This window comes from Nansenia antarctica, assembly GCF_963989245.1.
Source record: "Nansenia antarctica genome assembly, chromosome: 1".
In the NCBI taxonomy this organism is placed as follows: domain Eukaryota; kingdom Metazoa; phylum Chordata; class Actinopteri; order Argentiniformes; family Microstomatidae; genus Nansenia; species Nansenia antarctica.
In genome coordinates this window covers 89,103,346-89,175,434 of record NC_137674.1, presented here as the reverse complement: position 1 = coordinate 89,175,434, position 72,089 = coordinate 89,103,346, and the positions used below count along the sequence as shown (strand labels likewise).

General features: G+C 45.9%; 5 protein-coding genes across 5 annotated transcripts; 4 read left to right on the top strand and 1 right to left on the bottom strand.

Moving 5' to 3' along the window:
- Positions 1 to 33,835: 33,835 nt before the first annotated feature.
- LOC308175989 (histone H2B-like) lies at positions 33,836 to 34,210 on the bottom strand (the record flags this gene model as incomplete). Its single annotated transcript, XM_080550576.1, has 1 exon — positions 33,836 to 34,210. The coding sequence occupies one exon, from the start codon at positions 34,208 to 34,210 to the stop codon at positions 33,836 to 33,838; it is 375 nt and encodes a 124-aa protein (XP_080406702.1).
- Positions 34,211 to 43,844: 9,634 nt separating this feature from the next.
- On the top strand, positions 43,845 to 44,231 carry LOC308167013 (histone H2A-like; the record flags this gene model as incomplete). Its single annotated transcript, XM_080541357.1, has 1 exon — positions 43,845 to 44,231. The coding sequence occupies one exon, from the start codon at positions 43,845 to 43,847 to the stop codon at positions 44,229 to 44,231; it is 387 nt and encodes a 128-aa protein (XP_080397483.1).
- Positions 44,232 to 44,956: 725 nt separating this feature from the next.
- Positions 44,957 to 45,367, top strand: LOC308175821 (histone H3.2; the record flags this gene model as incomplete). Its single annotated transcript, XM_080550377.1, has 1 exon — positions 44,957 to 45,367. One exon carries the CDS (start codon positions 44,957 to 44,959, stop codon positions 45,365 to 45,367), a length of 411 nt encoding a protein of 136 aa, XP_080406503.1.
- A 19,290-nt stretch (positions 45,368 to 64,657) lies between these two features.
- Positions 64,658 to 64,969, top strand: LOC308169956 (histone H4; the record flags this gene model as incomplete). Its single annotated transcript, XM_080544688.1, has 1 exon — positions 64,658 to 64,969. The coding sequence occupies one exon, from the start codon at positions 64,658 to 64,660 to the stop codon at positions 64,967 to 64,969; it is 312 nt and encodes a 103-aa protein (XP_080400814.1).
- Positions 64,970 to 65,660: 691 nt separating this feature from the next.
- Positions 65,661 to 66,023, top strand: LOC308158833 (histone H2B-like; the record flags this gene model as incomplete). Its single annotated transcript, XM_080532541.1, has 1 exon — positions 65,661 to 66,023. One exon carries the CDS (start codon positions 65,661 to 65,663, stop codon positions 66,021 to 66,023), a length of 363 nt encoding a protein of 120 aa, XP_080388667.1.
- Positions 66,024 to 72,089: the final 6,066 nt, after the last annotated feature.

Here is a 72,089-nt window from a genome sequence, read left to right as displayed (position 1 = left end):
AAGATCGTCAAGCGTTAATGTGGTCCCAGAGGTATTAAAATACAGTGAGCACTCGATGCCTCACACCAGTCAATACCTGGCCTTGTCACTCCTTGCATGTCCAAGAGTACAGTATACTCACTATGTCCCATGTTATGGAAGTGTCCATGACAGTTTTAACTGGTCCTATAATCCAAATATTTTGAGTAAAATCGTCTTATTTTCATAGATGATTCTAGGCACTGTGGATGTCCAGTTGTCAAATAGTCAGTTTGTTAAACGCGTGTCTTTTTTTCTGCAGCCACATCAGAAGAACTGAACCAGCTTTTGAAGTTCTGGGTAGGGTGGAGTGTTCTGCCAGAAGTACTTCATGTTGAAGTTTGCTCGGTCCAGATGCCCACTTCAGCCACATGCTCAGAACTGTTAAAGCTACCTGGTCGCTACACATCCTTCCAGGATTTTGCAAATGATCTTGTGGCTTCTGTGTCCACAACTGACACTGGATTTGGACTTCTCTAGTCACTCCGCCTGCCTGACCCCCAGCCTGTCACATTGCCACTGTGTAGATGTTAATAGAACTGTTTGTAACATTGCCACTGTTTAGATTCAAATGGCAGCTTGCCCTGATGTACCCTCATGTATGCTGTCCAAATGCGCTCACATGCACAACGATGTTTACTGCTTGAAGGATTAACGAGGGGGCACAGAAACCACAGTACTTTTCTGACCAAGTAGTGTGTATAAAATAACTATCTGACCAGACAGGCCATTTCAGGACATCTCTTACCTCCTAGACCTAGGACAAATCTACTGTAATTCACAGAGCCATAACAGGATGGAACTCTTAACCATGTTCGCAAGGACAAACAGACTGAAGCTCAGCTTCTACCCCAGGGCCATTCAGGCCCTGAACACAGCAAAGACCTAGGTTCTAGGCCCTGGACAATCTAGACGGCAGCTACTAGATTGAAATCAAGTGCAATACTGAAACACAACTGTGAACATTTCAAACCTGCAAACTGCGACACTTTAAATGAATGTGCAATAACACTATGTGCAATATGACAACCCTCGGGTACATAAGGTTCAGAGATAGGAAATTTTAGAATAGGTATAGCATAGCATAGAGTACAGCACAGTGTTTATTTGTATAGTATAGTATAGTGGACAGTGTACATAGCCTTTATTTATGTAAACCAGCTCTTTTCCCTTCTTGTTTTTAGTTTTCTTTCCTAGCACCAGGGGAGCCCCCCCTCCCAAATGTCGTTATTTGGTACTATATCAATGACAATAAAGACCATTCATTCATTCATTCATTCATTAACCCAAGCATGTTAGTAAAACTAATTCTAGATGCACTTTCAAGAAAACAATAAAAGAGCACTTGATACAATTAACTCTGAATGAACAGTAGATTATTTATCTCGTTTGCTGATCTGTTGTATTTCATTATTTTATTTTTTTAAAATGTATAAATGTATTTATTCTTATTCATTTATTGTTATTATGATGTATGTTTACAATTTTTTACAAAAAATGAAATAAAATTCTCTGTTGCAGTCCTTTGTCTTCAAGTGCTCCTTTGTTCCACACGACCAGGGGCGGCGCTAGGGGGTGGCTACTGGGGCTCAAGCCCCGGATGTTTTCTGAAAAGCCCCGAATGTTTTACTTAAAAAAAATAAAATAAAAATAAAAAAATCTCGTGAGTAACGTGCAGTACCGGAGTCCAACAGAGAGGCAGCAGCTGCGCGACATTAGCCTGCATACTGCGTAGCCTACCCTGCCCTGAAGAAGAAGTGATCTCAATCAGTGCCTGACTTGCAAAAGTGTAAGGATGGATATCCGAAAGTTGTTTTCAACAAAACAAGCGCCAAGAACTGTTGCAGCAGCCGTATCAGCAGCTGACAACAATGACATCACCAGCAGTGATGACATAGATGATGTTTCAGGTTTGTGAATCTTATTAGAAAGGTGACTGACTCACTGACACTACTTTTCCGGTTTGCTAATGCTAGCTGGCTATCATAACATAACGTTATGTTATAATGAAAATGAAACATAGCAAGGTACTGTTACGGTACATGGTAAGAAATCAAACAAAGGATAATACTTGTGGAATGGAATGGAATGGAATGGAATGGACTTTATTTGAAAAACAGATGGAATGAAGTGGTTATTCACTTTATACAAATAAAGTGAATAACAGGCTGATAGTCTTTGATATCTGCACTCTGGTTGACTGAGTAACAAGTGAAAAAGAATGATGTAACGTTAATGTTACAGCTAGTAAACATGGAGTAACCACATTAAGTATGCCCTTATGGTAGTATGTATGTATACAGAACATGACTCAAATCTATCCTAAGATGTAACGCTAACTAACTAAGTTTGTTTAATGTCCCAGGGGGGATTTGATTTCACAGTACTATACACAGGCCAACAATACATGTAATATATCGTCATATAACACAGGACAAGACTCTAAATACAATATAAGTGGTGAGCACAGAGTCTGCCCTGATATACATACTGTAACATAACTAGCCTCAGCCCATCAATTATGTAATTCTATACAAATATAAATGATGGTGACTGGCAGGGGGAGCTACGTGTGCTGACCTCCCTCTGTGCCCAGAACCACCACAATTAGTTTGCTTCATTAAAGGGTGTGAATGTATATGTGTTCTCCAGTGCCTTTTGTCCGCTTTAAGGTGGTGGTAAGTTGAAGGTTGAAGGCGAAATTTTCCGGCGCGCTCGCCCCTGCACACGACTATCTATACTTTAGATCAGGCCTATTCAAATAGCGGCCCGTGGACAGGTGTAGGTGTGATAGAGTTGATATGGAGGGTTAGGGTCTGATAGTGTTGATATGGAGGGTTAGGGTCTGATAGTGTTGATATGGAGGGTTTTCGTACCTCCACGTTACCGAGGAGGGGCGCGTGCAGAGGCCGATGAGAGTGTACTCTTTTCAGATAGACATTTATGCATGCTCTCGGGGTTCGAAACATTACTTCCCGGGGTGCCAGCGGGGTGGTTGATGGCTTAAAATGACCGTATACCGATGGTGGAGTTATCCAGCATAGTCTTGTATTTTTAGCCGCTTCACAGCCGGTGTTATTCACGGGCAAAGACGGTGCATAATAGCGATTTTTGTGTTGTGCTTGTTGTAAATAAAAGTTCTATGATCCATTGAAATGACATTAAACTAAGATAATACGATGGTCAGCATAATTTTTCGAATCTTTATTAATAAGCTATTACAGAAACTGTAGTGACATTTTCCAAGAGCGAATGTGGTATTTAAAGATGGGTCTTCGTCGTCATCGTTGGCATCGCCAATCCTATGGCCGGAAAGGGCAGAACCTATGGCCGGAACCGGAAGGTTGTATTCCATTCCGATGTAGGTGCCATAATACCTACATCGGAATGGAATACAATGCAAATTACATCGGATTTACATGGGATATCGAAAAGCAATGCAAATGAGTACACCGACACTCGAATGGAATACACTCATGACCGAATGGAATACGCTGCGCTCAAATGTAATACACATGCTCAATGGAATACACTCGTGACCAAATGTAATACACATGCTCAATGGAATACACTCATGACCGAATGGAATACGCTGCACTCAAATGTAATACACATTGCTTTTATTTTGGCACAAATATGCCGTATATTTGCAATGTATTTAGTGTTACACGTGTATTGCATTCCGATGTGTGTATTGCATTCCGATGTGTGTATTGCATTTAAATATGGCATGATACACCCTCCATACTTTCGAAGTCAACAAAGTTTATATAAAGTGCGCTTTGCCACTCAACACACTGATGATTCGCAGGGTAGCAATGTGGTCTGTGCATGACTTATCCTTCCTAAAACCTGCTTGCTCCTTCCTCAACTGGTCATCCAAGGCTGCTTGTATCCTATCTAAGATAATCCTACAGAGAACCTTGCTAGGGGTGGACAGACGCATTATGCCTCTCCAGTTGTTGCATTCTCTAAGGTTTCCTCTTTTTGGAATGTTGACCATTAAGCCCGTTCTATCGGGGTTGTCTCTGTATCCCAGATCTTGTTGAGGAGGGGGTATAGAACCTCTGTGGACGCTTTGGGATCGGCTTTCAGAATATCAGGGGGGATGTTATCAACTCCTGGTGCTTTTCCAGCCTTCAACTTTTTGATGGCTCTGGTTATTTCACCCTTCGAGACCCTCCCACAGTTGACCTTCAGTATTTCTAATGGTGTACTGCTGATCTCTGGTGATGTTTCTGGGGGAGGTCTATTTAGGAGCTCTTGGAAGTGTGTGTTTTGCTTGAGAGACGCAGATAATTCAGAATGTGATAACATTACATTCTTCCTTCTAGTCAGCCTCTGGAGAAAACAAAGCCAGTGAGCAGCAGTGTGTTGATAGCTCTGGACATGCTTGCCCTAAAGGAGGCACATGATGAGTATTGCTGATAGCCAGGTTTCCTGAAGGACACCACTCTCATTGTGGCCGACAACGTTGACCAGTTACCAGTTCCCCCCTCTTCACGTGGTCACACAGAGGTTTGTTTTAGTTTCATCACTTGATCATTCCAATTAAATGAGAGAATTAAGGTTGAGCCAGTTAAGGGTAATTCTCTGATAATGAGGATTGAGTTTACCATCTCAACCATAAAGAATTAATCATTTTCTCTCTACACTCGCCCCTCTAAAGTGGTGGCCCATCTGGGCTGGTGGTTTTTAACTGTTCTTGAAATAATGTTGTCAAGGAAATGTGAACTGGGTTAATACAACTGTGATGGATTGAGGCCCTCTAGTGGACAAAGTGAGGTACATATACAGTGCCCTGCGTAAGTAAGACAGTGAAGCATTGTTTCCTCTTTCGGCAAACCATTAATATTAGGTTAAAGTAGAGATTTTCAGCTTTTATTTCATGGTATTTGTATACATATTGGTTTCACCAATCAGAAATTACACCACAGTTTCTATATTCAGTTTCATGTGCTGCCCCTTGGCAGTATCATCAGGTGACATGGCACCAATTTTCACAGCTACGCCGATGACACTCAGCTCTATATCGCTGTGTCTCCTGATGACACTCAGCTCTATATCGCTGTGTCTCCTGATGACACTCAGCTCTATATCGCTGTGTCTCCTGATGACACTCAGCTCTATATCGCTGTGTCTCCTGATGACACTCAGCTCTATATCGCTGTGTCTCCTGATGACACTCAGCTCTATATCGCTGTGTCTCCTGATGACACTCAGCTCTATATTGCTGTGTCTCCTGATGACTCAAGCCCTATTGATTCCCACCAAGACTGTATTATAGACATTAATGCTTGGATGGCTCAGAACTTCATTCAGCTCAACCAGGGCAAAACAGAGGTACTTCCCAGCTAGCAGGGAATGTTCCCACAACATTGGCTAACATTCCCTACAAGTTCTGCTAATGTTTTAAAGAAAACGTTTTCATCTAATGTTCAAAGAGCATTTTAAGGATGTTTACCATTTTAAATAATGTTCCTATAACGTTAAATGTTAACAAAGTAAGAACATTTTAGGTGCAACATTCTGAGGATGTTTTGGGGACATTGTTTAGGTAACAGATTATAGAATGTTCTTTTATAAAATGTTCCCACAATGTTACACGATAACAAAGGAAGGACATTTTCAAAGCAACATTTGGATAATGTTTTCAGGATGTTATTGATGCCTCAGATCACAAAACGTTTTTTCTAGAATGTTCCTGTAATGTGATATGTAAACAAAGGAAGAACGTTTTACCTGCAACATTCCAAGGATGTTTTGGGGACATTGTTTAGGTAACAGATTATAGAATGTTCTTTTATCAAATGTTCCCACAATGTTACACGATAACAAAGGAAGGACATTTTCAAAGCAACATTTGGATAATGTTTTCAGGATGTTATTGATGCCTCAGATCACAAAACGTTTTTTCTAGAATGCTCCTGTAATGTGATATGTAAACAAAGGAAGAACGTTTTACCTGCAACATTCCAAGGATGTTTTGGGGACATTGTTTAGGTAACCGATTATAGAATGTTCTTTTATAAAATGTTCCCACAATGTTACACGATAACAAAGGAAGGACATTTTCAAAGCAACATTTGGATAATGTTTTCAGGATGTTATTGATGCCTCAGATCACAAAACGTTTTTTCTAGAATGTTCCTGTAATGTGATATGTAAACAAAGGAAGAACGTTTTACCTGCAACATTCCATGGATGTTTTGGGGACATTGTTTAGGTAACATATTATAGAATGTTCTTTTACAAAATGTTCTCACAATGTTACATGATAATGTTACACGATACCGCAAAATTTACTTCCGGATCCTATACAAATGAGCATGTCATTTATTATGTAATAAGAAACGCATAGATAGCATATTGAAATAGGTTTTCTTAACCCTTGTGTGATGTTCACTTTTTGGACCTTTTCGTACTGTTCGGGTCCAGTTGACCCGGGACATCATTTGGGTTTTAAAAGCACTTGCCCTGACACGGTGCTCCTAGTCCCAAGGGTGACCCGTACAAGGGGGTATACTCAGTGTGCAAGACACCCTTTGCAAGCCCCAAAATAGCCCATAATATTAAAGGGTGCCTCCTGTGGGCACAAACAGGTACTGTACCCAATAATGCACAATTGGTACTGTGTACACATTCAAAAGTGCATATCTTTTGTTCTGGTGGATTTAGGGGGGCTGCCCTTTGGAGAGGCTGGAGCAGAGGATGCTTAGTAACAAAGTGTCAGACCCCTGGGAATAGGTGGGGGCGAACAACAGCATGATGAGTAGTAGTGTTTTTATGCACATGATGCCCCTAACTTAGAAAATGCAAAATCCACTATAATAAAGACCAGGGTGTCATAAATCATACTTATCTAGGAAAAATGTTAATGAAACAATGTTTTCATTGCTGTTTATTATTTTGAATTGATATTCTCAATTGACTTTCACATGCATCTAATTATAATCAACCCAGCTAGCAATTTTTGGTTCTAAAAATGTTCAAAGAATGTTACCTAGAACGTTCTCGTAATGTTTTCAGCGGGAAGTTTTCTTTAAGTTCCCAGAATGTTCTAGGATAACGTTCTCTAAAAACATTTTTAAAATGTTGTGTGATAACCTTCTTAAAATGTTAAGTGACAACATTGCTAGAACATTATGCCCTAATGTTCTTGAAAACGTTTTCAGCGGGAAGTTTTCTTTAAGTTCCCAGAATGTTCTAGGATAATGTTCTCTAAAAACATTTTTAAAATGTTGTGTGATAACCTTCTTAAAATGTTAAGTGACAGCATTGCTAGAACATTATGCCCTAATGTTCTTGAAAACGTTTTCAGTGGGAAGTTCCCAGAATGTTTTAGGATAATGTTCGGTAATAACCTTCTTAAAATGTGAGTTGACAATATTGCTAGAACATTACACCTTATGTTCTCAAAACATTTTCAGCTTACGTTTTTTGTTTGTTCCCAGAATGTTTTAGGATAACGTGCTCTAAAAACCATTCTAAAAACGTTTGCTTATAACCTTCTTAAAATGTTTACTGAAAACCCTGTTAAAACATTATGCCCAAACATTCAGAAAATGTTTTTGGGATGTTATTAAAAATTCAAGTTTCAGACTTGCACCAATAACCGAGGAGGCTGAGGATGTGGCAGACCAATCAAACGACTCTGATTAGATTTCAGACCAATCAAACGACTCTGATTAGATTTCACGCCTGACTGAGATGTTCAGTTCACCTCCGTGGTCGGGCACAGGTAGACGGTTTTAGTTGAAGACAGCACAAGGGAACGGGACACTGTGGATTAAACGGTAAGGTTACAATAACTGTTTTTAATTGATTAACGTTACTTTGTATGGATACATTTACTTTCTTGACCACAAACTAACCGTTAATGCGAATAACGTCGAGCGTGTGTGTTGTCAGACAAATTGGTGAACGTTCAGATTTTACCAGCCACTCAATAGATTAACGTCATTGTTGTTGGTTTTTTGGCTGGTGAGTGAAGCAAATCTACCAGCCCAAAAGTTTGGGACAGGTTTGGGAGCTAGCTAGCTAGCTATAGCAATCTAGCTAGCACAATTACTAGCATTCTACATGTCTATTTTACATGGATATTACTTGGTTATTTCCAGTAATTACTGCCTAAGTAACGGCCTGTAATTTAAAGGGCTACCAAAAAGACTTCTGATGAATCAGAAACTATTCTGATTTTAAATACTATTTTTGTTACAATGCAGGTGGATAATACAGGTGGACCATCCATGACTGAGGACAGTGATACAGGTGGACCATCTGTGACTGAGGACAGAGTTCAGAGTAAGGATGTGACCAGGGATGATGTTTAAGAATGTGTCCAGGTGCAGCAGCAGCACTTGAGGGGAGCAGAAGCCCCACACTGTTCGAGGACTAAATCAAGAACTACAACACTTTGGGAATGCCGATGATGATGAAAACCTTTATTGTCCCCAATGGGGACATTTTGTTGTCAAACAGCTTAGTAGGGCAGACAGAAAACATTCAATAAATAAATAAATAAAACAGTGCAGGCTCAATAAGTAAACAGTCTGTCTGTCTGTCATGAGGATATGTACTGTCAGAGATATGTACTGTTGCAGTGATGATAGGTTCTGACTTCCATGTTTTCAGTATGTAGAGTATATGATGTTTTGCTTTTAAAAAATAAAAAAAATCTCAAATGAAGCTGTCTCACCTCTGTTGTTAATGTTAATAAATAATGATATGCAGACTCGAAAAAACTCTCGATTCTTGTACTCTTAGACTTAAGTGCAGCCTTTGATACGGTAGACCATTCCATACTTATTGAGAGACTTGAAAACTGGGTTGGCCTCTCAGGTCCGGTCTTGAACTGGTTCAGGACTTACCTGGCTGACCGAGACTACTTTGTAGCCCTTGGTGACCATAAGTCAAAAAATTATAGCACAACCTGTGGAGTTCCCCAGGGGTCCATTTTAGGACCGTTGCTCTTTAGCCTATACATGCTACCCCTCAGTTCTGTTATCAAGAAGCATAGCGTTAACTACCACAGCTATGCTGACGACACTCAGCTTTATATCTCAGTAACTCCCAACGACTACAAGATGATTGACCACCTGATAGATTGTATTGCCGATATTAATATTTGGATGACACAAAACTTTCTCCAACTCAATCAAGAAAAAACAGAGGTATTGATCATTGGCGAGAAAACTGGGAGAGAGAAATTATCTGCACACTTGAAAACACTAGCTCTTAACACTAAGTGTCAGGCCAGGAATCTTGGTGTCATAATTGACTCAGATCTAAATTTTGAAACTCATATTAATAATACTATTAAAACATCCTTTTACCATCTAAGAAACATCACTAAGGTACAATCATTTCTCTCCCAGGCAGACACTGAAAAATTAATGCATGCGTTTGTTACTAGTAGGCTAGATTACTGTAATGCTCTCCTGACAGGTCTCCCCAAAAAAATGATAAATAGACTACAAATGGTTCAAAATGCTGCTGCTCGTGTCCTTACTAGGACCAAACGAAGAGCGCACATCACACCTGTCTTGAGATCACTACACTGGCTCCCTGTCAGTCATAGAATAGACTTTAAGATCCTTTTACTAGTTTATAAATCACTTCACTGTGATGCACCCAATTACATGGTGGACATGCTCATAAGATACACACCAGCTAGACCCCTACGGTCTAGTGGCACGGAACTCTTAATAGTGCCAGAGGCTAGGACAAAGAGATTTGGAGGATCAGCTTTTAGCATATATGCTCCTAGATTGTGGAACACCCTACCTGAGGGCCTGAGGTTGTCTAAAACTCAGGACATTTTTAAGCGTGACCTCAAAACCTACTTATTCAATGTCGCCTTTTGATACTACGGGAGACATTGGACATTATAGAACTAGGATCACTAGGCCATTACACCATACTCGTGTTTTGAGATTTGTGTTGACAGGAAAATGGACCCGGGTGCTGATGAGGCACTCTCAGCTCCAAATAGCACCTAGAGCAGTACTGGAACCGGTACAAGGGTGTACCAGGACCACCATCAGGTTGTATTGCTGTCATCTTTATTGTCTTTATTGTGTTGTTGCATCATAACTGTGCCTAAGATTCTCTTTTGGCAGGACCTGTGACCATCCGGATGCAGAACGATGCAAATATAACACTAAATTTATGGACAGAGTGTACGCCGATAATATGCAAGGAATTTTTCCTGGATACATGGTGTACAGGTTTTTGCCCTTGCTTGCTTGCTTTGTGCCGGTGGTCCTTGGCCTCCCCTTGGGGACCGCTGGGTACTGGTAGGCAAACTGGCTAGTAGTCGCTCTATTGGTAGAGGGCTGCAAGGGAATTTTTTCCTGGCTACATAGTATACAGGTTTTTACTTTTGCCTGCTCGCGGCTCTGTCAGTATTGATTGATTGACTGATTGACTGAACATTTTCATTGTGTGAAGCGCATTGAGTTGCATCTTGTAAGAAATGCGCTATACAAATAAAATTTGATTTGATTTGATTTGATACATTATGTTGAAAGACTTGAATATTGATGTTATCAAACTTTTACATGTGTTAATACGTTTAGCTAAAAACATTTTAAGAATGTTTGGGCATAATGTTTTAACAGGGTTTTCAGTAAACATTTTAAGAAGGTTATAAGCAAACGTTTTTAGAATGAAAACATTCTGGGAACAAACAAAAACTTAAGCTGAAAATGTTTTGAGAACACAAGGTGTAATGTTCTAGCAATATTGTCAACTCACATTTTAAGAAGGTTATTACCAAACATTTGTAGAATGTTTTTTGAGAACATTATCCTAAAACATTCTGGGAACTTAAAGAAAACTTCCCGCTGAAAACGTTTTCAAGAACATTAGTGTCACAGCTCCGCCCCTGGCTCATCAGCCGTCTATCAGTGGTGCCAGGTGTGGCCGATTAAGACCGCGACTGGCTCCTACTTAAGCTCTGCTCCTGCTTCCAGTCAGATCGTAGCCATTTATGGATTCCCTGCCTGCCGACCTCCTGCCTGCCTGACTACCCTGCTCCCTGCCTGATCCCTGCCTGATCCCTGCCTGCCTAATACTATTCCTCCTGCCTGACCCCCTGCCTGTCTGCCGACCACTCCGCCTGTCTGACCCCCTGCCTGTCTGCCGACCACTCCGCCTGCCTGACCCCCAGCCTGTCTACCGACCACTCCGCCTGCCTGACCCCCTGCCTGTCTGCCAACCACTCCGCCTGCCTGACCCCCTGCCTGTCTGCCGACCACTCCGCCTGCCTGACCCCCTGCCTGTCTGACTACCTACCTGCCTACCTACCTGACCCCCTGCCTGTTCTACCTACCTCCAGCCTGATCCCCCTGACACCCCAACCCTACAATAAATCACTATTATTGTTGTACTACCTGTTCTCCGTTGTCTGCTTCTGGGTTCCGCCCTCTGGTCGTGACAATTAGGGCATAATGTTCTAGCAATGTTGTCACTTAACATTTTAAGAAGGTTATCACACAACATTTAAAAAATGTTTTTAGAGAACATTATCCTAGAACATTCTGGGAACTTAAAGAAAACTTCCCGCTGAAAACGTTTTCAAGAACATTAGGGCATAATGTTCTAGCAATGTTGTCACTTAACATTTTAAGAAAGTTATCACACAACATTTAAAAAATGTTTTTAGAGAACATTATCCTAGAACATTCTGGGAACTTAAAGAAAACTTCCCCGCTGAAAACGTTTTCAAGAACATTAGGGCATAATGTTCTAGCAATGTTGTCACTTAACATTTTAAGAAAGTTATCACACAACATTTTAAAAATGTTTTTAGAGAACATTATCTTAGAACATTCTGGGAACTTAAAGAAAACTTCCCGCTGAAAACATTACGAGAACATTCTAGGTAACATTCTTTGAACATTTTTAGAACAAAAAATTGCTAGCTGGGTTGTCATTGGAGCAGAGGCTCTGAGAGAGAAACTGACCTCTAAATTGAAGTCACAGGCACTCAGTCCTAAGCACCAGGACAAAAACCTTGGTGTCATCATTTATTCCAATTTAACTTCCGATGCCCACATCAGGAATGTAAGCAAATCTGCGTTCTATCACTTTAAAAATATTGCCAGTTTCTCTCCCATGCGAATACTGAGATACTAGTGCACACTTGTATTACTAGCCGGACTATTGTAATGGACTATTGTAATGCTCTCCTCTGTGGTCTACCTAAAAAAGCCATTGATCAACTCCAGATTGTACAAAATTCAGCTGCTCGTGTTTTAACCAGAACTAGAAGGAGAGCACACATTACACCTGTTTTAACATCGCTGCACTGGCCACCTAATAGTTGTAGAATTGATTTTAAGATTATTTTATTGGTCTACAAGGCACTACATGGTCTCGCTCTCGACTACGTCAGACATGGTTTTAGAATACACACCCACTAGATCCCTCAGGTCATCTGGTACTGGTCTCTAGATCCCTCAGGTCCTCTGGTCCACAAAAATAAAATCACAAAAATGACAAAACGTGTTTCAGATTTCATTTTCAGGGGGAAAATACAGGTTTTTTAAGGCGAGTGCCATTAATTGCCATACCAAAACGATGCCTATCGAGACACAGAGAGCGAGCCGTACACAGACAGGCAAACGACCCATGGACTAAACCATTTTGCGCCAAAGAGGTCTCTCTCTGTCTCACAGATCTTCCAATATGTTGGGAGAGCTGTGGCACAGAGTTCATGCTCTCAATTAATGTAATCAACAAACTTAAATAAGGTATGACACTAATTCACTCGAAATAAAGAACATTACAAAGAAAACAAAACTTTAATTCCAGGACTTTCAAGGGCCCTCTCCCTGCTGGGGCCCTGGGTAGTCAGGTCCACTTTTCCCCCAACTAGTGCGCCACACCATCTCTCAACCCCGGGTCACGTGTGCTACAGTCTAGCCATTGCAATGACAGTGAGTGTTCCATAGCTCAGTGGGTGAAGAGGGATGGATGGGGACCGCATTGAGCAGCTGTAGAGGGCAGGTGTTCGGGATCTTTGGGTGTAAACCCCCATTTTCGGCTCAACCTACACATCATGCTAGCAGACTTTCTCGCCAATGGGACATTTGGGACCCAAGTGACAATCCATCGCACGCACCTCCATCAACTCTTCCTCAAATTGTCTTCTGTCAAGTCCAAATCTGTCACAAACGGTGGCACTTTTTGTCAAGTCATATTGGAAGGTATTTGACAGAAATAACATGAAAGATTTCACCTCGTCTAGAACTTTCCTTTTTGCCTGCATCAGCGGGACCAGCTTTGTGCTACAAGTCTAATACCGATAAGACGACGGAACTGGAAAAGGCTGTTGCCTTTTGTGGAAGAGGAATGGAGAGGGTGTCCTTGAAGAATTGTCTGACCATGTGTCAATCCTCCTGATCCCTGCATACACTACCATGGGGAAAAATGCTCCCATCACCACTAAGACTGTCAGAACCTGGCCAGAAGGGTCCGCTCCACTGCAGATCTGCCTAAATGACACCCCATGGCAGGAATAGGAGCATGAGGACCTGGAACAGTACACGTCGTCGGTTCTGAACCACATAGTGAACTGCACCAACTCAGTCACCGTGGACAAACGGGTCCGGGTCTACCCCAACACGAAGCCATGGATGACTGGGAAGGTCCAAAAACTGATCAACGAGAGGGACAACGCCTTCTTCGCAGGGAAGAGCACACCGCTGTACAGCTCCACCAGGGCTAACCTAAAGAGCGGAATCAAAGCGGCCAAGGCAGACTACAGAGAGAAGATTGAGGAATGCCTCCTGAGCAACGACTCCAGGCGGATGTGGCAGGGGGTTCAGCAGATGACAAACTTCAGAGCCAACAGGCTCACAGCCGCAGAGGACGACCCCCTGCTGGCGGGAAAGCTGAACACCTTCTACGCCCGGTTCGACGAGGGGCGAACAGAGGTAACCACAACACAAACACCACTCTCCCCAGCTCTCAGCAGCCTCACCCTCACAGAGCATGAAGTGAGACGCGTACTGAAGGCGGTGGACCCCAGGAAAGCCTCGGGGCCGGATGGCGTCCTGGGACGGGTGCTGAGGGACTGCGCCGACCAGCTGGCCGGGGTTTTCACCAACATCTTCAACCAGTCCCTGTCCCAGGCCACCATCCCACCCTGCCTGAAAACCTCAACTATCATCCCAGTCCCGAAGAAAAGCACGGTGAGCTGCCTAAACGACTACCGCACTCACACCAATCATCATGAAGTGCTTCGAGAAACTAGTCCGGGCCCACATACTCACACGCCTCCCGCCCAACCTGGATCCATACCAGTTCGCCTACAGAGCCCACAGGTCCACAGAGGACGCCATCGCGACGACTCTCCACGCCACTCTAACCCACCTGGAGAGGGGAAACAGCTACGCGAGACTGCTCTTCGTGGACTTCAGCTCCGCCTTCAACACCATCCTTCCAGACAGGCTAGTGACCAAACTACTAGACCTGGGTCTATGACACTCTATATGTGCGTGGATCAAGGACTTCCTGACCGACCGCCCCCAGAGGGTGCGGGTGGGCCCCCACACCTCCACAGCCCTCAGACTCAGCACTGGGTCCCCCCTCGGGGGGGGGGACGAGGCGGCGTACAGGGATGAGGTAGAGCAACTGAGCAAGCTGTGCAAGGTTAACAACCTGCTGCTGAACAAGTCAAAGACCCAGGAAATCATCGTAGACTTCAGGAGGAAAAAGTCCGAGATCCAGCCCCTGCTCATCGACGGAGAGAGCGTGGAGAGAGTCTCAACCCTCCGATTCCTGGGGATGCACATGCGGGATGACCTGACCTGGAAGGACAACACAAAAGCCACCATCAAGAGGGCACAACAGCGGCTATACACCCTGAGAGTCCTCAGGAAGGAACACAGCAAGCAGGAGATACTGGTGACCTTCTACCGCGGCGCAGTGGAGACCATCCTCACCTACGGCATCTGCAACTGGTTCTCCAGCTGCACTACCGCGGAGAGAAATGCGCTACAGAGAGTCGTGAGAACAGCACAGAAGATCACCGGCGCCCCCCTCCCCTCTCTGGAAGAGCTGTACAACACACGCTGTCTCAGGAAGGCCTCCAAGATCTCCAGGGACCCTAACCACCCTGGGTACGAACACTTTACCCGGCTGCCCTCGAAAAGGCGGTTCAGGACCTTGGCCGCAAGGACAAACAGACTGAAGAACAGCTTCTACCACAGGGCCGTCCAGGCCCTGAACACAGCAAAGACCTTGGTTCTGGGCCCTGGACAGTCTGGACGGATTGATGGCAGCTGCTGGACTGAAAAAATCAGGTGTAGTGCTGAGGCACAAATATGTACATTTCAAGCCTGCAAACTGCGACACTTTAAATAAATGTGCAATAACACTATTGTGCAATATGACAACCCTAGTCGTCTATCTGTACAGTATAGTACAGTGGATAGTGTACATAGCCTTTATTTATGTAAACCAGCTCCTTCCCTTCTTGTGATTTTTTTTAAAAGTGTTTTTCTTTCTTTCCTAACACCAGGGGAGCCACCCCTCCTAAATTTCGTTGTTTGGTACCTGTACTGTAGCAATGACAATAAAGACCATTCATTCATTCATTCATTCATTCATGGTTTAACAACTACTTCTCTGGTCGTGTGCAGTCTGTGAGAGCTGAAGGCCTGCTGTCTGACCCAATGTCCCTGTCCATGGGTGTCCCCCAGGGCTCCATTCTGGGTCCAACACTATTTAATCTTTTTATAAATAACATTGCTCACGCGGCTGGAAACTCTTACATCCATTCTTTACACGTCTGGCCCCTCTCTGAACACCGCCCTGACCGATCTCCAACACAGCTTTAATAGCATCCAATATGCCTTCTCCAACCTCCATCTTCTCCTAAACACAGATAAAACTAAATGCATGATCTTCAATCGGACCCTACCCCAAGCCTCCTGTCCCCCAAAAATCACCTCACTGGATGGGTCAGTACTAGAATTTGTCAACACATACAAATATCTAGGTATCTGGCTTGATAGTTCACTCTCCTTCCAAACCCACATCAATAACCTACTCACTAAAGTCAGAACAAGAATTGGTTTCCTGTACCGCAACAAAGCCTCCATTACCCACTCTGCAAAACACACTGGTAAAAATGACCTTCCTGCCAATTCTGGACTATGGAGATATCATTTACAGGATTGCCCCCAAAAACCTTCTCAATAAACTGGACGTCATCCATCACACTGCCATCCGCTTTGTCACCGGTGCCCCTTTCAATACACATCACTGCGACCTGTACTCCCAAGTCAACTGGCCATCACTCCACACCAGGCGACTGACCCACTGGTATCAGTTCATCTATAAATCCATCATCGGCAAATCCCCCCCCTACCTCTGCTTACTACTGAACTTCTCATCCAGCACTCGCAATCTCTGCTCCAACAAATATATCACTCTTGTCCCCCCCCAAAGTCCGCACCTCCTTTGGCCGTCACTCTTTTCAGTTTGCTGCCCCCACTGACTGGAATGCGTTGCAGTTGTCACTTAAACTCACCACTTTTATAGCATTACCCACTTTTAAACACTCACTTTCAGATGTTGTCTCGGATCACTGCACTTGCTTTTAAGATAACTTCCCCCTGCTGTAATGTATAGATATTTTTGATACTGTATTGCACTCATGTTTTATATTGTATATATCGTGTTTTGTATCGTATATACTGTGTTGTGTTCTGTGTACTGACTTGCCTCTGTTCTGCCAATTGGCCAGATCGTCTTTGCAAATGAGAATTTGTTCTCAACCGACCTATCTGGTTAAATAAAGGTTAAATAAAAATAAAATAAAATAAAAATTGCGAAAATCACCACAGACCGACCCAACGGTCTGTCTGCAGCGGAGGCGGAGCTTCTGAGCAAGCTCAGTGCCGCGACGATGTACCTGGCCCAGGGCGTCGCGGTTTGTGGGGGTCGCCTGATGGCAAACGCGGTGGTGCAGCAGCGACAGATGTGGCTGTCTCTCACCACCGGGGCGGACCGGATGGCCCTACTGAATGCTCCAATAGACAGACAAGGGCTATTCGGTCCCGCCATCGACACCATGACGAAGCGCCTGGCCGCGATGGAGGAGGCTAAGAAGCACCTTGCCAGCCAGCTCCCCCTCCAGCGACCCTCCACCTCTTCGTCTTCCGCCGTGGTGACGACTAGACCGTCAACGGCTGCGAAACGGAGGTTTCGGCGTGATGCGGCACTGGCTCCACCTCTACCGACGGAACCATGCCCCACTCGACATCCCCAGCCCCCGCCGCTGACCACTGGGAGGGCCCGCTACGGCCCCCCACGGCAGCGTGACCCGGTTTCACTGGCGGAGGGGTCGGTAATGACCCCACCACCGGTTTCCTCTTCATGGATTTGGACAGTCCTTTGTCCCAGCTGCACTCCGACTCTACAACCAGGCCCTGCAGGGTGGGGGAGACCTGGAGCTGGAACTTTTGGAACTTTTTACTTATTGAGCCTGCACTGTTTTATGTATTTTATTGAATGTTTTCTGTTTTCTGTATTGAATGTTTTCTGCCCTAACTGAGCTGTTTGACAACAAAATTTCCCCATTGGGGACAATAAAGGTTTTCAATCAATCAATTAATGGCTGCTACCTCATAAAGAGGCAAAAGAAGGAAAATCCCCACCTTACTTTTTCAGTAAAGGAGATTTTCCCATGTTATCTACCGGAGCGGAGACCCGCCTGCCTTGTCAGAGCGTGGTCCAATCGCTACCGGTTAGAAACAAAGCGGAGGCTGGCCCAGCTTACCAGCGTGTGGCCAGCTCTCTGCCTAACAGACTTACCCCTATCACGACACGAAGCGGGTTAAACACCCCTGTCTGTAGCCGTATAGAGGGACCGTTATCTACCAGAGCGGAGACCCGCCTGCCTTGTCAGAGCGTGGTCCAATCGCTACCGGTTAGAAACAAAGCGGAGACTGGCCCAGCTTACCAGCGTGTGGCCAGCTCTCTGCCTAACGGACTTACCCCTATCACGACACAAAGGGGGTTAAACACCCCTGTCTGTAGCCGTATGGAGGGACCGTTATTTACATCGAAAACTCCTCCATGTCTATCAAGACCTGGCCCAGCTCATGAGCGTGCGGCCGGTTTTTTGGTTATCAGGCATAATAAACTTACGTCGATAAAGGGCATTGTTACTCAAAACAAACACTCTTTACAGACGGCAAACCATCCCTAAGGAGGGTTTTTCCATGGTATCTACCAGAGCGGAGATCGACCTGCCTTGTCAGAGTGTGGTCGAATTGCTACCGGTTAGAAACAAGCGGAGACTGGCCCAGCTCACCGGCGTGTGGCCAGCTCTCTGCCTAACGGACTTACCCCTATCACGACACGTAGCGGGTTAAACACCCCTGTATGTAGCCGTATATAGGGACCGTTATTTACATCAAAAACCCCTCCATGTCTATCAAGACCTGGCCCAGCTCATGAGCGTGCGGCCGGTTCTTTGATTATCAGGCATAATAAACCTGCGTCAATGAAAAGCATTGTTACACATGACAAACACTCTTTACAGACGGCAGCCCATCCCTTTCGAAATGACCCCACCTTGGGCTGTGCCACCTCCTCGGTGGGCAGCGGCGGCTGGGGTCATACAGAAATTCAAGCTTTTTCTGTCGACTGCACCACAACAGACGGCCCAGCCGCTGTCGTTGCGTTATGCAGAATGGCTAGAGGGGGCAGGTATTCTGTCGGGCTGGCTAGACAGGACATTGAGGAGGGGATATGCACTACAGTTCATTCAGCCTCCTCCGCCCTTCAGGGGCGTGAGAGAGACTGTTTTTGTCCTGCCCGATAAAGACACGTGTGCTCCAGGAGGAGATTACGAATCTCCTAACAAGGGGCGCAGTGACAATGGTTCCGAGGGACCAGTGGGACATGGGGTGGTACTCCCCGTATTTCCTTGTCCCAAAGAAATCGGGTGGCATGAGACCCATACTAGATTTAAGGGTCCTCAACGAGAGAGTGGCGAAACGCCCCTTTCGTATGTTGACGACGAGGCGCCTCCTGTCTTGTATACAGAAGGGCGGCTACGGAATCAGCATAGACTTGAGGGACGCGTATTTTCATGTGCCAATTACAGAGAGACACAGGAAATGTCTACGTTTTGCCTTCCAAGGGAAGGTTTACGACTACACGCGCCTGCCCTTCGGGTACGCGCTTTCTCCTCGAACTTTCTCCAAATGCGTGCAGACAGCATTCGAACCACTGAGGCGAATCGGGATACGCATATTAGCATATCTCGACGACCTACTGGTCTTGGCCTAATGCCCAAATCGAACCATTCGGGACGCAACCTCACTGGTGCAGCACCTCGCTCAGCTGGGGTTAGCTGTCAACTGGACAAAGAGTGCTCCGTGACCGGTTCAACAGTTTTCCTATCTAGGCATTCAGTTGGATACTGCCAAGATGAGGGCCAGTTATCGGCACCACGGAGAGCGACACTCACGTCAGCTCTCCGGGTGTGTCGAGTGACAAATACAATCACCGCTCTGTCAATGATGTCCTTACTAGGACTGATGTCTGCAGCCCATGTAGTGGTCCCCTTAGGCCTATTACACGTGCGCAGACTGCAGAGGTGGTTCGCACGACTGCGACTGGATCCAGTGAGACACCGTCGCAAGTTGATTGTAATACCGAGATCGGTCAAAACCGACCTGAGCTACTGGAGAGACCTGCGCGTCATCGCGCGCGGAGTCGCCATGGGCAGACCGGCATCCCACTACCCAGTCTTCACGGACGCGTCGTTGACTGGGTGGGGAGGAGTGTGTCAGGCAGGTTCGGTGGCAGGAAGATGGGGACCGTTGGAGACGCGTCACTTCAACCTGCTGGAACTCGAGGCGGTGAAGTTAACGCTACTTCATTTTGCCCCGGTGTTAAAGGATCTGGACGTGTTAGTCAGATCCGACAACAGGACAACAGTAGCATACATCAATCGTCAAGGGGGAGTACGCTCAGCGTCACTTCATCGCCTAGCGACAGATGTATGGCTGTGGGCTGTCACACACCTGAGTTCGCTAAAAGCTCTCCACATTCCAGGTCTGCTCAACGAAGGAGCAGATCTGTTATCACGGGGAGGCCCGAGGGACGACGACTGGAGGTTAGCACCCTCCATTGTGTCTCTGATTTGGGCACGGTTCGGGCAAGCAGAAGTGGATCTGTTGCGTCACGGACGAATGCGCAGTGTCGCTGGTATAATGGGTAATTTGGATACATTATTAGATCGTTATGGTGATGACCCCTAACCTTACAGTTAGACACAGGAAGTGGGGGTGTGGTCAATGTGTGTTATGCGGAAGGGGAAATCAGTCTGTGAATGTACTCTGTATTGTGAACTACAAGTCTCCGGTATTAAAGTTATGAAACCGCACCACTGGCGTGATTATTGAAGTCAGGTTACCACAAATGGCGACGAGGATAAACTGGGAAGTTTGAGGATGTTTTACAGCGGCATCGTGCAGAATTTTTTGCTGTTTTTAGCTAGTTTCCAGTCGGATTCGTGAGCGGAGAAGAGGACGACGGGGACAGCGTTAATAATTCGGTTTCGGAGGACAGCGTCGACGCGAGAGGGGACATTCATCACCCAGAGAGAGCAGCAGTTGCGACCATGGCGACTTTTGGATCTATCAGTGAGTTTGTTGAAGGGGACGGTGACTGGACGGAATACGTGGAGCGTCTGGAGCATTTTTGGGGGGCTAACGGGATTGATGACGCGGCTAAACGTAGGTCCATACTCCTGAGTGTATGCGGTGCAAAGACATATAAACTGATGAGAAATTTGACATCGCCACAGAAGCCAGGGGAAAATACTTTTGATGAGCTGGTCAAGTTGGTTCAGGATCACCACTGCCCCAAACCTTCAGTGATTGTGCAGAGGTTTAGGTTCAATACTCTGTCCCGCAAGCCAGGTCAGTCGGTGGCGCAGTTTGTAGCAGAGTTGCGGCAGTTTTCTGAACATTGTGAATATGGCCAATTGTTAGAAGAGATGCTCCGTGATAGATTTGTAGTGGGAGTCAGTGATGAGAGGATGCAGCGCTGCTTGCTGAAAGAGGCCACCCTGACTTTCAAGAGGGCTTTTGAGCTAGCTCAGGGTATGGAGATGGCAGCGAGCAATGTCAAGGACATTCAGAGGGCATGCAGTAGCGCTACTACCTATGCTGGGGAAGTGCATCAGGTGGGGGTGGAGTCAGACAGACCGGAGGCTAGAGGGCAGGCTGGGGAGGTCCACCAGGTTGTCAGGGGGGCAGAGAGGGCTAAGCCAGTGGAATGTTTCAGGTGTGGGGGGAGTCATTATGCTAACACCTGTAAATTCAAGGAAGCTGTTTGCCATGCCTGCAACATTAAGGGGCATATTGCTAAAAAGTGCAGGGGGGCTAGGGGAAAAGCAAAGCAGGGGAATGCTAGCTTTAGGACGCCTCAGTCAGCAGCACATTATGTTGAGGAGACAGAGCATTATATGAGGGAGGAAGAGTACAACATGTTTCAGTTGAGCGGGCCCCGGGCAGAGCCTATCTATGCTACAGTGGAGGTAAATGGTAGGGAGTTGAGGATGGAGGTCGACACAGGAGCCTCAGCATCAGTGATTAGCGAACAGACCTACAGAGAGACATGGCACCAGGCTGCCAATGCACCCACTATCACCCCAGCAAGTATCAGCTTACGGACATATACAGGAGAGACTATACCACTGTTAGGTTCATTAGATGTGGACATTCGATGCAACCATCAGGAAGCAAAGGCACGGCTTGTAGTTGTGAAAGGGAATGGACCCAGTCTGCTGGGACGTGACTGGCTCCAGAAGATCCAGTGGAACTTGGGCGAGATCAAACACACCCGGGTGACAGAGGATGTCATCGGGAAGTACCCAGATGTGTTCAGAGATGAGCTCGGTACACTGAGGGGGACAACAGCCAAGCTGCACGTGGACCCGGAGGCTACCCCTAGGTTTTTCAAAGCCAGGGGAGTAGCCTATGCTATGAAAAGCAAAGTAGAGGAGGAGTTAGACCGTCTACTGGGGCTGGCCGTCATCCAGCCTGTACAGTTTTCAGCTTGGGCCGCCCCCATTGTTCCAGTGTTGAAGGGTGACAGTACAGTACGGATCTGCGGGGACTACAAACTGACTATTAACCAGGTCTCCAAGCTGGACGCCTACCCCCTGCCGAGAGTGGAGGACCTGTTTGCGACCCTGGCAGGGGGACAGACATTTTCCAAGCTGGACATGAGCCACGCCTACTTACAGTTGGTTTTGGATGAAGACTCAAGACAGTACACTACCATCAACACCCACAAGGGGTTGTTTCAGTATAACAGGCTGGTTTTCGGCGTGGCCTCCAGTCCGGCCATTTTTCAACGCACGATGGACAGTCTGTTACAGAGGATTCCCCATGTGACGGTTTTCCTTGATGACATTTTGGTAACAGGGGAGACAGAAGAGGAGCACCTCCACAACCTGGAGCAGGTGCTACAGAGGCTTTCAGAGGCGGGGCTCCGGTTGAAGCGTAGCAAGTGCGTTTTGCAGGCACCGAGGGTGACATACCTGGGCCACACTATTACAGCTCAGGGTCTACGGACAGTGGAAGACAAGGTGAAGGCAATCAAGGAGGCACCAAGCCCCAGGAACGTGGCCGAACTCAGATCATTTCTGGGCATGGTGAACTATTATGGGAGATTCCTCCCAGACCTTTCCACGGTGCTGGCGCCCCTGTATTCTTTACTCCACAAGGGCTCAGGGTGGGAGTGGGGGCCGGCACAGGAGACAGCCTTCACTAATGTGAAAACACAGCTACATTCGGCGAGACTTCTGGTCCATTACGACCCAGACAAAGAGATCATACTGTCCTGTGACGCCTCACCATATGGCGTCGGGGCGGTACTGTCCCATGTGATGAAGGATGGATCTGAGAAGCCCATCGGGTTCGCGTCACGGACTCTAACACCGGCTGAGAAAGGCTACTCCCAGCTGGACAAGGAGGGTCTGGCGGTGGTTTTTGCAGTTAAGAGGTTTCACCAGTACCTCTACGGGCGGCCATTCACTATTTGTACAGATCACAAACCACTGGTGGGTCTTTTCAGCGAGCTGAAGTGCATTCCGCCTATGGCGTCGGCGAGGGTACAACGCTGGGCCCTCACCCTGTCAGCGTACCAGTACACCATTGTCTACAGAGCAGGGCAGGACAATGCCAATGCAGACGCCCTGAGTAGACTTCCTCTACCGGGTACGCCATCCCAGACGGTGGTGCCACCAGAGACAGTGTTTTTGATGGAGAGACTAGCCAAGTCTCCAGTGAACGGCCGACAGATAAAGCAGTGGACAGAGAGAGACCCGATCCTCTCTCAGGTGAAAAGGTTTCTGTTACAGGGTTGGCCCCCTGTGGCCGAGGACGACAGGCTGAAGCCATACTACAGACGCCAAATGGAGCTGAGTATTGAGGATGGCTGCATTCTCTGGGGCTCCAGAGTGGTGGGGCCTCCACAAGGGAGGGCACAGGTGATGGAGGAGATTCACGAGGGCCACCCTGGGTTTTCTCACATGAAAGGGTTGGCCAGAGCCTATGCGTGGTGGCCCAACATGGACCAGGATCTGGAGAACAAAGGGAGGTCTTGCTCCCAATGTCAATTGCACCAGAAGATGGCGCCACCCGCCCCGCTCCATCCATGGGAGTGGCCGGACCGTGCGTGGTCCCGGCTACATGTGGACTTTGCTGGGCCTTTTATGGGCCATATGTTTTTTGTTCTCGTGGATGCTCATTCTAAGTGGCTGGAGGTACACCAAATGAGCAACATCACAGCACAGGTGACAATTGACAAGCTGCGTCAGATCTTCTCAGTGCATGGTCTTCCTGAGGCGTTGGTGAGTGACAACGGGCCGACTTTCACAAGTGAGTTATTTAGGGAGTTCATGGAGAGGAATGGTATTCGCCACATCTGCACCGCACCTTTCCACCCAGCCTCCAATGGCCTGGCGGAGCGGGCCGTGCAGACCTTTAAGGAGGGTCTGAAGCGTATGACGGGGAGCGAAAGCGTGGCCACAAAACTGTCACGGTGGTTGTTTCAATATCGCATCACACCACAGACGACGACCGGCGTCACTCCCGCTGAGATGTTGATGTCGAGGAGGCCTAGATCGCGTCTGGACTTACTGCGTCCGGATGTGAAGGCAAGAGTGGAGAGAAACCAAGAGAAACAGAAAGAGGGCCACGACTTGCATGCCCGAGAGAGACATTTCGGGGTCAAAGACAGAGTGTATGTGAGGAACTTTGGCAGTGGTCAACGCTGGCTGCCAGGGGTTATTCTTAAGCAAAGTGGGCCCATCTCGTTTGTGGTAAAGCTATCGGACGGTAGAGTATTCCGAAGGCACCAGGACCACATCCGTCTATGCCATGACACTCCACAGCCTCTGACCGATCCAGCAGAGGTGAACGTCGAGGACATTATAGGGGGAAGGGGGCAGGACCTGACCCCGATAGAACAACCAGGCACCCCAGCTGGGGAACATACAGGGAATACTGCAGATGGTCACGGGGGTGGAGGAGACCCGGTGGCAGGGGCTACAGCAGGAGAGGAGGGCTTCATACTTGCACCCACCTCTTTAGGGCAGGCAGAGACACGCCCTCCAGGGCAAACTCCAGTACTTCCTGCCACGCCGTTGGCACTACGCCGATCACAGCGTAGTCGCAACGCTCCGGTGAAACTGACTTTCTAAGGGGTAGTGGGGGAAAGGAGTGATGTTCTTTATAAAAGTTTTTGTTGTTCTACAAGGACAGTCTGTTGGTGTTAAGGGGTTTGTTTACAAACAGGTTTTTGACTTAAGGGGGAAGGGATGTTATAATGGGTAATTTGGATACATTATTAGATCGTTATGGTGATGACCCCTAACCTTACAGGTCATGACACAGGAAGTGGGGGTGTGGTCAATGTGTGTTATGCGGAAGGGGAAATCAGTCTGTGAATGTACTCTGTATTGTGAACTACAAGTCTCCGGTATTAAAGTTATGAAACCGCACCACTGGCGTGATTATTGAAGTCAGGTTACCACAGTCGCCTTTGTTTCTCCCTGCGCGAACAGGACAACCCGCCATTGGGAGTCGATGCATTCGCCCACCACCCATGGCCGAGGGTCCTGTTATATGCATTCCCACCCCTGACATCTATCCTCCCACTGTTGGCACGAGTGAGGTCAGAGAGGCTAGAGTTAATTATTGTAGCCCCAGACCGCCCCGGAGCCCCGTGGTTTCCGGAACTGATGGAGATGTTGGTAGAGGGCCCATGGCCCATACCTCATCGACAAGATGCACTCTCTCAAGCCAGAGGCTTGGTGAGGGGGCCACCTATGATGGGGGGCCCCCTCATGGCCTGGTTACTGAGAGGGACTTGTTAGAACGCAGGGGTCTGACAGACGCGGTCATTCAGACCATTCAGAGTGCGCGCGCGCAATCCACTGCAAAGGGATATGCGGCGAGCTGGCGAGTGTTTACACAGTGGTGTGAGGGACAGGACGTTGACCCAGTCTGCTGTCGGGTCGAAACGTTCTTGTGCTTCTTACAGTCGCTGTTTGACAAGGGATTGGCGGCGGGAACTATTAAAGTTTACGCGGCTGCCATCTCAGCTTGCCATGACGGTTTTGCGACAACGACACTGTTCAGTCATTCGCTGGTTAAGCGTTTTTTGACTGGAGTGTGTAGGCTTAGACGCCCTCATAGGACACTAATGCCAAAATGGGACCTGTCGATTGTGCTAGAGGCTCTGTGCGTGCCCCCATTCGAACCCATTGACACTGTGTCGTTGCGTTTATTGTCTCTCAAGACGAGTCTACTCCTCGCCTTGACTACGGCTAAGCGAGTGAGTGATTTATGCGCTCTCTCGACACGGGCAGATTGTTTGATCATATCTGATGACGAAACAAAAGCTGTGTTACGCCCTAACCCGGCTTTTATCCCAGGGTGCGAAATAAGGGGGAGCTCGGGGAGCTACAGCTCCCCTAGTGGTGACATGAGCTCCCCTGGAAACATGGTTTGTGAAATTTTGGGGGAGCTCTAAAATATTCCAAATTGCGATGGATTTATTCCAAGTTGTGACGGATTTTACCTGGTGTAATATGATTTGTAGAGGCATACAATCTATTTTGATGTTGGTATTAGGTATATAAATGATATATAATAGCCTATATAGCCTACATATAGGCCTTTATTGGCTACAACTATGCGAAGGTAACAGAGCGGGGTGCACTGACGCTGAACCCCTCATAGTGATAAGTAGGTGGACATGGTGCGTGCTGCTGAAATAGCCGACATGCGGTGTGTGTTTTGAAAAAAGTAACGCCAGCTCAGTAAATAATTCAAACTTAATGTTTACTTATAGGCTATGTGAATGTGACTGCACCACACATGTGAACAGTAACAAAGCAAATGCAGTTTAATTTTATGAAAAACATTGACGCTGAATCCGCTTAGCCTATATGCTCCTGAAACGACAGAGCAAACACGCTACATTACCCGGGATAATAATTACAATGAGCCATTCATTAAAAATAGAAAAAATAATATTAGGCTATTAAATCTCACTTAATGAGAAAACTGGCATCTCCCATCGCAGACCCGTCACCAGGGCCCAGTCTTAGGGTGGGCCAATGAACTGCATGGGGGGGCACAATTATTATTAACTATTTTATATAATCCGATATGCTATGGTATTCGTCATGCAACACTGACATGCATAGTAGGTTGCAGAGGCTAAATTGGACACGTAGCCTACCGATGAAGACTAGACCTAAAATTATCAGAATGCAGCAAATAACATAACAATAAACACAGGCGAAGCTGGTTTATTACAAGGCCTTGTCGACCCGAGTAGGCCTAAGCTAAAATTATTTGAATGCAAGTTACTTTATAGCGTGGAGAGGCCAAGTTGTGCATTACAATGCGCACAGGTCAATAATTGGCACCAACCCGGCACACTTACAAGAACAAGAATTAAATAAATGCCAGGGATAGCCTACGTAACTAAAATTAGGAGACTGGCACGCAATCAGTGCACTTCCAAAAGGGATACAGTATGACCGACCGATCGTGTGATCATCACATTAAAACCACCCATCTACAGCAAATAGGATCAGCCAGATCCTCATCATTGAACACGTTATACACAAAGCACATTAAATATAGCATAACCGTGCAAACAGCTCATCTCTCCAGTTGAAAAAGCTGTCGAGAATACAACTAGCAAAACATCACCACGGCGTGTGCTCACACGGACACACACACACACACACCCGGCTCAGAAAAGAAGGAGGCGGCGTTTTTCAGTGCTGAATCTCCTCATCAGTAAGTCCTTCCACTCATCCTTGAACTTGTGGGTGAGGTCCTTTTCGAAGGCAAGCTGAATCAGTTGAGCCTTGCGCTTGTGCAACATGCTGCGCCGATGCTCAGAGAAAACATTTTTAAGTGTTGAAAAATAGTTTTCACAAGTCGCGGTAGACGCTCCCAAAGTTAGGGCGAGTGTATAAGCTTGGATGACAGTTGGCATGGCCTGGAGTGCTGAGTGGAATGTATACTGAGAATATTGGCTATTGTCCATTGTCCATCTTTGGGGGGAAACGAGGTGTCCTCCATCTTCTTTACCAGGAACCCACCACGAGCCACAGCATATTCAGATTCAACCACTTCAGTTCGAGCTAATCTTAGGAGAGGAGTAACCTTCGATGGATCCATGAAATCCTCGGCCTCTGGGTTTAAAGCAGCCAGCGCACCAATGAGCTTGCAGCTGCGCTCTCCAAAACGCGCATCCATCTCTCCTTGCACAGCATCAATAACACTGTAAAACACTCTCAGGAACTCTGTCTTTTCGCCAGTGTCCCTCTGTGACTGTCCAACCGTTCCTTCAACTACAAATGCACCAAAGCTCTTGTTAATTGTGCGTCTTCTCTTAGTTGGACAGCTGGGACCAGCCTCGTCAGTGGCTGAGGCTGGAGGAGAGCAGAGGTCCCAGAGCGCAGTAAACTCATCCTCTGTGCGCAGTGATTTTATGCATTCAGATGCACTGTTCACAATAGTAACCGCAGTGAACAGGTCCATGTTCTCGCTTTGTAGCAGTCTGTTTGGTGGCTCGAAAAGTAACAAAACTTTCATCGGGGGGCTAGCAAGGCTAGTAGTAGCCCTAGCCCTAACAGTTGGGCTAGTAGGACTTACCTCACTAGTGGTAGCCGTCGGGGTGCTTGTGTCAGGCTGCCCACAGTCGCTAATGCTGGTGCTACATATGTCCATCGGGGTTGGGTGCAGCTGCACCTTTCGAGGATTTACCGGTAATCCACTTTCTTATATCCATCTTTATTCAAAAAGCTTTATCCATCAAAAAGCGCAGATTTCACTCAACTGCTCAGTGCTCGCCTCACACAACTGAAATGGCGGGAGCAGCAGCGTGCGTAACGTGCAACTTTCAACTTTCAACTTTCAAATGATTGGTTGTCACTAGAATCCCGTCCAACAAAATGAAAAACACACTATTGTTTCTCAATTTTAATGTATTCATTTAACATAATTTTTTTATTTTTATTTTTTTTTTTAATATCTGGCTGCCAGTTGGGGGGGCACCAGCACGTCTGTGGGGGGGCCTGGCCCCCTGAGGCCCGCCCATAGTGACGGGCCTGTCCCATCGGTCACTATTTGTTGGCTATCTGGTGATATGGACGTGTTTGAGTGTCTAGAAAAGCGCTATAAGTCTAATGTATTATTATTATTTATTATTATTATGGACGTCACTTTAATCCGGCAGTTCTCAAGGTTTTTATGCACCAATCGATTCCTCTAGTCAGTGCGTCTTTATCACATTCATTGACGAAAAGGACGACTCGCATGTATAGGTGGAAGGGAACATTCATTGTGAGCACGGAAAACGTGAGTCTCACAACGGCTTTGCATTGATGAAACCAGGTAGGATGAACGCATAGTTCACTGTCCATTCCTAAATGCCCTGTTTCCACCGTCAACTTTCCTCTTTAGACCTTTGGAGAGTGACATGATGTTTCTCTTGCTAGCAGGTTAAATGTTTAGCTAACTTCACCCGGCACGCAAACAACCAATCCAATAATAATGTGACCTTGTAAGTCTGGGAGGAGTAGGGAATAATTATCACAATAAAACTATGTTAAATAATTATTAGAATAAGTTAGGCTACATCGTCAGTCCACACATTTATTATTCAAAAATATGGAAAAGGGTGAAACTACGTTTCAACGTTGTTGAGAATCACAACACAAACTTGCTAGTCAAGCCAAAATACTGCAACGTAATGGATTGGACTGCTACCTAAATAACTACAACACTACTTTACATTGTTATGCTTCGTGCACACCGCGAACCGTGACCCACTGTTCTGACGCAACCTGGTGGGATGGGCTTGACGCATGTCGCATGCGATGCAGACGCAACAACACAGCGGTAATATATGTCCGGAGGAGATAGCAAAGATGGCGCCGTTAGCATCACAAACACTATGCCATACAAGTTAGCATCAGAGGTAGACTAATATCCTCAACTTATGTCCTAATCACACTACTGTCATACAAGTCGTACCTTCTCCTTGACATGGACATAAACACCTGCTACCTTCTTTGAAAGAAATCGCGATTTATTCAGTGAAAACTAGTACACCATTCAGATAGCATAGCATTCGCGGACAGTCAGTCAATGCACCTAGCACAACAATAGCATAGCATTCGCGGACACAGTCAGTATGTTAACATCAGATATATAAACGGGTTATTTTGATAAACTGGACACATGTTGTGAATATATATGGTTACTTTCTCGCCTGAAAACATATAAAAACTTCATAAAATGACATATTAACACTTGTAGAGCCAAATTAAAGATTTTCGTCAATGGCGGATTTTACATCTAGGCGAGAGCTCTGGTCAAGAAACTACTTCCGGTTTACTTCCGGTTGTTTTGACGGATCCAACGCAACGCAAAAGCTGAAATATTTTGACTGATTACCGCACCCTGACGGACAAGAAACGCAATGCAGAGCAACGCAACGGATCAACGCAACTGCCCCATTGAGATGAATGACTTCCGTGCAACGCAATGACCTGGTGTGCACGAAGCTTTAGCAGGCTCATAAAACAAGCCGTGTTAGTTGACTAGCGATGTGTCATTGATTTTCGACAACGCGGAAATGTATTCACATTTTTCGAAAGAAAAGTCAAAGCATTAGAACGTAGAAAGGAACATCGCACGCGCACTTTGCGCACGGAAAGCCACCGGCCCCGATTTGGCCAGAATTTTTTTTTCCGTCAGGAGACTTTTTTTTTTTTGCTTTAATCCCTGGGCTCCCCCGCACACCGTGATTTAATTCGCACACTGCCTAAGGTTAATCGTGGGTTTAGGGTTCAGAGCTTTGCACTGAGCGCCTTTTTTCCTCCACCTCACGACGGAGAGAGGGAGAGGCGTTTACATTGTCTATGTCCGGTGCGCGCGTTGGCACAATATGTGAAGCGCACAGCAGGACTGAGATCTTCTCCCCAGCTTCTGATCTGCTACGGCGGACAGAAAGCCGGGGCACCACTCTCGAAGCAGAGGCTGTCCCATTGGATTTGCGAGGCGATTAGCCTCGCATACGAATCGAAGAGGCAGCCCGTGCCGACTGGCATTCGGGCTCATTCCACCAGGGGCATGGCCACATCAGTGGCCATTCTCAGGGGAGTGGGAGTGGAGGAGATATGTGAGGCGGCCTGGTCATGGGGATTCTATTCAAGTGCTGTCAGGATGAATACGGATGTGCCTGGGGAGGGGACCCTCCTCCAGGACATGTTCCGTTAGATCAACCACCCTACGTGCTCACGTAAGGGCTAGATCAGTGATATTTCTTCCTCATCCTTTTCTCATTCTGTCCTCAGTTTTGCTGATGACTGATGTAGTGGGGAAGGCACTTGGATTACCCTGGTCATGGGGATTCTATTCAAGTGCTGTCAGGATGAATACGGATGTGCCTGGGGAGGGGACCCTCCTCCAGGACATGTTCCGTTAGATCAACAACCCTACGTGCTCACGTAAGGGCTAGATCAGTGGAGCAGACTCGGTGTGGGTTGGGCCAACTTTTTAAGGTTGTCTTGAACCAACATCAGTGGTCAGCTCCGGGTGCCGCTGAGATTGTTTTCTGACTAATAGTCTCAGTGGGGGTACATTTGGCCTCGCTCGCTCCGCCTAAACCAATAGGAGCAGAGCTCCCCTATGGGGCGGAGCTCCACGATATAGAACGATAGTTATGGAGATAGACTCCAGTTCTATGAGTGGAGCGGAGCCCCATAGGGCTGCTGGCCCACTTCGACTTGTTCAAACCCGACTGTATTGTATGTTTGGGAGAATGAGGAGCGAAGGACGCCTCTTTATATAGCACCCCAGGGCGGGCGCAGGCATCGAACAATTCAGTCATTGGCTACTTTAGGTAGCGGGGTAAACCAATAGGAGCAGAGCTCCCTTATGGGGCTCCGCTCCACTCATAGAACTGGAGTCTATCTCCATAACTATCGAAATACTTGGGCGCCTGTGTTTTCTCCTCGCGAATAACGGGCCAAAAGTCACCGGTGGTGCCGAGTTGAGGTCCAAATCCAAACGGGCCAGCGAGCAGACTTGCCTCCGGTTAGAATAAAGTCATGTGAGCCGCGAAGGCCTCGTGAGTTTTGTTGTGACTCGATCAAAACCCCACCGTTGCACCGTCGGAGGGACCGGTGCGAACAGCTTTTCCTGTGTTATTTGTCTCCTAAAGTGGCTAAAAGTGCATATGATTGCGACCAGCACTCGTTGTCCAGGTAGCCAGGTTGTCTGGCAAGGGAGTACAAAGGTTGAGGGTCCCCCGATGGACTATGGTTGCTGCATGTCGACTCTGAGGAATCAATTGCGATATTATCACCAGAATTGTGTCGAGGACATCAGCAGCCTTATGATGAATATGTTCGGCTACTAAACTAGTTGGTAACTAGCTGAAATTGCAATCATAACTTGCTGTTCATAGCTGTTCATCAATCATAGCTGCTGTTTGTAAATAAATAAATAATAATAGTAATAAGTAAATTCAATAAATTAAATGTGCTTGTGTATGTGTTGTTTATCGATGGTGACGTAGTCAGCCTGCCTCCTCTCTCTGTTTGTGGGTCTTTGTGGACCGGGGTGTTTAGATTACATCACATTTGTAATGTAACATAATATAATATAATATAATGGTTCTGCCGCTGCTTGGCTGTCCTTGAGCCTCGTATTAATCGTATTAAGGCTGTTGAGGAGCGAGTGACAGACAGACAGGCAGCGAGTTGTTTGACTAGTTTGACGTTGGCTGCATGTCAATCATCTAAAGTGGCTTCCCCTCATCTTCATGGACAAGACATGTGGGGAATTCACCACAATCAATCACCATATATTACCAGCTTTGTAATCACTCCTGTCGTTAACATTTGAATGTAACCTAAATGTACACCAATCTGTGTTTACACCCGGCCATAGCACAGGCTAGGTGTCTACACGTGTCTTACATTGATTCAGTCCAGGACCTTCAGGAGTCTTACATGATGGTGTTACATCTGTTTTACTGGACATACAAATGTAAATTCTTGGTCTGGTTCTTTTTAATATTCACCAATAATACAATAATATATATGCTTATGACACTGTTGTACAGTATGCTATTGCCCCCACGACTGACCAGGCTCTTTCTGAGCTACAGTCTGCATTCACTGTCCTGCAGAGAGCATTTGGTGGGCTGAGAATGAGAATGATACTTAATGTTGGAAAGATAAAAATCTATGTTCTACCATATCACATTTTTTTAAAATTTGATTCATGTTTGCATCTTGGGTGTGTCCCGCTACCTGGGCAGTTCGTTCATGGCGGTGTTTGATTATCGCTTTATCATAGATGATAGTTGTTATCCTCATCATTGCATTCTGCATTCTGTATAAATGGCTGGCTGGACCGTTAAATCCTGTAGATCTATTCATAACTCATTTTTGTATATAAAGCCCTACTACATAAACAAAACCCGCTACCTAGTGGTATTATTACAATTCAAAGACATGCATGACCGAACTCGTTCACATCATTGGTTCTTGAGGTTCTGTCCAGGTAGCTGACTAGTGAGCCTGCATCAACCTTAATGCTATTCAAGTGCAAGAAGATTACATTTGTCTTCGCCGTTTAAGATACACACATTCATCTGCTGTGGAGCAGTATAATGACGTCACAGGCGGACAGATATTGGCCCTAGTGTGGAACACGTCGAACGTTCGAACGATTAGCAACAGCGATCGAACGATTACATTTTGATGGGCCGTTGATGGCCCGGTAAGATTTGGCATGATAGTCCCCCGGCTCTGCTGCAAAAATCTACAGAAAGAAAGTCAATTTAGGGTGATGAGGACCTCCTTGGTGGAAAAATAGTGTGGGTTTATGCTGTAATGATTTCTGTATTGAACTGTGTTATGTTAGGGTAAATACTGTAGACATGGTGCAGGCCTTGGTCTCTAGTGTACATGCGTGTGCACAACGTAACTTCGTGCTCATTTGATAGACAAAGGGGAGAAAGACAGCCGCTCCAATTCTCGGGCGCGTTCATGCTACAAGTAAGGAGATGAATCATTATAGATGACAACATCGAGTCATTAAACAGATACAATACAACATTGTAACACGCGAGATCAACCCGCTATGGAATTGGTCTTATGTTGAAAGGGTGGGTGGCTCTTAAAAGAGCCTTTGGGGTTAGTGGAGCAGCAGAAGCGCTACTACTTGGAGCTGGTGTATTTGGTCACGGCCTTGGTGCCCTCGGACACGGCGTGCTTGGCCAGCTCACCGGGGAGCAGCAGACGCACGGCGGTCTGGATCTCCCTGGAGGTGATGGTAGAACGCTTGTTGTAGTGGGCCAGGCGAGAGGACTCGCCGGCGATGCGCTCGAAGATGTCGTTGACGAAGGAATTCATGATTCCCATGGCCTTGGAGGAGATGCCAGTGTCGGGGTGGACCTGCTTCAGGACCTTGTACACGTAGATGGCGTAGCTCTCCTTCCTGGACTTTCTGCGCTTCTTGACGGTTTTGGTGGCGGTCTTGGTGACGGCTTTCTTGGAGCCCTTCTTGGGCGCTGGCTTTGCTGGTTCAGGCATGTTGATGGTGGCTCGTTACTTCTCAGAAACGAATGAGGAGGCGGCAAACGCACAACCGTAATATAAAGGTGGGGCTATGCAAATTAGGCGGCTGCTGACATCCACTTCCAAAGCTCTAGCCTGCCTCGCTGGTAAATACATTATCTGCAGAAAATTACCGCTCCCGCAGTAGCCAGCCCAGCAGGACATGGAGATCTGCTGCAGTTGCTAGACGATCTCGCAAGCCTACACACCAGAATGGATCTTAAGTGACATTCTTCTCACTCACACACACACACACACACACACACACACACACACACACACACCTCCCAACTATCCCCCCCCCTCCATTCCAATTTACACACATCCCCCCATTTCCACTCCCCACCTCCAAAAACGCACAATCCCAACCCCACCACCCAACACACACACACACACACACACACACACACACACACACACACACACACACACGCACACGCACACACACGCACACACACACACGCACACACAACACGTACAAATAAAATAATAAAATAAAGTTCTGTCTTTTTTTATGCATACCAATATGATTTGGACATCACGGTATTGCTGTCTTATAATAAACCAATACTTTCATACAGTGGTGACCCTAGCTGTCTCATCCCAGAATACCTCTGCAGTTTACAACTTTAAATTGCAGCAATGGTCCCAAGTAAGCTCAAAATACATTTTGACACAAGACACCCCACTTATACTAGCAAAGACATTGACTACTTAAAGCTATTAAGACTGCAAAATGATAACTAGAATAAATGCATGACGTCATGTGTCCGCTTAGCAAAGTGCAGGATCCAGCTTCTTGGAGCTAATAGCAAAAGCGAATGTTTGCCGAATCACTCATTCTACCACATTGGAAGGAAATTGTAAAGATAATGATCGGAGAAAGGAGAGTCACCACCACCATCACCACCCACGGACAAGCTCCCAGCCCCATCCAGGCGATTGTGTTTTGCCCCCCCCGAAAGAGCTCACATTTAAAACGCCCAGCACCACATTGGGGAACCTTCAACCTTGTAACTCCCAGCCAAACAACCTGGCTACCAGGACAACGAGTATTATACCAGGACACTTGTACCACAAAAAAAGGTTCTTTTAAGAGCCACCCACCTTTCCATAAAAAGTGCATTTTCATCCATGTCGACATAACGGAACTTTCTCAAATAAGAAGGTCTGATTTACACCAGTCTCAATCACTGACCTATGCACACGAGAATAATAGCTATATTAAATATTGAAATGGCCTTAATGAAAGTTTAATACTTTACACAAACATGTTTTAACAAACGATATATATTGTCTCACTCGGTCTCTTCGTGAGCGAGGAGGGGGGGGGGGGGGGTTCTATGCTAGACTCCACAAAATACCTTTCAATATCGACATACGGTAGTTTGCTTTATATAACGTTATTTGGATAGAAATGGTCAACTTTTCGCTCTAGTAGTAGCCTACTACATTGCGTATGGGGAGAGCTGTGAGAGCCTAATGCACTTCACTTTTCGCTGTAATGCCAATAAGGAGTATTGTTTCGCTATTTAGTATATTATTAGGAAATTATTGGTTTGATTTGAACTTTGATTTCTGGCGCGCGAGGGAAACTCACAAAGGCCGAGTGAAACAGCGGCCAATCGCTGGGCGGCGGGAAGAGGCGCGCGTATCCGGGTTGCTGATTGGATGAGGTGTCATCGGTCCGGTGGCCAATGAACGCTGGTCAGGCTGAGCTATAAGATAACCACCCCAAGCGAGCAACTAGGATACGCTTTTTCTTTAACTAATGTCGTATATTTTTACCTAAAACACACACATAACACGGATTATATATATATATAGCTTTGTAAAGGGTTGACCTCTCTTGAGGGCCTACAAGGGCATTTAGGCCCGTCCTCTGAGACAAGGAGGTTTCGCGACAGATGGTCAGGCACGCACACGCACGCGCCCACACATAGGCACACACAAAGGGTAAAGACCGATCGATAGCTCCTTGTTGGGGTAAAGGCTTAGCAGGAAGAGGAGGGCTTAAAGGTGGTTCCACTGGGTATAAAGTTAGGAATTCACAGAAGCTCAGTCTCTTTGTTCCTCGGACCCCGACCTGACTGTTTGTGTGTAACCTGATCCTGTGTAACCTGATGACCCGATCCTGTCTTTTTTGAATAAATAGTCTTAACTTTGTTCAGGACCTTTTCCTCATTTTTGACAATCACCAAACAAAGAAAATATTCTACATATGTGGCGAGCCAGCCAGGAGATCCATAGTTTCGGATGACCGGCCGTTTTTCAAACTCTTCATTTCAAAACTAGGTGAGTCTCAAGGGATTTTCCCCTCCCCTCTCCGTTGAAATTCCGCTAGGCCGGCGGAGGAGGTGTTTGAACACTGGTTGAAATTCTAAGCTATATTTAAAAGAATCTTGATGTGTTGAAGTATATTATCTTGAAGGATTGGGTAGGGGCTGGACAATTAGCCGGATTGTGAAATCTGTATATGTAAATATAGTGATTTGATTGTTCGATACGTTAAAATATCGTGTTTGTAGTACAGCAGAGAGTGACCTGCATGTAGGCTTGTTTTGGGAACAAGCTATTAGCATAAAACTGAGGGAGAGACGTTTTCCCAGTGGGCTGATAAATGTGTTTTGTATCAGAAAATAGTCTGATGAGTGTAAGGAATGAGAATTCCTGTTTGATAAAGTATAACTGGATTATGAAGTGTGTTTTGTAAGTAAGAGCAGTATTTGAAGCAGATTAAGAAATCAATTCTTCAGAACTGTAGCCAGAAGTGTGTCTTAGACGCCATTGGCATTGTCCTTTGTCCTTTGTTAGTGGAGCAGAAACACGCACGCTCAGACACGCGGACACACAGGGCCTTTAGATATCTCTGTGAAGAGACTGTAGAAAGCATACACATGGTATGAGTATTTGAATAAGATTATTTTGGCAAATAATACGTTTAACTGCATTGAAAGATAATCTTGAAATTGCTGTGTCGTGAAAATAACATTATTGTAAAAAAAACAAGTTGTGTTAAAGAGGCTGTTTAAAGCAGGCTACAAACACGCGGTGGTTTTTCAAGGACAAAGGGTTGCTAAACTGAGCCGCCTGCTTTCTGCCTCTGGCCTTTAGGCTTCGGACACGTAGGGGGGTTGCGTGTGATTGTTGCATTACATAGATTGTAGTAATTCAAAGATAGAAAGATAGTGAATTGATCATCAGGGTATTCAGAATAGTTTAAAGATATTTGTTAACATTCATTCACTAGCCTGACTAGAAGTGTGCGCATGCGCATTGAAGGCGCGAAGCGCACACACAGAGAAAGGCATTCAATTCACGAAAGTGAAGTAATTCAAAGTGAATACCCATACTTTTCATTTAAACCCCTCCCTGCGATAAAATTGTGATCGCTGGATCACGAAAAGAGGACATTGTTTGTTAAAAGTAAAAGATAGATTGTGAGTTTTAGGTAAGATTAAAAGATAGAGTCGTTCTGTGAGATAGAGCTGTTGGCTGCCGGCGCCATCTGCTGGCCAAAACACGATAAGACATTGTCGGTTGCTTGCCGCCATCTGGTGGACGGAACACGATAAGACATTTTGGAACACTGGTCCTCAGTGCATCCATCTGATATGATCCATCTGAGGTCGATGAAATAGTCCTATACAATAATAAATGGATGGTTGTAAATGATTGTAATATATTACCTTAATTCAATTAATTTAATTAATTACCAATTGATTGAATTAATTATTCAGATCATTTCATTTTCTGTTTTCACAAAACTTTGATCAATTGGGTTGTAATAGTCCAATGATAACGTTTTCTTTCACAGGTTTACATCAATGAAGTGTCAATGACTAAAGCTTCGTGCACACCAGGTCATTGCGTTGCACGGAAGTCATTCATCTCAATGGGGCAGTTGCGTTGATCCGTTGCGTTGCTCTGCATTGCGTTTCTTGTCCGTCAGGGTGCGGTAATCAGTCAAAATATTTCAGCTTTTGCGTTGCGTTGGGTCCGTCAAAACAACCGGAAGTAGTTTCTTGACCAGAGATTTCGCCTTTAGATGTAAAATCCGCCATTGGCGAAAATCTTTAATTTGGCTCTACAAGTGTTAATATGTCATTTTATGAAGTTTTTATATGTTTTCAGGCGAGAAAGTAACCATATATATTCACAAAATGTATCCGGTTTATCAAAATAACCAGTTTATATATCTAATCTGACGTTTTTTCCCCCACTTCTGTGGGAAACTTCGCTAGCCTAGCTAAAGGCTATCATGTATCCTGGGCTTATAAGAGATGATGTTACCCACGTAGGAACTCATTTTCTATCTAGTCTCCAGACTGGGTACTGAATAACCAGTCACTATTCACCTTATACAACTACTACTACTACTACTACAAGTGTAGTCTACTACTGTTCATGTTAAATCCGTGTGGAGCTAATGCTATCATAGCGTCTCCACAGGCTAGCAAAGATGGCGCCGTTAGCATCACAGACACTATGATTAACATCCTCCGTAGTATCTAGTCTATCTCAGTCACAGACATGTTCAACAACACGTTTTACAACAAGGAAGGGATACAACTAATAAACATGTTAACTCACTATTCACCTTACATATGTATCAACATGTAGCTGTATCAGCATGTAGCTGTATCAAACTTTTGGTTGGCCAGAGACGGCAAGAATCAATTGCTTCTCCATTGTTAAAACTTTTTGTTCAAACTTCCCCCGCTGTGCACACATGTTGCGTCTGCATCGCATGCGACATGCGTCAAGCCCATCCCACCAGGTTGCGTCAGAACGGTGGGTCACGGTTCGCGGTGTGCACGAAGCTTAAGTCTAATTAATTATGCATTCCTTTCAAATAACAAGTCGATTTCTTTACAGATTGTAATTAATAATTAATCATTTTATTCCTTCCAAATGACAAGTCGATTTCTTTACAGATTGTAATTAATAATTAATCATTTTATTCCTTCCAAATAACAAGTCGATTTCTTTACAGGTTGTAATTAATATTCGTGTTTTACATCTTTTTATTTCAAGTTAAGTTCTTTTTCACAGTTTTTGATTAGGAATAGCAGAATAGTTTGTATTGATAATTAAGCAGTAAAAGGGTTTTTGTAAATCAGTGAATACTTAGGTGTGGACCAGCCTTTGTGATTTAATAATTGTGTTGACCAGAACTGTAATTAGTATTGAATGAGTAATTAAGTGACACATATTCATAAACAATTAGGAAACACATTTAAGTATAAAGTACTTACACAGATATTAGATTTAAGTTAATACTGCACTGACATACACAAGAGGCAAATCTGTTATTCTGAGTTGCAGGGTTTTGTGGGGATGGTTAATACAGTTATATTGGACTAGCATTTGTTTAGCAAACAAGACAATAGGAAGGTGGGTTGTAAGAAGCGTACACCTTATCTAATATAGAATATTGTCAGCATATTGAGCAAGTAGAATGGGGTCAAATTCAACGAAGGTGTTAAAAGATATTAGTGAACCTAGTGGAATGTTGGCTACGTTATCCCCTATGGCTGTAGTGGAAAAAATGAATCCTCTTGTTAGGGAAATTAGCAAAATGTCTACGAAATGGAATAGCCGTTGGGCATACATTGAACAGCCGTGGCCGAAAGAGGGCAGCCTTAATTTACAAATAATTGCAACATTGGAAATACTTATCAATGTGCACAAAGCATATCAAAGAGGAAAGATTAGATCAGAGAAACGCAAGTTAGAGTTAGCTATTTTAGATCTATTTAAGGTAGAGGGACAGAAAATAGCTCAGATGGAACCGGAAAAGAAAAATGAATTGGCCAGAACACTGGAACAGAAATTGAACATTCCATCCACAGACATGTGTCCTGTCTCCAGTCCCCCTCCATATGCTAAGGCACTGGAGGACCATTCCCAGAAGAAAAGACACCACAGATGGCTGAAGGAGCAACGAGAATGGGAGGAAGAGGAAGATTGTCATCGAATGTCATCAAATACATTAAAGAACTGTCCAGTGCTGATTCGGGGTAACAAGATGGAATATCATCCGTGGCATCATACAGATCTGTCTGAAGTGATGGAGAAACTCCCAGTTCTGGAGGAGGGAGGACATTCGTGGACTACTGAGGTCGACGTGAGACTGACAGGAACGCAGGCCGCGATGGGAGACCTGAAAAGACTCTTAGCCTTTATTGCAGGATTGGATACAATGCAGGAAATATTGATGAAGGCAGGACTTCATAGATATATCAATACATCAGTTTATGATCCAGAGCTCTTCGCAGCATACAGAGTGCAGGCTTTAGCCCCACAGCAACAGCCACCTGGAGTGCAGACTGCTACTTACCAGTCCTACTCACAGGGGCCACAAGGGGGGTATCCTGCTACTTACCAGTCCTACCCACAGGGGCCACAAGGGGGGTATCCATACCCCCAAGGGCCACCAGGGGTGCAAGTGGTTCCATACCAGCCATACAACCAGCCTGGCCAAGGACCACCACAAGAGGGATGGACCGCAGCAGGGAGGAAGATGCTAGGACCGTGTTACCAATGCGACCAGAATGGACATCTAGCCTGTACCTGCTACAACAGGCCCCAGGGGGGCGCAGGGGGGAGCCAAGGAGGAGGATATTGGCCTCCTGCTACACCTGCTCCAGGAGTGATGAACCCTTACGGAGGCCCAGCAGCTGGCCTATAGGGGTGCCCGGAAGATCCGAGTGGGAGGTGCCAGCTGGTGGTGACACAGAAGCCTGAAGGCGCCACGCACCTCCCTATGTCTAGAGAATATGTGAAGACAATCGGATTTGAGGGAATTAAACAGCTGATTCCTACAACTGAGCTTGTAGACTTAGAGTACAAGGGACAGAGAGCAACTCTGTCAACACTTGTGTCAGAACACACGCCAACAGGGCTGCTAGGGAGAGATGCTCTATGCCAATTGAACTGTACAGTAAAATGCACCCCTGACGGCTGTCAGGTGACGGTGCCATCCGATGTTCAGATTCCATCGACAGCCAGAGTGATTAAGCATAGAACAGACCTACAAGCTTTGCCTTTAAAGGGAGCTGATATAGAATATTGGGTTGATGGGTCTTGTTACGGGGTAGGAGAAACTTTGTGCGCTGGGTATTCCTTAGTTAAAGCACAGAATTCAAAGTTTATTGTAGAACAGGCTGAGGCAGTTCCTCAGCCTTGCTCAGCTCAGTTGGCTGAATTGATTGCCCTCACAGAAGCATGCAACTTGGGAACCGGACGGAGAGTGACAGTGTACACCGACTCTGCCTATGCACATAATGTTTGTCATTTTAATGGAGCTGTATGGAGGGGGCGGGGTTTTAAGAGAACTGATGGTACGCCTATACAGCATCACGCACAGATCATGAAGCTGTTACAAGCCATGATGAAGCCAAAGGAATTAGCCATAGTGAAGTGTGCCACACACAGGTCTGACTCATCACATGTCACACAAGGTAACAGGGCTGCAGAGGATGCAGCCAAAGCCATTACAGGAGCAGACAAGGCAGGTAAAGGTCACACATGAAAAGCAATTACAGGGCATGGTCACACTTGAAGATTTATTGATGTTACAGAGTAGAGTAACTACGTTAGACAAGAACGTTTGGCTAGCAAGGGGGGCAAGTCAGGATGACACAGGTCTATGGAGGAATCATGAGGGGTTGGTTGTAGCACCCTCAGATTTAATAGGCATGTTAATACGGGAAGCTCATGGATTAGCACATGTGGCTAGGGGGGAGGTAAGACGCAAGATCACCAAGGAATATGGGTTTTGGAGTCCATATTTGATGGAACAGATTGACCATGCTTTAGGTCAATGTGGGGTCTGTTGGAGAAACAACATCAGAGTGGGTACACCAGTGGTGTCTGGGCATATCCCTACCCCAATAGGGCCACGGGTGGTGGACAGGGGGGTGGATGTACAGAGTAGGCAGGATGTTGTGCCAACAGGTGCCGAGGTCCCCAGAGAACCTGAGAAGGAGGAGCTACGAGGAGATGCTGTGGTGTTGCCAGAGCCAGTGGCAATGCCAGTGTTACAGCCAGTGACATTACCGGCAGTGCCTGAAACCGAGGGGACAGTGGAAAGCTGTCCAGATGCCAATGAACCAGAAACCAACGAAGCAGAGAGTGTTGACAGTCTGGAGGTCCAGCCTGGGAGTGTCCAAAGCCTGGACACCTGTGCTACTGGGGATGCTGGCGAGTACCTGCATCATGCTTCAGATGATGCTGAGGGCGACTCCCCAGACCTTGATCAGCGTGGGAGGGGACCAGGCGGCTGCCTGAACCTCAATGACACTGACGGACGACGACCAGTTAGGAAAATATTAAAGACTATGAATAGGGTAGTGAAGCAGCAGATCAAAGGGAACGACGGGAATGGACAGCAGATGATAGCATGGCTGGAAACGGTCTTAGGGGCATGGGAAACTTATTTTGCTAAGATAGGAGCACCTATTATAGCAGACATGATTTCAGAAGACTAGTCCTCATCTGAGGTGAAGATCTATGCATTAATGCATTCCCTTTGTCCTGTGCTTACTGTTGGGGAATTATGTGTTATGATAACTGAATGTCATTATTTGTGTATTGTTTGTTTATTTCTATATCGTATGTGATTGATGTCAGTTGAGAAGTGATGTGGTGGTTATGCGAAGCTAGGAGCAAGGTTCTGTTCCTAGCGCAACGAAAATGGAAGCTCCTGACTATGAAAGTGTTATCAATCTGAGACAGCGGTAAAGGCTGTTCTCCAACTGGGTTCACGTGCTAGTAACCTCTGACCCTGGCGCTTCAAGGACAAAGAAAACATCGGTCGTTGGAAGTTTCTATATTGATTTGTGCATGATGGACTGTATTTAGTTTAATTGTGATTGTTATTTTCAAGATTCTTTTTATTATTGGTTGGTTTCTATTTTTTGCATGATATCTTTGGGTTCCTAATACTGGTCCTGGGTTGGTCTGTGTTATTGTGCTTCTTGTGTTAGGTGTTGATATGGTTTTTCTGTCTGTTGTTGTTATTTTTATTTTTTATTTCTTAGCTGCGATATGTGAGGTTTGTGTTTTTGTTTTGTTTTATGTGATCATTTAGTTTCGGAACACCCTCTGGGTGGTCCGAGGGGGGATGTGTCGTATATTTTTACCTAAAACACACACATAACACGGATTATATATATATATAGCTTTGTAAAGGGTTGACCTCTCTTGAGGGCCTACAAGGGCATTTAGGCCCTTCCTCTGAGACAAGGAGGTTTCGCGACAGATGGTCAGGCACGCACACGCACGCGCCCACACATAGGCACACACAAAGGGTAAAGACCGATCGATAGCTCCTTGTTGGGGTAAAGGCTTAGCAGGAAGAGGAGGGCTTAAAGGTGGTTCCACTGGGTATAAAGTTAGGAATTCACAGAAGCTCAGTCTCTTTGTTCCTCGGACCCCGACCTGACTGTTTGTGTGTAACCTGATCCTGTGTAACCTGATGACCCGATCCTGTCTTTTTTGAATAAATAGTCTTAACTTTGTTCAGGACCTTTTCCTCATTTTTGACAATCACCAAACAAAGAAAATATTCTACACTAACACAGAACCCGCTTTAAGTTTCAAGATGTCAGGAAGAGGTAAAACCGGAGGTAAGGCCAGAGCAAAGGCCAAGACCCGTTCTTCCCGAGCTGGACTCCAGTTCCCAGTGGGCTGTGTGCACAGGCTCCTGCGCAAAGGCAACTATGCCCATCGTGTGGGCGCTGGCGCACCGGTCTACCTGGCCGCCGTGCTCGAGTACCTGACTGCTGAGATCCTGGAGTTGGCCGGCAACGCCGCCCGCGACAACAAGAAGTCTCGTATCATCCCCCGTCATCTGCAGTTGGCCGTCCGTAACGACGAGGAGCTGAACAAACTGCTGGGCGGTGTGACCATCGCTCAGGGCGGTGTGCTGCCCAACATCCAGGCAGTGCTGCTCCCCAAGAAAACCGAGAAGCCCGCCAAAGCCAAGTAAAAGTTCTACTCCGGCTTTCACCCCACTTCTTAACCCCAAAGGCTCTTTTAAGAGCCAACTACTTGTCTCTCAAAAAGTGCAATTTGTATTTTCATCTCTAAACGGTGTTTGTCCGCTATGAGTACCCTAGTGTGCCTCATGTTGAAGCCTGCAATCACTAAGTTAAACAGTCACATACCTTCGTGAGGCTGAGAGAACGCACCCACAACACTTTTGATTTGGCCACGTGGTGTTGCCAACCAATGTTCCCTTCATGATGAATGCTGGCTATAAGCATAAACACAACAAATGCATCTGAGAATAGCGTAAAAGCTATAGCTGGGGTCGTTGTCCTTAAGAAAGTGGTATCACAACAGTGGTATCATCTGCCAGTTGACTAATAATTATGGATTTTCCCATAACACCGATTTTTAAAAAATATTCATATTATGTTTATTATTATAATTCACATGGGCGGGGCGGGTAGACAAGGGAAGCGCGCAATGGAGGGAGCAGGAGGGGTTTAGAGTTTTAATTTATGGCGGGAAGGGTGCACGGAGGTCGTGTCCAATGACAGCCTGAGAAGGAGGTGACAACGGGCCAATGAGCTCGTCTACATTCGCGGGCCAATGAGCTCGTCTACATTCGCCGGCCAATCGGAGCACGACGGCTCCGGCTTTATAAACTTAACAAGTTCACTTGTGAAGAACATCTATACTTTGACTCTACAAGAAGAAGTTTGCGTCATGGCCAGAACCAAGCAAACCGCTCGTAAGTCGACTGGTGGCAAAGCCCCCAGGAAGCAGCTCGCCACCAAGGCTGCCCGCAAAAGCGCCCCGGCCACCGGCGGCGTGAAGAAGCCTCACCGTTACAGGCCCGGCACTGTGGCTCTGAGGGAGATCCGTCGTTACCAGAAGTCCACCGAGCTGCTCATCCGCAAGCTGCCCTTCCAGCGCCTGGTGAGAGAAATCGCCCAGGATTTCAAGACCGACCTGCGCTTCCAGAGCTCTGCTGTGATGGCCCTACAGGAGGCCAGCGAGGCTTACCTGGTCGGTCTGTTCGAGGACACCAACTTGTGTGCCATCCACGCCAAGAGGGTGACCATCATGCCCAAGGACATCCAGCTGGCCCGTCGCATCCGTGGAGAGCGCGCCTAAGATGATGAGTGTCGGACTAGGATCATGAACAAAAACCAAAGGCTCTTTTAAGAGCCTCATCAATATTTCTCAAAATGATTTTTTTCCATTAACTGCTGTCGTGTATTTTCATGCTCTGTAACCATAGCAATGGCCCTCTAATACACACAATGGCCTTTTGACCAGCATGTGCAGAGGCTGTAATATCATCATGGGTAGATATAATTGCATTAGGGCCCGAGCCAGCAAGACGCCCATAGCATAAATTGCATTAGAATTGTATTAGACCATAGGGTGAATTGCATTAAACCAATGCAGAGTACATTATCTGCCTTCAGGTATGGCAGATAATACACAGCAAAGGATCCTTAGGATGGAATAACATCCTATTTACAGGATGACCTCACTGGCAAACTTTGTATCTGACCAAATTAAAATTACGTGGACTCTGTTTTGATTGGCTCAGCGACAGTGACAGGGGGGGGTATAAAATCCTGTACACAGATTGGCTCTTTCTCTTTTTCTTCATATCCATATCTTTTTCTTCATATCCATATCTTTTTCTTCATATCCATATCTTTGACTTCATATCCTGTGACCGATTCGGACCACCAGCTCCATTGAGGGGCCATGCTGTGTAACCTGCTTTTTTTTGAATAAACATTCTTAAATTTGCTCAAGAACTCTTCTTCATTTTTAGCAGTAACAGATACCAAAATATACGAAATATATGGCGAGCCTAGTCCACGAGTAAATATATATAGCTTATAAGTGATTATAGTGACCGTCAATTTTTGCATCTCTTCACTTCTCTCAGCGCCTGGAGGTAAGTACCATTCCCCCCCCTCTCTCTGCTCCCCCTCCCTCTCTCTCTGTCTCTCTCTCTCTGCCAGACTTCAGACTTCAGACTTCCAGCTTTGATGTACTTTTGTAATAAATGGTCTTAAGCTATAAACAAAAGAATCTTAATTTGTGTTGAGTATCTGTTAGAAATATAAGATAATTACAATTGGATTGAATTTAACGAGCCGGATTTAGAAATCTGTATTTGTACATAAATGTGTAATTGTACGATATTGTAGAAGTATCGTGTGTGTGTTGTGGAGCAAAGAATGAATTGCTTCAGTGCGCGTTTTGCGAATGCGCTGTCAGTAGAATACTGCGTGGAAGACGTTCTCACAGTGGGCTGATATCTTGTGATAAATCAGAAGAGAGTCTGATAATTGTGTTATTGTATGTATGGAATGAGAATTTGATAGAGTGTAGTTGGACTGTGGAGTCCGGATTGCAAGCAGGAAAAATACCCCATTCTAAGGTTCTCCATTGTCCATTGTCTTGAGAACACGGAGAAAACGTGGAAAGCATGGGCATTAGAAAATATTAGAATGAGATTAAATTGGTAACTAATAGTTTAACTGCATTGAAAGATAATCTTGAAATTGTTGAGTCGTGAATGTACTTTGTTTGTGAAAACAAAAGTTGTGAAAAAGACCGTGGTTTTTCAAGGAAAAACCGTGGGGTAGAGCCCCTCCCCTCCCTTTCTGCGTGTCTCATTTCAAACACACGCGCTTTTCGCCCTCTGGCCTTTAGGCTGCGGACACACACAGAGCTGAAAATCCTTTCTACTACAAGGGAAGCTGAATTTGATCGATTGCATTGCTCATCTCATGGGATAAGGTTGAATCCATTACACATAGATTGTAATATTTATAAAGTTAGAGATAAAGTGAATTGATCAGCGGGGTATTTTAAATAGTTTAGAATTACGGTCAAAACATTCATAGACTCCATCTTACACGGAGGAGCTGATTCATTCACTTCATACTCCTGCAGCGGAGAATTCCATCCTTCCATGCGGGAGTCGAACCCCGATCTCCCGCATACCAACCGGCCGCGCAACCACTACACCAAGAGAGTTAGCCCCTTGACAACCTATTACTTTCACAGCCTATTGTTTTTTACGGTCTATGGATAATTCAACTGTCTAATGAAAACCATTACTCCACAGGTTTTAAATCAATGTATATGATTATATAATGAATAATTCTAACTAATCGTTCATTCTTTTCGCTTGACAGTTGGGTTGTTTATGGATTGTAGAAAATAATAGGTTGTGACTTGAAGATCACGGCAGGGTGGTCTGAAGCAATCGATAAGACATTTTCGGTTGCTTGCAGAATCAGATTCCATCTGAACCTATCAGATCTATGGAAGGAACTTGCCGCCATCTAGTGGACGGAACACAATAAGACAAGTCGGTTGCTTGTTGTTGGAACATAAGATGTTGGAACGTAATGTTTATTATCTAGTGGACAGATTGTAATAGTCCAATGATAACGTTTTCTTTCACAGGTTTACATCAATGAAGTGTCAATGACTAAGTCTAATTAATTATGCATTCCTTTCAAATAACAAGTCGATTTCTTTACAGATTGTAATTAATAATTAATCATTTTATTCCTTCCAAATAATAAATCGATTTCTTTACAGGTTGTAATTAATATTCGTGTTTTACATCTTTTTATTTCAAGTTAAGTTCTTTTTCACAGTTTTTGATTAAAGAATAGCAGAACAGTTTCTATCTGAGGATTGATCAATCAAGGGTTTGTGGATCAGAAAGACTTAGAGCGTGACCTGCCTTTGTAATTTGATAATTGTGTTGAACAGCCTTTGTAGTTTAATAATTAAAGTTGACCTGAACTATAATTAGTATTGATTGAGCAATTAAGTGACACACATTCATACACAATAAGGGAAAAACATTTAGATTAAAACACACACACATAGATTACATTTAAGTCAATAATACACAATACCACTGAAACAATCCGTTGTTCTGAATTGTAATGTTCTGTGTAGACAGTTGACACAGTTAAAAGTTGGACTAGCATCTGTTTAGCAGATACGGCAACAGAAGGTGGGTTGTAAGAAAAGTACACCTTATAGCATACTTTCAGCATATTGAGCAGTATAAATATTTCAGACATGGGAGCCAAACCCAGTAAAATTGTGAGGGCTGTTAATACAGATAAGGGAATATTAGCAAATTCATCCCCTGTGGCTATAGTGGAAAAAATGAATCCTCTTGTTAAGGAGATTAGCAAAATGTCAACGAAATGGAATATTCGTTGGGCAGACATTGAACAACCATGGCCAGAAGAGGGCACCTTTGACTTACAATTAATTGCAACATTGGAGATACTTATCAATGCACATAAGGCGCATCAAAAAGGAAAGATTAGATCAGAGAAACGCAGGTTAGAGTTAGCTATTTTAGACCTCTTCAAGGTAGAGGGGCAGAAAGTAGCATTAGCTTGGAATGAGAAAACAGCTCACATGGATCCAGAAAAAAGAGATGAATTGGCCAAAGCAATGGAAGAGAAAGTGAACATTCCATTCTCACACACAGCTCCAATCTCCAGTCCTCCTCCCTATGCCAAGATACTGGAGGACAATTCTCAGCGGATCTACCCTCAGGTCCCCGTCCTAAGTACGAACGGAGCCTTCACTATCAAAGATGAGGGTGATAATGTACTAGAGAGGGGAAGAGCGAAAGTGACCGTGGATTTCGAACCAGAGAACAAGACAGATGACAGTGAAGATGGCAGTGGAGGTGATGGCGAATGTTCAGGTGCTGACAGCAATGCACAGGGAGGTTACAGTGCTCAGATCAGAAAACTAATAGCCAGGGCCGAAAAACAGGGAAGGACAAGACGCTATAAAAAGGGAAAAGAAGAAAGTGGTTCTGAAGATGAGCAGGAGTCTCTGAAGATAGAGAAGAAGAAAGAGAGCTTAAAGCAAAAGAAGAAGATGTTGGAGGAAGAGGAGGAAGAAAGGGTGAAAAAGGATAAGGAGGAGTTAAGAAAGAGGGCAAGAAAACTCCAAGAGAGAAGCCTAAGAGAGGAGGAAAGTCACAGACGACAGATAGAGGAACTGTTAGAACAGGTAGCTCAAGTGACATCACATCATACATCCCAGCCGAACCTCCCAAGGTCTACAGCGACACCAAGGCGGGACGAAAAAACGAAGCCACTAGTAAGCAATTATGGCCTAAGACCAAGAGGGAAGGCATCGGAGGAAGAGGAAATTCAGGGGACCTTCCCGGTGCTGATTCGAGATAACAAGATAGAATATCGTCCTTGGGGTCATACAGATCTGTCTGAAGTGATCGAAAAACTCCCAGTCCTGGAAGATGGGGGTCACCCATGGACTACCGAGATGGACGTGAGACTGACAGGGACGCAGGCCGCGATGGGAGACCTGAAAAGACTCTTAGCCTTTATTACAGGATTGGACACCATGCAGGAAATATTGACGAAGGCAGGACTTCATAAATATATCGGTACATCAGTTTATGACCCAGAGCTCTTCGCAGCAAACAGAGGCAGGCTGTGGAAGGCAATCAGAGAGACATACCCTACTCACATTCACCCAGACAATATCATTGTGATGCCACTGGGAGAAGATGAGAATCCCAGGGGTTTTGTAGCCCGTGTGCACTCTCAATGGAGAAGTGTGACAGGGAAGGATGCCGAAGATAACCCGTTAGAAAAAGCCATAATCAGGGAAAAGATTCAACAAGGTCTCCCTACCCCAGTTAAGAACAAGTTAGCAGAAGTGGTGGGGCTACGACACATGAACAAGGCTGTTTATATAGACAACGTAGCACACCAAGTAGAATTATTTAGAAAGAAGATTCAGATACAGAAGGCACAAGACGAAGACTCACTCAGAAAACTAACTCAAGTACAATTGACTGAAGGCAAGAAAACCAGAGAGAGAGTGCAGACCATAGCCCTACAGGTCCCATCTCAGCCACAGCAACTGCAAACTGTCCCTCCCCAGTCATACCCACAGGGGCCACAAGGGGGGTATCCATACCCACAGGGGCCACCAGGGGTGCAAGTGGTTCCGTACCAGCCATACAACCAGCCTGGCCAAGGACCACCACAAGAGGGATGGACCGCAGCCGGGAAGAAGATGTTAGGACCATGTTTCCAATGCGGCCAGGATGGACACTTAGCCCGTACCTGCTGGAAGAAGAACCAGGGGGGCGCAGGGGGGAAACAAAAAGGAAGATATAAGCCCCCTGCTACACCGGCTCCAGGAGTGGTGAACCCCTACGGAGGCCCAGCAGCTGGGCTATAGGGGTGCCCAGAAGATCCGAGAGGGGGGTGCCAGCTGGTGGTGACAAACAGGCCTGAAGATGAACCTACCATATGGGTGTCGGTCAACCAACGTCCATTAGAATTGATGGTGGACAGTGGAGCAGCCTACACCTGTCTGAAGCCTGAAGATGCCACGCACCTTCCTATGTCTGGGAAATATGTGAAGACAATCGGATTCGAGGGAATTAAACAGCTGATCCCTACTACTGAGCTTGTAAGCTTAGAGTACAAAGGACAGAGAGCAGATCTGTCAATACTTGTATCAGAACACACGCCAATAGGGCTACTAGGGAGAGATGCACTATGCCAATTGAACTGTACAGTGAAATGCACACCTGACGGCTGTCGGGTGACAGTGCCACAAGAGAACAGACAGCTGTCTGTCATGATGGACAACAACGCATCTATGGTGTATTGGGTGGGAGGGCTTAGCCCAGACCTAATGGAACCAGCAAGGATGTGGGACAATTATATCCTGGCACACATGTCAGAGGCCAGAAGGCCTACTGATCCATTGCATTGTACACTCCAGTATTTTAGAGAAGTTGCAGATGCAAACCCAGATGAGTGGCTGAAGCATCAGCCAAAACAGGTACAGCTTAGTACAAGTTGTATAATCCTAGGCCCTCAGGGAGTGGCTATGAAGATAAACAGTGACACTTATCTAGATCAGGAGCATAAGATTGCGGGTAGCATCCCTCATGTGACACTTATGATATCTGAACACTATAAACAGAAGCATTTAGGGGCAATGATGGCAGACTCAGAAAAAGCCAGATTTGTAACGACAAAAGAAAACCCTGCTATCTGGAGGAGCATTGATGGACAGTTCACAAAACTGATGATCTCTGCTCAAGGAATAGGACATCCGCAGACTGTGAAGCTAATGAACCAGCTAATCCTTCCTGTACAACCTGAAAAAGACCTCAGAGAAGAAATGATACAGAATGTGCCAGCAGACCTGTGGGCAAAGAACAGTACAGACATTGGATTTGTGAAATCAGCTCGTCCATTGAGAGTTGAACTCATACCGGGTGCAAAACCCCCTTGGAAAAACCAATACCCATTGAAGCAGGAAGCAATTGATGGAATTGAGCCACAGATCAAAGGATTGTTAGAGGCAGGAGTCTTGAAGATAACTCAATATCCGTTAAGTAACACACCTCTTCTGCCAGTAACGAAACCTGATGGTTCATATCGTCTGGTACATGACCTACGGGCTGTGAATGAGGTAGTTGTCAGCTATCCAGCTGAAGTTCCTGATCCTCATGTGCTGTTGACTCAGATTCCATCTACAGCCAAAGTATTTACAGTGATTGATTTATGCGGGGCTTTCTTTTCTATACCTCTTAGTGTAGAAAGTCAAGGGTTATTTGGGTTTACCTACAAAGGTCAACATTATCAATATACCAGAATGCCACAAGGGTACAAACACAGTCCTCATGTTTTTAATCAGGTCTTGAAGGAGGACTTAGACGGGTTAGGGCAGACGATAAGTAGTACTGCCATTCAGTACATGGATGACATACTCCTTTGTGCCCCAGATGAAGAAACATGTCACAGGGATTCCGTTAAACTGTTAAAGGTTTTGGCGGAGAAGGGACACAAGGTGTCTAAAAAGAAGCTACAGTATTGCCAGGAAAAGGTAACTTACTTAGGACAATCTATTACACAGGGACATCGCAGTGTCACTAATGAACACTTGGAAGCTATTCAGAAGGCTCCAAAACCACGAACGGTTAGGGTAATGATGATGTTTTTGGGCATTACTGGGTATAGTTCAGCATGGGTGGAGGATTACACTAGACTGGTCGCTCCATTGAGGGGGATGATTAAGGAAACAGGTAGTGATAAACTCCAATGTTGCATTACTTGGACAAGGGAAGCTGATTTGGCGTTTGAGACAATTAAACACAAATTGCAAGAAGCGCCAGCTTTAGCGCTTCCAGATTATTCCAAAGAATTTGGATTGTATGTTTCTTCTTCAGCCAAAGGGAAGTATGCCTGCGCTGTTCTTACGCAACCAACAGGCATTGGACCTAGTCCACAGCCCATAGCCTATTACTCTGTCGCATATTCAGAGGTAGAAATGGGTTTCGCGCCATGCTACAGAGCAATGGCCGGGGCATATCTTATGTACGAGAAGGCAACAACCTTAACAATGGGGTACCCAATTACCATTCTCTGCCACCACAGTCTAAGGAATCTTTTGAATCAAGGCAAGTATACTTTGACGATGCCTAGGATTAGGAATTATTACAGGATGTTGGAAAGGGAAGATGTAACATTACTAAGATGTAACACACTTAACCCAGCAGAGACCTTGCCAACCCCAGAAGATGGGGAACCACACGATTGTGTGAAGGAAGCTATGAGGTACTCTAAGCTTAGAGCAGATCTACTAGCTTCGCCTTTAAAGGAAGCTGACGTTGAGTATTGGACTGATGGATCTTGTTACCGGGTAGGAGAAAGTTTACGTGCTGGGTATGCCATAGTCCGATCCCAAAATTCAGGGTTCATTGTGGAACAAGCCGAGGCTGTTCCTCAGCCTTGTTCAGCTCAGTTGGCTGAGTTGATTGCCCTCACAGAAGCATGCAACTTCGGAACCGGACGAAGAGTGACAGTGTACACCGACTCTGCCTACGCCCATAATGTGTGTCATCTACATGGAGCTGTATGGAAGGGACGGGGTTTTAAGAAAACTGATGGTTCGCCTATTCAGCACCACGCTCAAATCATGAAGCTGTTACAAGCCATGATGAAACCAAGGGAATTAGCCATAGTGAAGTGTGCCGCACACAGATCTGACTCATCACATGTCACACAAGGTAACAGGGCTGCAGATGATGCAGCCAAAGCCATTACAGGAGCAGACAAAGCAGGTAAAGTTCTGCTGGTCACACATGAAACACAGTTACAGGGCATGGTCACGCTTGAGGATTTGTTGATGTTACAGAGTGGGGCAAATGCGCTAGACAAAAACCTATGGTTAACAAGGGGGGCTAGTCAGGATGACACGGGTCTATGGAGAAATCATGAGGGACTGGTTGTGGCACCCCCAGATTTATTAGGCATGCTGATACAGGAAGCCCATGGATTAGCTCATGTGGCCAGGGGGGAGGTAAGACGCAAGATCACCAAGGAATATGGTTTTTGGGCTCCATATTTATTGGAACAAATAGACCATATCCTTGGTCAATGTGTGGTCTGTTTGAAAAACAATATCAGACCTGGAATACCAGTGGGAACTGGGCATATCCCTACCCCAAACGGGCCAATGAAACATTTGGTGATTGACTATGTGGACATGATTCGTCCTGTTGCAGGATACAGGTACATGTTAGTTGTAGTGGACAGGTTCAGCAGATGGGTAGAAGCATGCCCCACTCGAAAAAAGGATGCTCAGTCTGTAGCAAAGTTCCTATGCAGGGAATTCATACCTAGGTTTGGAATTCCAGATAGGATAGCGTCAGACAATGGTAAGGAATTTGTGGATAAGACGGTAAAGCTTATACTACAAAAGTTGGGAATCAAGCAGAGATTTGGGTGTATTTACTCACCTCAAAGCCAGGGGATGGTAGAGAGGATGAACGGGGTCCTTAAGAACCGTCTTTCTAAGGTCTGTCAGCATACAGGTCTTAATTGGGTGGAAGGACTCCCTCTTGCATTGATGGCCTGTCGTTCCAGTGAGATTCGAGGGCTGCACTTGACTCCCCATGAACTGGCTATGGGGAGAATAATGACAGCTCCCTGTGCACGAACCAGTGGGAAAGGGCCAAGTTTGGCTCTCTTGGAGAGTGACATGAAAGCCTATGTACAGTACATGACTAACCGGCAAAAGAGTATCTCTTCTTATGTGCTCCACAAACAGGAACGTGAAGAGGAGGTGAACGCACAGGAGAGGAAGGACGCGTTGCAACCGGGTGACAAAGTATACGTGAAGGTCTACAGACGGAAGTGGCATGAGGCTCGACGGGAAGGACCATACGAGGTCGTTCGGTGCACTGGGACTGCCATCCAAATCAAGGGGTCCCCCACCTGGTATCACGTTCATCACTGCATCAAGGCACCCAATGAGGACGATGAGGGAGAGCCTCAGCAGGATGGTGAGGAGACCCCTGGGGACGAGGAAGTCCACAGCTTGGACATCCAGGCTGACGAAGATGTTGGTGAGTATCTGCGCCGTGATGCAGATGATGCCGGGGGCCTCGTCCCAGACCCTGTCCAGCCCAGGGATGAGTGGGCCAATGGAGATCGTGAAGGATCCAGTGACTGCGACACCCCTCTTGGGGGTTCTACCAAGCCTGGTGTTGCCCCTGTTGTCTCCCCTTCCGACCCTGACAATGCTCCAGACGGAGATGTCAGCAACCCGGGCGGCTGCCCGGACCAAGGTACCATTGAGAGACACAGACCTGTCAGTGATACACCCCAACCAGACAGATCCCGTGATACACCGAGGCCAATTAGGAGGAAACTCAAGCCATGCCGTTTCAGAGACTAATATACCCCTTAGTGTTCCTACCCCATTGACTTCTTTGGACAATGTTACACTTCACTCACACACTGTTATGCCTGGACGTCAGAGAAGAATGATCACAGAAGGTAGAGCTTTTGTTTGCCCACATTCACGTTGTACTGTTGATGATTATTTGATCTATGCCTCGACTGAAGCGGCTGAGTGGTATTTACTGGATGCCAGATATATTACACTTAAACAGCAGTTAGTGTCAACACTTGTGACATTAACTAATGCTGACAATGAGGTGAACTCGTATTGGTGTGCTAGACGTAATATCGGTGAACAGGTGTTTGACAAATCCAACAATTTCAAGGACAAAGTTTGTAGGAACACTCCTGACTTTCCACACCACTTTTTGTTGGACTGTAAGGAATTTGTGCATGAATATGTTTTTCCAGTTGAGTTACCAGGAAAGGTTAAAAATGTTGCTGTAAAGGCTTCTACGAAGGCGATTGTAGTCGCTACTGACGATTATTTGTTGTATGATTCTAATCACCTGGGGACACGGTCCCACCCTAATTCTGCCACTAGTATCATGAAAGATTTTGCTTCAAAAATGAATTATTCTGATTGCTGGATTTGTCAACAGGTCCCTGTAAGTACATCTGCTCCTATGTTTTTCCCCATACCGTTAACTAAAGCAGAATGGTTTCATTATAATTGGCAGGGTTTAGCCCAATTTGTTTTACAGGGCAAGAACCAGAGCTCTTCTTGTCAGCCCAGCACGATTCTGGTTCCTTTAAATTCTTCCTATGCAGGTGTGGATATTGGTGTGTTGGAACGTCTGACAGCAGCAGTTAACAAACACCATAGGCCTAGCGGTGTGGGGAAGGTTATTATTGATAGGCTTACACATTTGTCACAACCAACAGGTCCGAAGAAGATATATATTATCCAAGCTATGTTCGTTCAATTGAATGGTACTGCATTGAGTCCTCATCTGTCATGTTCTGGGAGTGTGACTTCTACACGGTGGAGAGGTTCAGTTGTTATTTCTGGATTGAAATGTAAAGTTGTTGATTGTGCTATGGTGCCTCAAATGAAATTACATGATACCAATACTACCAGACGGCAGAAAGGCACCACGCAGCTTAAAGTCATGCCTCTCGTAAATATTACAACCTGTATTGACATACAATCTCGGCTCAAGGGCAGCGCGATTCGTCAGCTAGGGGCCGCGTCTTGTATAGGTGGTGTCATTTTCTTGTATCCTGGTACGGAGCTTCAACTCCCGGAGGGTGTGTTTCTTGTGTGTGATAATAATGCATTCTCTAAGCTTCCTGCTTTGAGTGAGGGTCTTTGTTATTTAGCTCATCTGATACCTTTGATTAGGAAAGTTACTCGGGAGGAGATGTCTGTACTTCACAAACAAGCAACCCATCGTAGTCGTAGGGCGTTATCTACCGCTCAGAAGTTTTTTGGCCTAATATTCCCAAGTTATGGTGTCTACAACTCTCAGACTGAATTAAGTGCCCTATCATCCGTTCTTGAAAAACACATTAATGCTTCGGATGCTGTAGTATCTGCCCTGGCTACTGAATTGACTGAAACTAAGAATGTAGCTCTCCAAAATAGAATGGCTTTGGACATTATTTTGGCCAGTCAGGGTGGTACTTGTGCTTTGATAGGCGGTGAATGCTGCAGTTATATTTCGGATTCTGGTAACGCTCTGTATGATTTCCATGAATCTAACAAGAAGGGTATAGAGGATTTACGTAAAGAACACGGTTGGAATACATTGGATTTCTTTGATTCTGCTTTTTCAGGTATTGGTAATATGATCAGGTCCGTCGCTATTATTCTTGTTGTCATTATCATCTGTATTATGTTACTTGGTATTTTAATCAAATGTTTTGGAAAGTGTATTTCTGATGTTCCGGTTAATGCTTTAGTGATGGCCGACATAGCTGATGAGCAAAAGCTGGATTCTGTTTTGCTTTCTGATTTTGTTTCCTCTTTTGATGATTTGTTTATTAAGTGATGTTTTGTGATTGTTTGCTTCGGTTCCTGTTTGTTTCTTTCTATATCATGTGATTGATGTCGGTTGTGAAGTGATGTAATGGTTACGCGACAATGGAAGCTCCTGACTATGAAAGTGTTATCAATCTGAGACAGCGGTAAAGGCTGTTCTCCAACTGGGGCCATGTGCTAGCAACCTCTGACCCTGCCGCTTCGAGGACAAGGGGAAACATCGGTCGTTGGAAATTTCTGTATCTCAGTTTTTGTATTATGCATGATGAACTGAGTGTGGTTTAATTGTGATTGTTATTTACAAGATTCTTTTTATTATTGGTTGTTTTCTATTTTTTGTATGTGTTATCTTTGGTTCATAGTACTGGTCCTGGGTTGGTCTGTGTGGAGGTTCTACCGAGATGTGTTGATGTGTTGATGTGTTGATGTGTTGATGTGTTGATGTGTTGATGTGTTGATGTTGTTGATGTAGTTGATGGGTTGAGTTTTTCTGTCTGTCGTTTAGTTTCGGAACACACTCTGGGTGTTCCGAGGGGGGCTGTGTCGTGTATTTTCATGCTCTGTAACCATAGCAATGGCCCTCTAATACACACAATGGCCTTTTGACCAGCATGTGCAGAGGCTGTAATATCATCATGGGTAGATATAATTGCATTAGGGCCCGAGCCAGCAAGACGCCCATAGCATAAATTGCATTAGAATTGTATTAGACCATAGGGTGAATTGCATTAAACCAATGCAGAGTACATTATCTGCCTTCAGGTATGGCAGATAATACACAGCAAAGGATCCTTAGGATGGAATAACATCCTATTTACAGGATGACCTCACTGGCAAACTTTGTATCTGACCAAATTAAAATGACGTGGACTCTGTTTTGATTGGCTCAGCGACAGTGACAGGGGGGGGTATAAAATCCTGTACACAGATTGGCTCTTTCTCTTTTTCTTCATATCCATATCTTTTTCTTCATATCCATATCTTTTTCTTCATATCCATATCTTTGACTTCATATCCTGTGACCGATTCGGACCACCAGCTCCATTGAGGGGCCATGCTGTGTAACCTGCTTTTTTTTGAATAAACATTCTTAAATTTGCTCAAGAACTCTTCTTCATTTTTAGCAGTAACAGATACCAAAATATACGAAACTGCTCTTATTTATAAGACGACAGATGGGTTAAAGTAGAATGAGATCGCAGAATGCCAGAGGCTACCATATGACAAGTCATAGCAGAACAGTTTTACTGTCACAAACTAGGAAAGGACTTGAAATCCCTCGCTGTAATGTGCGGAATGAGCTTTTAGTTGGGCTCCAGTCGTTTTTTGGGGGGGCCAGGATATCCATATGACGACTACACATTTTACACGATAAGCGCACTGTTGCAATTTCGACGGCTTATGTCATATTATTAGGCTATTTCTAATACTCCAAATCAAAAATAATACTAAATGGATTTACGCACAATGTGTTCCTTTGTACCACGTCCATACGATCGCAATGCATTTGTTTGACATTTTTCGGTGCGTGTACACAGTCCTAGATCTGAATGACAGGGAAAGCTTCGTGAGAGCCTACTGTGTCTGTATTGAAAGGGGCAAGGGCTGTGTAAATTAAATCGTTAAAGAGGCAACAAAATGAACGTTTGTCGGGAAACATGGAATATAACACACAACACACTATAAATGAATTATTATTATTATTATTATCGTTATTCTAATTATGTTTATTTAGGACATTAAAATAAGGTGTGCGTTACCATGGTAATATCTCCCACATCTCATCTATTATGATGATGCGTTCCAGTATATCTTTGCATACGCAGGACGTACCGTCAGCATTACTACGTTGTTGACTGAATGAATGAATGAATGAATGGTCTGTTAACTGGGAAAGACTGGGAGAGACTGGGAGGGACTGGGAGGCACTGGGAGGGACTGGGAAGGACTGGGAAAGACTGGGAGGGACGGGGAGAGAAATAGCAAAGGGGGAAAACAGCGTAAGGGAAGAGGGCCCAGAAAAGGTAGAAGAAGAAGAAGAGGAAGGGGGGAGAAGAAGAAGAAAGGAAATAGCTGGGGTAGAGATGGAGCGAGGGAGGGGAAAAGGACACGTTGTACGGAAGGATGGAGGGGATGGAGGGAGGTTTGTGTTGTTGTGAGACCTCCCCACTCTGACTATCAGCTGGACTGAAATAAAATGGGGATTTTTAGATACCGTTACTCTTCCTGCCACGAATGGTGGACTGATGATTCACTTGCTTAGTATTCAAATGTATTGATTGTAAGTCGCTTTGGAATAAGGCGTCTGCTAAATGGCAAACATTTAAATGTAGATTATTTCAAACTTTACATTACAGGATATTTGGAAGGGACTTGAGTCAGACGATGGAGAATCTATTTCAATTGGGAGAACGATCAGTCGACCTTCCTCAACTGTTAGGAACATGACTCCTACATCTTACCCCTAACCCTCCAGCTGTCTAACCCTCCACACTGTCTAACCCTCCACGCTGTCTAACCCTCCACGCTGTCTAACCCTCCACGCTGTCTAACCCTCCACGCTGTCTAACCCTCCAGCTGTCTAACCCTCCACACTCTCTAACCCTCCACGCTGTCTAACCCTCCACGCTGTCTAACCCTCCACGCTGTCTAACCCTCCACACTGTCTAACCCTCCACACTGTCTAACCCTCCACGCTGTCTAACCCTCCACACTGTCTAACCCTCCACACTGTCTAACCCTCCACGCTGTCTAACCCTCCAGCTGTCTAACCCTCCACGCTGTCTAACCCTCCACGCTGTCTAACCCTCCACACTGTCTAACCCTCCACACTGTCTAACCCTCCACACTGTCTAACCCTCCACGCTGTCTAACCCTCCACGCTGTCTAACCCTACACGCTGTCTAACCCTCCACACTGTCTAACCCTCCACACTGTCTAACCCTCCACACTGTCTAACCCTCCACGCTGTCTAACCCTCCACGCTGTCTAACCCTCCAGCTGTCTAACCTTCCAGCTGTCTCTATAAACCCACAGAGCGGCGTAGCGTCCGTCACCTGTGTGTGGATCTCCTCGTTAATGGAAGGTTTACTCTCCTTCTTCTTCTTCACGGCCTGGAGGTCAACCAGCGGCCTGATGGTCATGCCCTGAGAACACACACACCCAGAACACATTGCCTATAAAAAAAAAGTAGGCCTCAAAATGGAGGTCAAATAAAGGGTGTATTCAGACGAAAATGGAATCAGTGAAGAGTTCATCCGCTGGAAAAAAACAACTCCTTTCACTGATGAGAAACCCAGCATCAGCTGACTGCTGTAGTGGTAGTGATGTGCTCTGACTAACAGCCTGCATTCAACCCCCGAGGCAATCATTAGTGTAGTAGTGATGACAATGGCCCCATGCATTTAACACAAGCAAAAATGCCAATAATAGGATTTCATATTTAAAATAGATCAGGTATATTCTTGACTTGTTTATTTGCCTTGAATTGTTACGACAACGCCAGTAACATGTCGGGTAAATATAACGGCCTCCAGGCGCATCTTAAAAAAGCAAACCCCCTGATTCATTACGTGCCCTGTGCTGGACATTCCCTTAATGTTGTCGGTGTAAACAGCATTAATAGCTGTAAGGATGCGAGTGATTTATTTGACCTATACAGTCATTGTATGCGTTTTGTGCAGCATCCCCTCACCGATGGAGCCGGATATTTAAAAATAAGGATGTGAACATCAGCAGGACTCTAAAACCACTGTCCAGTACTAGATGGAGTTGTAGGACTGACTCTACCAAAGCGTTGAGAGAGAACTATAGTGCAATAAGAGAGGCCTGATAAGAATAAGATTCCCTGCTGGCAATTGAATCCGAGTTGGTCAAAGAGATGGACTTTGAGGATTTAGTAAACGACTTTGCCTGCGTAAAAACAAGAAAAAAGAATTTCTGCTAAAGGTAAGGCTTACTTATGATTATTTGTGGCTAATATGAGGCTGTGGCTGAGGTAAACTGTCTGATACAGCATCACGAAGGTGAGCAGAGCGGCAAAGAGAGAGGCGCTGTTTATTTCCATAATACCTGTAGTACGCTTCATTAATGCTGACAGAAAATATGTTCTTATTCTTATATGCCTGCAACAGTCGTTATTGGACTTGGTTGGTATTGAGCTTGTTTTATTGTAGTATACAGTATGTGCATTTTCCCCCTTTGTTATGGTTTAGCATGTAGTCTCAGGCCATTTATGATGGAAATAATTAGCCTATATTTAGAAAGTCGTGTTGCATTGTGATGTGAGTTGCATTCAGATTTGAGCATCAGTGTAAAGGCTATACTACGGCATTAGGCCCAACTGCTCCCACACCTCCACAGCCCTCAGACTCAGCACTGGGTCCCCCCAGGGCTGCGTGCTAAGCCCCATCCTCTACAACCTCTACACCTACGACTTCACCCCCGTCCACCCCAGCAACTCCATCGTAAAGTTTGCAGACGACACCACCGTGGTGGGCTGCATCTCGGGGGGGGACGAGGCGGCGTACAGGGATGAGGTAGAGCAGCTGAGCAAGCTGTGCAAGGTTAACAACCTGCTGCTGAACAAGTGAAAGACCCAGGAAATCATCGTGGACTTCAGGAGGAAAAAATCTGAGATACAGCCCCTGCTCATCGACGCAGAGAGCGTGGAGAGAGTCTCAACCCTCCGATTCCTGGGGGTGCACATACAGGATGACTTGTCCTGGAAGAACAACACAGCAGCCACCATCAAGAAGGCACAACAGCGGCTCTACTTCCTGAGAGTCCTCAGGAAGGAACACAACAAGCAGGAGAGATGGTGGCCTTCTACCGCGGCGTAGTGGAGAGCATCCTCACCTACGGCATCTGCAACTGGTTCTCCAGCTGCACAACCGCGGAGAGAAATGCGCTACAGAGAGTCGTGAGAACAGCCCAGAAGATCACCGGCGCCCCCCTCCCCTCTCTGGAAGAGCTGTACAACACACGCTGTCTCAGGAAGGCCTCCAAGATCTCCAGAGACCCAACCCACCCTGGGTACGAACACTTTGCCCGGCTGCCCTCGAAAAGGCGGTACAGGACCATGGCCGCAAGGACAAACAGACTGAAGCTCAGCTTCTACCCCAGGGCCATCCAGGCCCTGAACACAGCAAAGACCTAGGTTCTGGGCCCTGGACAGTCTGGACGGATTGATGGCAGCTGCTGGATTGAAAAAATCAGGTGTAGTGCTGAGGCACAAATGTGTACATTTCAAGCCTGCAAACTGCGACACTTTAAATGAATGTGCAATAACACTATGTGCAATATGACAACTCTAGTCGTCTTATCTGTACAGTATAGTATAGTGGATAGTGTACATAGCCTTTATTTATGTAAACCAGCTCCTTTCCCTTCTTGTTTTTTTAGTTGTTTTTTTTCTTTCCTAGCACCAGGGGAGCCACCCCTCCCAAATTTCGTTGTTTGGTACCTGTACTATAGCAATGACAATAAAGACCATTCATTCATTGACAACCATTCATTCATTGACAACCCTAGTTGACTATCTGTGCAGTATAGTACAGTGGATTGTGTACATAGCCTTTATTTATGTAAACCAGCTCCTTACCTTCTGTGATTTTATTCTTTTTCTAAAAGTGTTTTTTTTCCCCTTTCCTAACACCAGGGAGCCACCCCTCCTAAATTTCGTTGTTTGGTACCTGTACTGTAGCAATGACAATAAAGTCCATTCATTCATTCATTCATTCAACTGTGATGAGCCTGTACTGTAGTTACCGTATTTTCCGGACTATAAGTCGCACCCGAGTATAAGTCGCAGCAGGCCAAAAATGGGTCATGAAGAGGAAAAAACCACATATAAGTCGCACTGGACTATAAGTCGCATGGTTCAAGGGAACGGGCTTGGCGGAATCAGCGGGGAAAGAAGACCCTGTTGAGCTTGACTCTAGTCTGGCACTGTGAAGAGACATGAGAGGATTTGTAAGCCCAGGAAGGACATAATTCACGTTGAAACTTCTTCTGAAAGGTTAAGGAATACTTGTATTATCGAGTGTAAAGTCCGCTAGCTAGCGCGGGGCTAACAACATGGCGTCGCGGAGGAAAAATGAAACTTTGAACAGCCTCTAAAAGGTAATAAATGACTTAACATCGTGTATAACGTTCATAATAGCGTGTATAACGTTGATAATATAGTGCTTAATGTCCACATTGTCGAGTGTAACGACTATTTATCGTGTATGAGGCCATGACAAAGATAGCTTGGTGAAAACGAAAGTAGTCAGGATGCTACAAACAATGCAACATTGAACAGCCTCTAAAAGGTAATAAATGACTTTAATATCGTGTATAACATTCATAATAGGATTTGTAAACCCAGGAAGGACATAATTCACGTTAAAACTTTTTTCTGAAAGGTTAAGGAATACTTGTATTTTCGAGTGTAAAGTCCGCTAGCTAGCGCGGGGCTAGCGGAGGCTAGCAACATGGCGTCGCGAGAGAAAATGAAACTTTGAACAGCCTCTAAAAGGTAATAAATGACTTTAATATCGTGTATAACGTTGATAATATAGTGCTTAATGTCCACATTGTCGAGTGTAACGACTATTTATCGTGTATAAGGCCATGACAAAGATAGCTTTGTGAAAACGAAAGTAGTCAGGATGCTACAAACAATGCAACATTGAACAGCCTCTGAAAGGTAATAAATGACTTTAATATCGTTTATAACGTCCATAACATTGTGTATAAGGTCCATAACATCATGTTTAATGTCCACATTGTAATGGCTATTCTATCGTGTATGAGGCGCTAGCGGAAGTTACTCCTTGGTTCATGTCAGTCAGAGATTACCGTATGTCAGTTCATGTCAGTCAGAGATTATGAATTATTGATATATAAGTCGCACCTGACTATAAGTCGCAGGACCAGCCAAAGTATGAAAAAAAACCGCGACTTATAGTCCGGAAAATACGGTATATGCTCTTGTAAATCTATGGGTTTTGTAACCATAGTACCGTAAATATCACACTTTCACTTGCAAAGTAGGAGGGTGTGTGTGTTGGGGGGGGCACACATCAAGTCTGGTCACCCTAGGGCACCCTAGGGGGTTAATCCGGGCCTGTTTACCGGGCAGGGCAAAACAGTCTCTCTCACCCCCCCTGAATAAATCAATAAATAATTCAGTCATTGGAATAAACCAATAGGAGCAGAGCTCTCCTATGGGGCAGAGCACCACAAAATAGATCAGTTGAGTCTACATTTCCTACTACAACATTGCTAAAAGATTGAAATGGTTGCAGTCATAATAGTGTCTAAATTTGACCATGTGCTGTTGTAAGGAGACAATCTTACCATTCCAAACATCTTGATTAATGTTATGTTCTTTTACTGATCGTGTGTGTGTGTGTGTGTGTGTGTGTGTGTGTGTGTGTGTGTGTGTGTGTGCGTGCGATGTCCTTTTGCTTCAAGGAGTGCCCATAATGCCAAACGTTGTCCCTAGCAGAAGCTCCTCCCTCTACAAAAATCCCCCACAAGAAAAAAGACAAAAAGAGGCAAGCGATAGCGCGCGCTTCCTGTACAGCCTGGTCTCAATCACGTCCTCGTAGCTGAGATAAATTCACCCCACAACTTCACCGTAGCCATAATCTTACTGAACTCAACATGTCTGGAAGAGGAAAAGGAGGAAAGGGACTCGGAAAAGGAGGCGCCAAGCGTCATCGCAAAGTTCTCCGTGATAACATCCAGGGAATCACGAAGCCCGCTATCCGCCGCCTGGCTCGCCGTGGGGGCGTCAAGCGTATCTCTGGTCTGATCTACGAAGAGACCCGTGGTGTGCTGAAGGTGTTCCTTGAGAACGTTATCCGTGACGCCGTCACCTACACCGAACATGCCAAGAGGAAGACCGTCACCGCCATGGATGTTGTATACGCTCTGAAACGCCAGGGACGTACTCTGTACGGCTTCGGCGGCTAAACTATTCGTAAACTCAACCACCCCCTACAAAAAACAACGGCTCTTTTAAGAGCCACCCATCTCCACACAAGAGAGTTGATTCCATTATTATAACACATTTTGTCAGGCCTTCAACGGGTTTATTCAATTATGAACGGGTTCTTTCAACGGGTTTAGCTGTCATGAAAAAGACATACGTTGCCAAATCAATGTCAACGCAAGTAAATGCGTAGTCTTGGCATTCCACGACTAGAAATGACCATCCCACATGTGCACTCTAGAAAGAAAATGGTTACTTGGATTATTACGCACACAACACAGTGCAGCCCCTTTTTCTATTGCGCATCTAGTGATAATAATGCATGCCCTTGTCGTACCATCCCAAATGGACAATTCCTGGTAGTAATCGCTAGGCTGGTTGGGAGTTTGGGGGACTTGGTGTTCTATGTATATCACTCAATCTTCCTCTTGACGTTTTCATGTTCATATCGCCATCGGAAACAAGGCAACCCGACAGCCGAGTGAAAAAGTAAGGAAGGGGTGGGGGGAGGAGCCCGCGCGTGCGCAGATAATGTATATACCCGCGAGGCAGGCTAGAGCTTTGGAAGTGGATGTCAGCAGCCGCCTAATTTGCATAGCCCCACCTTTATATAACGGGTGTGCGTTTGCCGCCTCTTCATTCGTTTCTGAGAAGTAACGAGCCACTATCAACATGCCAGAACCTGCGAAGTCTGCGCCCAAGAAGGGCTCCAAGAAAGCCGCCACCAAAACCGGCAAGAAGCGCAGAAAGTCCAGGAAGGAGAGCTACGCTATCTACGTGTACAAGGTCCTGAAGCAGGTCCACCCCGACACCGGCATCTCCTCCAAGGCCATGGGAATCATGAATTCCTTCGTCAACGACATCTTCGAGCGCATCGCCGGCGAGTCCTCTCGCCTGGCCCACTACAACAAGCGTCGTACCATCACCTCCAGGGAGATCCAGACCGCCGTGCGTCTGCTGCTCCCCGGTGAGCTGGCCAAGCACGCCGTGTCCGAGGGCACCAAGGCCGTGACCAAATACACCAGCTCCAAGTAAACAGATTTTCGCCTGTACTATTCCATAGTGAGTTAAGCTCGCGTGCTACAAATCAGTCGAATGTATATGCTGTACTGATTGTGTGTATTGTAACAAGTACAATGTATTTATACAGCACCTTTCCCAGACCAAGGGTCACAAAGTGATTTACATAACAAGGAAGAAAACACAAATAAAACATAATACAAGACTGAAAGCCACAGCATGTTAAAACAGGCAGAAAGCATACATAACATAACAAGCATGTATAAGGCATATGTATCAATTACTCGATGTTACAATTTTCAAAGACTCCAGTCCTTGAACCCGCAGGAGGTTTTGCGCGCCTTTTTTGTTTTTCCACTCTGCCATTGTTTCTTTCAACTGCTGGAGTAGTGTACTCACTAGTCGTCTAAAACGGTTTCCGGTATTAATATAGTGGACAGGAGTGACTACACTGCATACATACGCATGGCCAATTTCTCGGGACAGGTGGATTTAAACATAAATCATAAATATAATAATGGTTTAAACGGCGTTCACCGCCAAGGCATGCTCACTTATCTATCGATAAAATGCTTTCATATCACCCCCATGATGTCATTAACTGGCCAAGTGTTGTGTCCTGTTTATACCGCCAGTGGGCGCTAGTATGCTAGTGATGTATGCAGTTACTGATGTGAAGAAGAAGTTGAATAAACGTGCGAGGTGAACAGCAGCTGCGCTTCTCCCGGTCTCCTTTTTCCTAACTACCTTCTTCACTACAGAATACCACATTTTTGGCGACGAGGATGGCTATTTCCGTACCCTTACCTACACCGTTCATGCCTGTGCCAGGCGAACCTGCTATTTCTTTTCCTACTTGGTTGAGAATGTTTGAAAATTACATGCTCATTATTGATGCTACCGGAGAAAAATGGCCTGAGGAAAGAAAGCGCGCGGTTCTTCTCCATGCACTTGGGACCGAAGGACAAAGACTGTTCTACACTCTAAAGGATACGGGTGTTACCTACACTTCTGCCGTGGATGGACTGAAAAAGTACTTTGTTCCTAAGGTGAATGTGATTTCTGAACGTCACAAATTTCGACAGAGAGCTCAGGGTCCTGACGAGACGGTTAATCAGTTCCTTGCTTCATTACGCGAGCTAGCTGCAGCTTGTGAATTTGGCGCCATGGAGGAACAAATGATTCGTGATCAACTGATTGAGCGTGTTGCTAATACACGCATACGAGATAGACTTTTGCTTGAATCGGACTTGTCTCTGGACAAAGCTACTTCAATGGCCTTACAAATCGAGGCTGGACTACGGAACTCCAACGTTCTCTCTGGAGCTACAGCTTCGGTGAGAGCCATCGAGAAACAGCCGACGAGGAGGAGGTTCGACAAGGGCAAGAAGAAAGCTCCGACGACGACTGCACCTGCCACGGTCCACAGCCAGCCAGCTACAACTGGGAATCAGCGCGCCTGCTTCCGATGCGGATCCACAGGACACTTAGCTAACAAGCCTACATGCCCGGCGGTTAAGGTGACTTGCAATACATGCGGAAAAGTTGGACATTTTTCCAAGATGTGTAGATCGGCTCAAAAAGAGGTGCGTGAGGTAGTGGTGAATGACGTTACTGTGCTTTACATGCAGGGGGCCGTCGTGAATGATAAAATTCTGTGTACTGTACGAGTTGATGCAAATTATCATTCCCATGATGTTGAGCTGATAGTGGATACAGGCTCATCTGTTTCTATTATTCCAGAGAGTACTTACCAGACACTTTTCCATACATGTGTCCTTGCTGAGCCTACAGTGAATCTGCTTACTTACTCCAGAGAGAAAATTCCTGTTAAAGGTTGCATGCATGCTACAGTTGTTCATAATGGACATTCAGTTACAGGTTAATTGATAGTGGTTGAATCAGGAAATGCATTGCTGGGACTTGATTTATTTGTAGCATTGCAGATGTGCATTGAGGGTAACAAAATTATTACTGTTAGCCCTGCTAGCTCTCCTACTGTGCTCCGAGCACCTACTGTACAGAGTACCACTCCACAGACCGAACCAGAGGTTCTAGTACAGGAGTTAGGGTGTGCAAAAGGTTTTATGCACAAAATACAGGTTAAACCAGATGCTGTGCCAGTACAGCAGAAACTGAGGAGGCTTCCGTTCTCAGTGAGGCAGGCTGTGACCGATGAGCTCGCAGATCTACAGGAAAAAGGCGTTATAGAACGTATAGACGCATCTCCATGGGTTTCCCCTATAGTTGTGACCCAGAGAAAGGAGGGAGGAAAGCCTCGCCTGTGTGTTGACCTCAGAGAACCTAATAAGGCAATCATCAGTGACTGTCATCCCTTACCGCACATGGATGAACTGTTCGCTGAGCTCCGTGGAGCCACAGTCTTTTCTACTATAGACTTAGCCTCTGCTTATCACCAGTTGCCATTGCATCCAGATAGCCGTGATTTAACTGCGTTTATCACGCATGAGGGTCTCTTTCGTTTCTGCCGAGTGCCATTTGGCCTCGCTTCTGCTCCTTCAGCTTTTCAGAAAATGATGTCGACTGTACTGACAGGCCTGCCAGGCGTACAGGCGTACAGGCCTACCTGGATGATGTGATTTGCTACGGCATCACACAGCAGGATCACGATGTCAGCCTACGGAGAGTGCTACATGCTCTAAATGAAGTGGGACTTAAACTGAACATGCACAAGTGTAAGTTCAACCAGAAAGCTCTGCGCTTCCTGGGCCACACTGTGTCCAAAGATGGTCTTCATCCTGACCAAGACGGGGTCAGTGCTGTGGCGAACGCGCCTGCCCCGCACGACACATCCTCCCTGCGGTCCTTCCTAGGACTTGCATCGTGGTACAGTAAATTCATACCTGACTTCTCTACTGTGGTGGAACCGCTACGTGCTACACTCAGGGAATCTACTGACACTAAGTTTGAATGGACAGCGGATGCAGAGTCCAGTTTTACTGAGGTTAAGAGACTGATTACTGAGAGTCCTACCTTAGCATTATATGATCCTGAGTTACCTACTTATGTCACTACCGATGCTTCTAACTATGGATTGGGGGCTGTACTGAGCCAGATTCACCCAGACAATACAGAGAGAACCATAGCTTTTGCGTCCAGGACACTTTCTCCTGCAGAGAGAAAGTACTCTACCGTCGAGCGTGAGGCGCTGGCATGCGTTTGGGCGGTGGAAAGGTGGAGAACCTACCTGTGGGGACAACGTTTTGTCCTACGCACAGACCACCAAGCGTTGACAACCCTACTCACTTCCAGGGGTACGGGTCGCGCAGGTCTGAGAATAGCGAGATGGTCTGCACGTCTACTATGCTTTACTTATGATGTCACTTACCATCCAGGGAAACGTAATGTGACTGCTGACTGCTTGTCCAGACTCCCTCTGCCTTCGACAGGAGAGGTGGAGGAGGAGCCAGACATGGTGGCTACTGTGTTCACAGGTTCCTCACATGCCATATCTGTGACCGAGTTCACTGCTGCCTGTGAGGCCTGTCCTGAACTGACTCAACTGAGACAGCAGATACAGAAAGGTTGGCCAAAATGCAGTAAGAATGTGACAAAGGAACTTGCTCCATATTTTAGAGTGAGAGATGAACTGGCTGTGGATGAACTACTTGTCATGAGAGGCCCCGACCGTGTGGTTGTTCTATATCGTGGAGCTCCGCCCCATAGGGGAGCTCTGCTCCTATTGGTTTACCCGCTACCTAAAGTAGCCAATGACTGAATTTTTCAATGCCTGCGCCCGCCTGGGGTGCTATATAAAGGGGTGTACTTCGCTACCTCATTCTCCCAAAAAGTTCAGCACGGGTTTATATCTGAAGACTGAGAAGGACGACTACTAAGACTGGAGAACCCGCCAGACTTTTCCCTTCAAGATATGGATCGTCCGCCGCCTATGGAGAAGTTCCTCCGGGACGCCTGCCGCTGCGACTTCCGAGCAGCGGAGGACACTTTTCAGCGGAGGAGACTTTTCCCTTCAGCGATGGATCGTCCGCCGCCGACCACGAAGAAGTTCCTCCGGGACACCTGCCGCTGCGATTTCCTAGCAGCGGAGGACAAGCACGACTTCTGCCACGTCTGCCTCGGCCCCGAACATGCCGAGGCGGCGTTGGTCGCCTCCCCCAGCTGCCTCCCCTTCCACCTCCTTTCCGTCGCGGAAAGGCGAAAGGGGATGGCCTGGATCAAGGAGAGCGTTGTCCCCTGGCGGGCGCTATCTCGGGGATGCTATCCGACTCGAATAGCTCTGCCGATGATGCGTCCGGACAGGCCCCAGAGCGGCGTTCTGGGCAGGCACCTCCCCAAGTAGGGATGGTCCCGCCCGCTCAGCCGGCCCTGACACCACGCCGCCCTCACCCAGCTGAGTGGTCGGTGCCGGTGTCAGAATCAGAAAGCTCTGATGAGCTCGGTGCGCAGGCGGCGGCGAATAACATCGCCGTGTTTAACGCCGCCATTGCGAAGATCACCACAGACCGACCCAACGGTCTGTCTGCAGCGGAGGCGGAGTTTCTGAGCAAACTCAGTGCCGCGACGACACGAGGCGGTATTTACATCAAAAACCCCTCCATGTCTATCAAGACCTGGCCCAGCTCATGAGCGTGCGGCCGGTTCTTTGATTATCAGGCATAATAAACCTGCGTCAATAAAGAGCATTGTTACACATAACAAACACTCTTTACAGACGGTAAGTCAGACGGTAAATCCCTAAGGAGGATTTCCATGGTATCTACCAGAGCGGAGACCCACCTGCCTTGTCAGAGTGTGGTCGAATCGCTACCGGTTAGAAACGAAGCGGAGACTAGCCCAGCTTACCGGCGTGTGGCCAGCTCTCTGCCTAGCAGACTTACCCCTATCACGACACGAGGCGGTATTTACATCAAAAACCCCTCCATGTCTATTCAAGACCTGGCCCAGCTCATGAGCGTGCGGCCGGTTCTTTGATTATCAGGCATAATAAACCTGCGTCAATAAAGAGCATTGTTTCACATAACAAACACTCTTTACAGACGGTAAGTCAGACGGTAAATCCCTAAGGAGGATTTTCCATGGTATCTACCGGAGCGGAGACCCACCTGCCTTGTCAGAGTGTGGTCGAATCGCTACCGGTTAGAAACGAAGCGGAGACTAGCCCAGCTTACCGGCGTGTGGCCAGCTCTCTGCCTAGCGGACTTACCCCTATCACGACACGAGGCGGTATTTACATCAAAAACCCCTCCATGTCTATTCAAGACCTGGCCCAGCTCATGAGCGTGCGGCCGGTTCTTTGATTATCAGGCATAATAAACCTGCGTCAATAAAGAGCATTGTTACACATAACAAACACTCTTTACAGACGGTAAGTCAGACGGTAAATCCCTAAGGAGGATTTTCCATGGTATCTACCGGAGCGGAGACCCACCTGCCTTGTCAGAGTGTGGTCGAATCGCTACCGGTTAGAAACGAAGCGGAGACTAGCCCAGCTTACCGGCGTGTGGCCAGCTCTCTGCCTAGCGGACTTACCCCTATCACGACACGAGGCGGTATTTACATCAAAAACCCCTCCATGTCTATTCAAGACCTGGCCCAGCTCATGAGCGTGCGGCCGGTTCTTTGATTATCAGGCATAATAAACCTGCGTCAATAAAGAGCATTGTTACACATAACAAACACTCTTTACAGACGGTAAGTCAGACGGTAAATCCCTAAGGAGGATTTTCCATGGTATCTACCGGAGCGGAGACCCACCTGCCTTGTCAGAGTGTGGTCGAATCGCTACCAGTTAGAAACGAAGCGGAGACTAGCCCAGCTTACCGGCGTGTGGCCAGCTCTCTGCCTAGCGGACTTACCCCTATCACGACACGAGGCGTTATTTACATCAAAAACCCCTCCATGTCTATCAAGACCTGGCCCAGCTCATGAGCGTGCGGCCGGTTCTTTGATTATCAGGCATAATAAACCTGCGTCAATAAAGAGCATTGTTACACATAACAAACACTCTTTACAGACGGCAGCCCATCCCTTTTCGAAATGACCCCACCTTGGGCTGTGCCATCTCCTCGGTGGGCAGCGGCGGCTGGGGTCATACAGAAA